Source organism: Gymnodraco acuticeps, unplaced genomic scaffold (genome assembly GCF_902827175.1).
Source record: "Gymnodraco acuticeps unplaced genomic scaffold, fGymAcu1.1, whole genome shotgun sequence".
Lineage (NCBI taxonomy): Eukaryota > Metazoa > Chordata > Actinopteri > Perciformes > Bathydraconidae > Gymnodraco > Gymnodraco acuticeps.
Genome location: NW_022991881.1, coordinates 1 through 67,210, shown reverse-complemented (window position 1 = coordinate 67,210; position 67,210 = coordinate 1). Strand labels below are relative to the sequence as shown.

The 67,210-nt window shown below is 43.7% G+C and overlaps 1 protein-coding gene and 1 pseudogene across 1 annotated transcript; both read left to right on the top strand.

The window, feature by feature from the left end:
* LOC117535485 overlaps positions 1 to 12,260 on the top strand; it is a 20,093-nt pseudogene extending 7,833 nt beyond the window's left edge.
* A 4,021-nt stretch (positions 12,261 to 16,281) lies between these two features.
* On the top strand, positions 16,282 to 49,089 carry mfn2 (mitofusin 2). The gene is made up of 18 exons (XM_034199964.1): positions 16,282 to 16,506; positions 19,268 to 19,449; positions 21,877 to 22,012; positions 22,289 to 22,451; positions 22,976 to 23,100; positions 23,203 to 23,311; positions 24,321 to 24,428; positions 26,084 to 26,237; positions 28,337 to 28,404; positions 29,172 to 29,293; positions 29,468 to 29,594; positions 30,176 to 30,280; positions 32,129 to 32,231; positions 36,545 to 36,765; positions 38,559 to 38,714; positions 39,317 to 39,513; positions 39,617 to 39,751; positions 46,755 to 49,089. Exons 2-18 carry the CDS (start codon positions 19,272 to 19,274, stop codon positions 46,822 to 46,824), a joined length of 2,277 nt encoding a protein of 758 aa, XP_034055855.1. The 5' UTR covers positions 16,282 to 16,506; positions 19,268 to 19,271; the 3' UTR covers positions 46,825 to 49,089.
* Positions 49,090 to 67,210: the final 18,121 nt, after the last annotated feature.

Sequence of the window (67,210 nt, the reverse complement as noted above, 5' to 3'; positions counted from 1 at the left end):
TGTGAAGAAGAAGCGCGCTCGCGGGAGCCTGCTCGCGCTGCGCTCCGCAGCAAACAGCTGTTTATTTTTTTAAAGCAATATTTTAGTGGCCCGGGCCGGCAAGTGGAAAGTACGTTATGCTGGCCTGGGGTGTCTAAATAGTGCTTCCGGGCCAGCGGGCCATTTATAATGTCGAGCCCTGACTCTCTTACAAGTCAAAGTCCTGCAATCAAAATGTTCCTCAAGTAAAAGTAGAAAAGTATTAGCATCAAAATATAGTTAAAGTAGCAAAAGTAAAAGGGTAACCGTTGGCAGAAGGAAGAATGGAGAGAAATATGTGAAAATAATACCATCAATAAAATGTTACCTCTGATTTATCATATATGAAGAATTCATTTTCAACATGTGATTAAAGCCAATTCTTAAAATGATTAAACAAACGCCTGTTTGAGATCCTCAGTGCACACAAAAACATAACTTGGAGAAATAAATAAATACGGATATGTTATTGAAAACCATCTTCGAATTATGTTGTGCTAATGTTATGAAATGTTTTCTCATAAATGATTGCGGGTAAGCAGGGAGGACAGAATTACGTCTAAACTGACGCCGTTTTGCATTTCTATAGGTTTGTAAGATACCGAGCATGGTTTTATATACCATCACGTTTAATCGTGTTTTATGCCGTTTGCTAAGACTTGATAAAACTCATAAAACACAGGAGATATGGAAACTCAGAACACCATATATTGGCAGCTGATATAACACAACACATTAGTTTTATTTCATTAAGTGGTGGATAGAGTTGGTTGAGACGCACAGGCTGCAGTGGAGACGCTGCGCACAGCTGATCGACAGCCGGAACACAACCACCAAATAAAAAAATAAACATGAATTGACTCCACTTACAGTTTTCTCATCAAGATCTCCTGTCCCCGGACACAAACACACTGACACACTGCACTGAGGAACGTTATGTGTATTTTGTCATTAACTTTTTTCGGCACCACTTATTTTATTTATTTGGTGACGATCCCGACCTCCATTCTGCTACTCTGGTTCAAACTGCATCCACCAAACAATATGATTTATCTCCACCTCCCCAAAATAACCAAAATCTGACACGGTTGTGAGATGTCTCTTTTTTAGCTGTTCTGTCGTCATTTCCTGCTATCTTCTTCATGCAGTCAGTCTGAATGAATATTAATACGGGGCGTTTCTTTGACTATTTATAGGCAATATGGGCGTCTACGTTAGGCCTGTCACGATAATTAATTTTGTGGACGATACATTTTTCTGGAAATTATTGCTGATAAACGATAATATTGTCGGCACGTTGTAAGACCATTTTAGACCACTGACATAATGATAATATATAATAATAATCATAAATAATAAGTACATCCTTTCAACATAAATATTGCAAATTAAATGTGAAACTAATATTAAAATATATAAATGATATATAATAAATAAAAAATTAATTAAATATAATAAATTAATTAAATCACACACAACCAAACAATAAATTAAATAGTCAGGCTGGAAAACAAGAGCTATCTCTCTCTCTCTCTATATAGTATATATATATAGATATATTATTTATATATATATAGATATCTTATTTATAATAATAATAATAATAATAACTGAACTTAATTTATATAGCGCCTTTCATAACCTCAAGGTCACTTTATCTCACAGCAAAAAAAACTCCCTTTAAAACAAACCGTCAAGTGTCACAGTGAGTGAGTCCACTGTCAAATACCCAGAGTCCTCAAACAGGCCATATCCAAATCTGTTTTTCAAAGTTTTTCGAGCAAGCATGTTTGCATTGTCGGGCAATGCATCTTTGATTGGGAAACTGTCGGGAAGGATGGAGGCTCTCCATCTCCCAGCTGCTGTGTTTGCTACCTGCTGGGAAACGGAATGGGGGTGGTTGTGTTTTAGTGTGTAGTTTAAAATGCGTGGTATTGCTGCTTTTGTCGCGTACCTTTCTTTTAAACAAACACGCCCGGCTCATTCAGGTCCATTGGTTCGCCTTGTTGATTTGGCTTGAATTCCAAATACTGCCACACCGGAGAATCGAGATGTGTTGTTAGGTTTGTAACCAATCCATTTCACTTTAAATTCCCCGTGAGTAAGTCACACGTTGTCTCTCCAGCTTCTCGCTATATATTATATGTGGCTGCTACGCCGCTGCACGTGCACGCAGAGTGTCCTGACCTGGTTGTGTGTCAGCCCCGCCCCTCACAGCGCGCGTGGGCCGGCAGCCACAGTGCTCCTAGCTAAAATGCTGGTCACATCCTTATGTAAACGCAATTTATCGAGCTCAGAAAAGTTATCGAGTCCATTGTATTTATCGTACGATAAGTCAATTTTAACCTGTTACGGTGAAGCCCGCAAAAGCTGCGCTACATTTCGAGTTGATTGTGATCTATAAAGAGAAACCGGCGTAGGACGTTGCCGCAACACACTTCATTAAGAAGTATCGATAAGATACCGTTAAAACTAGGGATGCTCCGATCGCCAATTTCGGGGCCGATCACCGGAATCAGTATCGGCCGATACCGATCGCCGATCCGATCGAGTGGGCGGGGCCTAAATGGAAGATTTAAACTTTAAAATCTTCGAATTAAAGTGTGATGGTTAAAACTCAGTGTAATGCTCATTCACCTGGAGCTTCCACAAACAACAATCAACTTAATTATTACATTCAAATGATTGTACATTATTGAAGTTCTACATTAACTTTGGATAATAAACACGGGAGAAAATGAGCGGAAAGCGCTCTCTTTTTCCTCTCTACCCTTCTATCTCTCCCGTCCTCTCTCTATCTCTATCTCTCTCTATTCTCTATCTCCCTCTCTCTCTCTCTCTCCCTCTCTCTCTCCCCTCTCTCTCCCTCTCTCTCTCTCCTGACAGCCTGTCAGTATCCTCATGCAGCTCACTGATCCAGTAATGAGTAAACCCGACAGTGAAGGAATAAATATATTTATTAACTAGTTTAGCTTGTTCCAGAGGTAGATAAAATAGCTAAGTGTGTTAGGTCTAACTCTTGTGTTTCGTTCCGCTTCCCGGTCCGGCGGGCGGGAGCTGCAGGATTTCTGCTTCACGTTGCATTCCACTATTTTACTGTCTTTTTCGGACACCTTAAAATAATGCCAGACCGGGTGAAGCCATTTTGGCGAAGCTTGTTTTGCGCACACAGAGAAAAGTGTCATGTATTTTACGTCATGCGATCGGCTCTCACGATCGGCAGTTTAGAGAGCACGCTCCGATCGGTGAGAGTGAGTATCGGCCGATCTCGATCGGTGACCGATCGATCGGATGCATCCCTAGTTAAAACCCTATACCATCTCTATCCTGCTGTGTTGCCTCGGGCAAGTCAATTAGATTGTAATCTAATTCCTTAAAATAATAAAAAAATATGTCTTAGAACAAAAAGTGAAAATCTACCAAGCTTGTGTTAACCACAGATCTTATCTAAGGTTTCTAATCAAAAACATCTTCAAATCCTGCCATCACTCTTCACAATGAAGGATCCTAGAAGATAGAGTCCATGGATCAGTTGCCATTAGTGAATAATCCCATAAAGATGCAGTCCTTGCATCTCACCCATCATTGAGAATAATCTTTTCTTCTTTTCTTCACTTAATCTAAAGTAAAACTTCTGATTAGTTTCAGGCAGCCAGGGCTCAGGCTTATTGTAGAAAGAAACCCGTTCCAACACAGGGGATCTCCATTTTAGTGTCTGATAGAAGGTAAGACTCAAGGGGTTGTTTAGGACAACTAATCAAATGTTGTTTGCTATTGTTTGGGCACAGAGGGTCCGCCACGTTTAAGTGCTGTTCCAATCCAACAAGTGGGGAGTGAGTTATCAAGGTCCTCCAACAGAGAGTAACAAAACAAAAATAACTCTACTGGAAAGAGGTAGCTTGACTAGCTTCACAAGTTCACATTCCGTCAAATAAAAATGTGGCTGTGTGCAGAATTCTAGCCTTAAGACTAACTAGTCTAGTAATAATGCAATGAACAACATCAGCTTAACATAACATGAATAAACAAAGAATTATATTTCCATCTTACTGGAGTAACACAATTCAAATATAAAATGTAAACAAAAACATGGATATACAATTGCAAGGCACTGTTTTTTTGTTTTTGTTTTTTAAATCAAGGGACGGTCAGCTCATGAATGTGAGCTGCACTCTTACTTCTTACTCACTCTCACTCTCCGGCTTCACAATTAAGTGGAGTTTTTTTTTTAAGGAAAATCAGCATCTCTACCCTTTCAGATGAGAGCCGGTTCCTTTTTCTCATCAAGGACGCTGGACACTGCACTTAAAGAGTCTCTCACTGTCCACAGACGGTGGCCGGGTGGGCACAGAGAAACCTGGTTTGGCAACAGCAGCCAGTGAGGGGAACCGTGAAGCATTATCTTTCCAGTAGTGTAGAGGATTGCTTTTCCCAGGGCTGGTTTGCTCTGAGAGATAGGTCTGTACCTGGACATCAGCTGATCGGGACCGGGCCTCTAGCTGATTCTCTTCCAAGATCTCGTCCAAGACGCTGCCAGGCTTGCTGCTTGCTTTCTTGGCGTCGGTGTCTTGCGCATAGGCTCTGCTGCCTCTGGCTCTTCACTGGCAGCCCTCTCTATCTACGCCACCTCCAGGATGAGGTTATCCGTGGCAAGCTCTCAGATTGTCTGACTTTGTGAAGAATCTGAAAATAGATAAATGTAACAATTACCCACAACAAAGAAAAACATAAGACAAGGACACCACACAGCACAACAGTTAATTCAGGCAACATGCCTTTACTTCTATACAAATCTAACCATTAACAGACCTACATTTAAAGGAAAGAAAAAATAGAAATTGGCTGCTTGAATAATGTTGGTTTGATATACATAATTCATAACGTAATAGATACGATTATTTATAGCATTCAAATGGTACATTAATGTACTGTACTTGCCTGTCTTTGTATCTTAGATCCACTAGAGTGGCGCTCCTCTACCTCAGCAAAGCGGGTCTCCACTGCCTCTAGGAGGTGCTCTTCATTGTTCTGACCCCCTGGGCAGTGGTCTTCTCCGAGAGAGTACACGTTTGAGGGCTGTTTTATTTTCTGAATGAATTAAATGAATGGAGGATGAATGGTTTATTTAGAATATAAAATAATATAGTAAAATAAAACATTTTCTATTTTTATTAAAAATATAGAAAATTATTATTATAATAATAATAATAAACCTGTTATTGCAGGGGATGACATCAGCTGCAGATGCAGTGGGATTGCTCACCAGTCCCTCATGAGTTCCTCAAATGGAGCTTAGTAACCTCGACACCTCAGCTGTCTTCAGGGTCACTGGTTGGCTGTCAGTGTGACTGGCAGGCTGTAGTCAGCTGCATACACAGAGCCCGCTTTTGCTCCAGGATGCTCTGTCAGCATGTAGAGGCTGCTGTTCCATCTCACTGCACGTCCTTCTGTAGACGCTTGACGTCGGGAATAGGCCAATGAGGAATGTTTGAAATGGCCAACAATTTACCTTGCGGTGGCCAGTGCGTCTATGACGCTGCGCTGAGACAGCAGACCCTCATGCACAGCAAGTTGGATGCGTGTGTGCGACACAGCCCACACTCGTTACTTCCATATCATCCATGGCTTTCACCATATTTTGCGCGTTGTCCCGCAAAATGACATGGACCCGTGGCTTATCTATTCCCCAACTGTTAAGCATCACCTCGATCGCCTCTCTACACACGACTCTGCTGTGTGAGATCCGCGAAAGTTCTGAGCTTGCATGTGTAATTAAACTGGGAGTCGATCCACTGTGCAGTGAAGCTAAGGAGAGGTGACATTGGGACACACAGAAGAACTCGTAGTGACGAGAAGGCAACTCATAACGTGGCTCCATTGAAGTGCTCCATGAGACGGCGAAACCCCACGTTCTCCACAACAGATAACGGCTGGTCATTCCAACGCGATGAACTCAGCTATCTTGGGTGTTATTTTTTTGGCCCTTTCACTGTTCTGGGGCAGTTTCTTCTTTCCTTTTACAAGTCTCTGAAAGTGTGGGTTGTTTCAGTGCCGTTACCTAAGTGGCCGCTGTTGTACTCGTCGTGTTGTTGTTGGTGTTGGTTTCTCAGGTGGCGTGTTAGATTGGTCGTGTTGAACGTAGCTCTGTTCTTTCCACACGTGGAACCTCCTTCTTGCAAACATTGCATCTTGGCTGTTACACTGCCTTCGCTTTCAATTTTATAATACTTCCAAACTCCTGACCATTTTTCTCTGTCCCGACTCCCGAGTCACCAGCTGAACGTAGCCTCTCGTTAGCTTACTGCTACTATTAGACACTGCGCCCTGCCCACTCTGTTATTTAGCCTTTATTTATACAGGTGTAGATCTCATTGAGACACAAGGTCTCATTTTCAAGAGAGACCTGTTCAGTGGTAACACTCCCACACAAAGTTACAGACAGAGGACACTAAACACAGAGGCAACACCGTAAAAAAAGTAGTCATTGAAATCCATATACAGCATGATTTTACTTGCCAAACAATATTATTTGACACTTATCTTTTCTGTTTTTCAGGTCTCTGACGATGCCAAGCTACCTCTGTGATTCTGCTGCTGTGACTCTGGCTTTCAGAGCTGCTGAATACTAAAATAGACTGCAGGACAACAGAAGAGCTTTTCACAGGAAAACACACAGACCCAGTCAGAGCTTCCAAAGCTCCTCATCACCACAGCCCTTTTTGGGGTTGCTATGGCAGCTGCTGTCACAGAAACCAAGTGCTGGACACAGGCTTGCATCAGTAAGGCAGGACAGACCACTAGTCATTGCCACAAGAGAGCATCAAACCGTGAACAAACAGCACTTATTAACAGCATTAATTCTAGCACTCTAAGTTTACAAGACGACCAGAGGTCTGCAGGCTGATGCTCGGCTCTCTGGAGGATCCTCATGAGTCTTGTCTGTGTCTGCTCAGGCTCTTGGCTAGGGTCCCTGTGCAGCCGCACAGCCAGTACTGTTCCTTCTGTTAGACCATGTTTCACCAGCAGGACCATCTGAAGAGCCATCTGCCAGACAGCCCACACAGCCAGCAGGCAGCTCTTCCACTGCCAGGAGTGTGGGAAAGCAGTACAACACCCAGCTGGGCTACAGACGACACCTGGTGGCAGCCCACAGTGCTTCAGCAGGCTCTGCCCGGTTCAGAGGGGCCCCCCTCGCTGCTGGAGCACCTGGGCAAGCCATATTGACAGACCTCCACCATCAGAGGGCAACAATAACACTGCTGTGCCTGTGAGAGAGAGGAAGTACTCATGTGAGCGATGCGACCGCCGTTTTTACACTCGTAAGGATGTGCGGCGTCACGCTGTGGTGCATACCGGGCGCCGGGACTTCCTGTGCCCGCGATGTGCACAGCGCTTTGGACGAAGAGACCACCTGACCCGCCATTTGAAAAAGAGCCATGCGCAGGAGTCAGGGTTGATGCCACCCTGTACACCCACCACACCCGTTGCTACACCGACCCCTGCCCCCCAGTGCCCTGTGAAGGAGGAGCCTAGCCCTGTGGTCTCTGATATGGGCTCTGTCTCCAAGGAGCCCATGGAGCCTTTCTCCAGGGACATGTACAACTCATACCCCATGACCAATGCTGTCCCTGGGATGGGTCACCCTCATGGCCTCATGCAGGGGTCATTGTCCTCGAGTATGGGTGTGGCCGCCACATGCCCCCCCCAATCTTCTCACCATCACACCTGCAGCCTCCTGTGGCCTCGCAGCAGCAGCAGCCCTACAGCAACATGGCCAGGTACCAGCACGGATCTACCTCTATATCCTCGCGCCGACGTGGACAGTTTCCTGCTGGACCTGCAGAGTGTGCCCCCACCTCACCTAAGTGCAGTCAACTCCTCTACCTCTACTTCTGCCTCCCCTCAGAGGGAGGTGCTGGGTGAAGGCGTGGGTGCTGCCAGCGACCCCCATCTGCTGTCCAGGAGCCCGGCCATCTCCTCCACCGAGCTGTCCTGCACCACTAACATGGACCTTGGGCCCTCTGCTGGGCTTCCTGCCCTTCAGCCTGCCGCCCCTACAGCCCTCACATGGGGATGGGGGGGTTAGTGATGAGCTATCCACCCGCTACCACCACCTCCCCTCCATCCTCTTCCTCTGGGCTGTCCAGCCAGGCTCCAGGGCCGTTCACCTTCTTCCAGCCTTCACAGGCCCATGTACCACAGGGCCCGGGAGCCCCATAACCACAGCAGCTACCTCAGGCATACAGCAGTCCTGCTATGAGCACTTCTAGCTCCCTACCTCACTACTACCAGGCCTTTCAGCAGTAAGCAGCTCTGTCCCCCACAAACGCTGCCTTCACAGGCTTTTTCATGAAAAGGGTTAAAACATGAGAATGGCATCTTTATTGTATGTGTGACTTTAGCCTGTCAGTGCTAACGATGCTAATCAAAACAAATGTTAACACAACAAATCACCTCATCAGTATTACCCTCATATTTAAAAGGCATCTTGAACGTTTGAGGAATTGAGATGGTCTCACTACAACCAAAGTAGAGTTCTACTTTTTGGTCAGACCTGTTACCAACGGTGGATGCACTTAACACACTTGTCACAGGCGCTGCACAATGCTGGGAGTTATCCAGTTTTAGGTTATCATGGGAAATGCTACTGTGTTAGGGTATGTCACCCTCCTTACTAAGAAGACTTGAGATTTTCTCATTTTAGAATATTGGAGCATGAACGGTCTTGTAGAGCAAGAAAAAGTTAGAGTAAGATGTACTCCGTTTGAGTTAGTGAAAACAAACAATATTGAGAATGCCAACAGCACTGTCTGTGTAGGAAGTCTGGTGGCGATGTGTCATTTATGGCTTGCATTTTTGTTGAAAAAAAATGAACTTGCATTATCAACATAACCTGAAAGCTTACTTTGTTGACATGTCAAATATGTTGCAGAGATTTTGACTGAAGTTAGCATGCTAATGGACTAGGCACTTTTACAAACCTAACCTGTAAAGCTAGTCCTGTTTCTGGGGGTTTCTCGTGTGGCACTGTGGGGCCAGACTACTACAGGGCTCAGGGCTTGTCATTATACATCTCTATACATCCAAATGGGCAGAACAACAGGATTCACAGCTTGGCTGACCCTGATCCCCACTGGGAGGCTGCTACACCAGGAGGAGCGCTCAGGGAGGCAGACTATAGTTCAGCGAGTTGTATTGAATTCAACTAGAGCTAACCCCAGCGCCCGTTGTGGGCCACAACTGCTGTCCTGAGATCCAGGGTCCTGCTGTCTGTGTCCCAGTGGTTGCGTGCGGCTTCTGACAGTCTGTCTCTCTGTAGTCTCTTAGGTGGGGGTTGAGCTACTTTGGATGGTCTAATAAAACAAATCAAAGCATATACACGTTCAGCCCCGGGTCAGTGGCAAAGGAAACAAAGCTTTGACTGAGGTCAACTACAGGCTGACGCAACATGACAACATTATAAGGTAGCAGTGGGTTTTTGACCCACTGAGTTTTGGCAGTTTACTTTGATTTGTCATATTCTTGCCCTACTGTTGGTTAGTAGGCTTTTTTGTTCATATCGTTGCCTGGACATTTAGATTGCATGAAGCCAGTATTAGAGGTGAAATTCTAGCCCTTAATTCTTTGGAGCAGGTGGCTTGACCTTACACATTGCACCTTGTTAACTCTCCAAAACATGTCATCCAGTGACATCAATATTTCACTAGACCAGAATTGACCATTGATGGAATTATATCAACAATTATTTCAAGTGTTGTTCATTTAACCCTTTACTGTGTTTGGCCAGAAAGTGCAGTCGATACAGTTAACACAAACTGTGAAGATTGACTGCACAACTATTATTAGTTAACTGAACAACTAGTAACTGTCAAATGTCGCACATGTTCATAATAATTGAACTGCAAAGGCATTTTAGTAACAGAATCTAAAATGCAACAAAGTAGCTCTTTGCCAGAGTCCTCGTTGGAAGCCCTAGGATTGTTGGGTGATTTGAGGCTATATCACCTTGGTGAAACAATCTCTAATGCTAAATAGATCCTTTTTCTTGCCAGTATTACCTATTAAAGCTAGATTGAAATGCACTTGCGTTTCATTTGAAATATTACAGGCCTTTAAAGCTTGAAGTCATGCCAAATCACAGGAGGAGGAAAGCTGCTGCACCACTGCTGTCAACTTTGTTTGAATGGTAGGGTTTTAAAAATCAAAATAGAATGTTTACCTATACCGCACATCTTGACTGGATTCGACAAGAAGCCACCTGTGGAATCCAGTGTGAAATTCCCTCAGAACTTGTATCTGCTAACAACACTAGTCATCACTCCTGGCATCCTCAGGGAGTCTTACTCTGTCTGATGAACAGGGCCTCAGAGAGCAGGGTAGCAGCGGCTTCTTGTGTTGACCTTGAATCCCTGAATCTGCGCTGTTCAAAGGTCAAACAGGGAACTCTGAAATGTACATTTGCCGACTCTGTGCTAACCAGGTCACTGGTCTCAGGGTTGCTGCCCGTGTCCCACAACATACCTACAAACATATGCCCTGTATTGGAGCATGGTGGGAATGAACCCTATTAGCCATTGCAGCGAACCCAGACCCGGTGTCAATTCAATTTGTTATAGGAGTTATTGAATGTCTGCGTACAGGATAAGGCCAACCCCAGCTGTGACAGGAAGATGATCTTGAATCAAGGCTAGATAAATATGCTCAATCAGAAAATGTGGCTATGACATGCTGCAAAGATTTGACGGCGCTTAAAACACATCTGTGAAACATAATTGTTCAAATCCCGCCATGTGTCAATCATAGCACTACAGCCTTGGGTAAGGAAAGCACTTGACAATATGTTAATGAATCTATATTTGAGTCTGAAGTAGAGGTCATCCAGGTCTCTACTTATTTTCCATGGTAAAAGGTAGCAACCCTAGCTACTTGACCTGAAGCACTTGAGATCAGCGTTGTGGTTAGGCAGAAGGAATAGTCCCAACCCTCCCTGTTACCTGTTCACTTATTTTCAAATGGCCCACTGGATGTACCCGGGCTGAACCTGTGACCCGCTCGCCGTGAGGGTCTGATGGTATTCCCGAATGGAACGCATCATCAATCAAAGGACTTCCAGAGCACTTGAACCATTTTCCTGTCTCTTACTATATTACTGTTGGTATTAACACCCATCCACAAGGCTGGGGTGCTGGATCTCAAGAGTATCTGATGTCCTTCATACTAAGAGGTGACCTCCCCCCTCTCCCGTCTCTGATCCAAACCAGGAGCCTTCTCATGATGGAGGCTCCACTCATGACGTTGGTCTGTTAGTGGAGATGATATCAGAAATATGATGCTCTCCCTTCTGCCTTAACTCCATGAAGTGATTGTTGAAGGACTTCTCTCACTAGCATTATTACCGGCCTCCAAGTGTTGCACCGATGTCTTAAAATACTACTGTTGTGCCTCTCTAAGAGTGTCTAATCTCCTGACTGGGTTTAAGCACTTATGACATTTCTAAAAAAACAAAAGGATGACTTTGATCTGTACCTCAAACACGCAGAAGTGTGGCTTTCTGTTTTTATTTGTTTTTGCTTCTAGTTATTTTGGCTCTTATTTGTGCCATTAGATTGAAACTATAAAAGTAGTTTAATGAATCTAAACTCTTTATCTAGCTACAGACGTTGACATTATAATTTCGTCAAATTTTCTACCTCTACATTTTTGTATATCTTTCTGCAAGAATCATTAGAAATAGTTGTAACTCGTTAGGCAGATTGGACCATGTTGAAGATGCTCCGAGTTCCTCTCTGAAGGGCTGGGTGCACACAGGTCCTGGTGGTGTATCCCACAGCCAAACATTGTTCTCTTTACTTGCCTTTAATGATATTTCTACTTATGTACTACCTCAGAGAAGAGACAGGTGACTGTCCGTCTAACTGCAGAGAAAATGTCTAGAGTTTTATTTTTGTCAGATCAAGCACATGTACTTTGTAACTCAATAGTTTTTTACTGAGGGTAGCTCACAGCAGGATGTTGTAGCACCTTGCCTGTTGGCTCCTCTGCATTTGTTCCGTCTCAGTGCCTCTGCCTCTCCAGTCTGGAATGTTCACTCTGTTTACAACCGGGCCTCTGTCTGAACCAATACCACAGCTGCATGTCGGAATTTCACAAACACATTGATTGACTTAGAGGATTTTCACTGTGAACGACATCATGGCTGCTCCTGCGTGCTGCAGAGTGATGAAGAAGAAGAAGAAGGAGGAGGCATCATGGCTGCTCCTGCGTGCTGCAGAGTGATGAAGAAGGAGGAGGCCTCTCTGCATCATGGCTGCTCCTGCGTGCTGCAGAGTGATGAAGAAGAAGGAGGAGGAGGCCTCTCTGCATCATGGCTGCTCCTGCGTGCTGCAGAGTGATGAAGAAGAAGAAGGAGGAGGCCTCTCTGCATCATGGCTGCTCCTGCGTGCTGCAGAGTGATGAAGAAGAAGAAGGAGGAGGCCTCTGCATCATGGCTGCTCCTGCGTGCTGCAGAGTGATGAAGAAGGAGGAGGCCTCTCTGCATCATGGCTGCTCCTGCGTGCTGCAGAGTGATGAAGAAGAAGAAGGAGGAGGCCTCTGCATCATGGCTGCTCCTGCGTGCTGCAGAGTGATGAAGAAGGAGGAGGCCTCTCTGCATCATGGCTGCTCCTGCGTGCTGCAGAGTGATGAAGAAGAAGAAGAAGGAGGCCTCTCTGCATCATGGCTGCTCCTGCGTGCTGCAGAGTGATGAAGAAGGAGGAGGAGGAGGCCTCTCTGCATCATGGCTGCTCCTGCGTGCTGCAGAGTGATGAAGAAGAAGAAGGAGGAGGCCTCTCTGCATCATGGCTGCTCCTGCGTGCTGCAGAGTGATGAAGAAGGAGAAGGAGGAGGCCTCTCTGCATCATGGCTGCTCCTGCGTGCTGCAGAGTGATGAAGAAGAAGGAGGAGGAGGCCTCTCTGCATCATGGCTGCTCCTGCGTGCTGCAGAGTGATGAAGAAGAAGAAGAAGGAGGCCTCTCTGCATCATGGCTGCTCCTGCATGCTGCAGAGTGATGAAGAAGAAGAAGAAGGAGGCCTCTCTGCATCATGGCTGCTCCTGCGTGCTGCAGAGTGATGAAGAAGAAGAAGAAGAAGGAGGAGGCCTCTCTGCATCATGGCTGCTCCTGCGTGCTGCAGAGTGATGAAGAAGGAGGAGGCCTCTCTGCATCATGGCTGCTCCTGCGTGCTGCAGAGTGATGAAGAAGAAGAAGGAGGAGGCCTCTCTGCATCATGGCTGCTCCTGCGTGCTGCAGAGTGATGAAGAAGAAGGAGGAGGAGGCCTCTCTGCATCATGGCTGCTCCTGCGTGCTGCAGAGTGATGAAGAAGAAGGAGGAGGAGGCCTCTCTGCATCATGGCTGCTCCTGCGTGCTGCAGAGTGATGAAGAAGAAGAAGAAGGAGGAGGAGGAGGAGGAGGAGGAGGCCTCTAACCTGTGTTTGAACACTGGAAATGATGATGGACATTTGTCATTATTTTCAAAAATGAATGGAGCACTTGAGAAATAAGCGGCTGCATCTGGTAATCATTGGCTTGGGGACATCAGGTTGGATATCCCACCTTTGCAGTTTCACACAAGGCCATATGGGACCCCGGACATTCAGGGCCCCTTGAAGGCCCCACATGTCATGGTGTGTTTACAGTTTGTGGTGTTTTGATCAATTGCAGATATGCACAACCAAACAATGATATAAGCTGGACTGCCCTGATGATGTCCTGCATGTTCACTGCTGTCCTTCCATCACACATGCTCTCTGCCCTGCCTCTACAGCCTTGAACCAGTCCCAGAACACACACTGACACACACACACACACACACACACACACTGACACAGGCTAACTTACATCAGGAGCAATACGTGCCAAACACACTTAAACACAATGGCACTTTGGGTTCAGTATCTTGCCCAAAGACGACTCAAGACTTCAGGTGCCTGGGATAGAATCACAGAGCCCCTCCTGAGGCCCCACACACTGTCAAGGCAGGCATAATAAACATTGAAGTGGTGGTGGAAGGTACTGACATGATGAAAAAATACCATTTAATATAGGACAAAAAATCCATTGCTACACGATGTTGTCCATGTGGGCGGCCAGCAGCAACATGTTGCCCAGTAGAAGGACGTTAGAGGACGGGACAGGGGACATGTTGGAGCATTCCAGACTGATGGTGGAAGAGCAGAGGACCCCGGATCATTTCACTTAAGGATCCTCCAGGGCTGTTCTGGTGTGTTGCATTTAGGTCGACACCTTTAACTTAGATATATTTTGCATTAGGTGTTTGTATTATCATTAAATAGATTTTAGAAGACAGTGAAAAGAAAATTTGTCATTTTCTGATTGTCTGAACATAAAGTAATACAAAAATAAATAAGTCTTTAGATTTCCACTGTGCCCCTGCGTTTTACTTTTGTTGAATATTGAAAGTTGGTCTCTCACGTTGTTAGGAAAAGTGGCGGGGAATCATTTGTTCAGATTCTAAAAAAACACTACATTAAGCGGCCCCTGCAAACAATTCATACACACTGTATATACATACTTACTGTATGCTTACAATACTTGTTGGACAACTAGAGCAGTAACTATGCTACGCTGCTGCAAGACAGGAGCATTAATAGCTTTACTATTCTCTATTCAATGATTCCTAACATTGAACGTGTCTCAGGTCCAAAGTGCACCACTTGGGTTCTCAGAAAGACAAAGAAAGAGTGAGAACACTCCTCCAGACTGAACATGTTCTATTATTCATTCTCAAAATGTACAATTCTTTTTTTTAACAAATGATCCTAATGCAAAGTGGTGGGGACAAAATGGTCCGTTACCAAAAGTGATGGGGACATGTCCCCAATATAAATGATGCCGGCTTTGATCATAACCCTAACCTATGATGAAGGAACTTCCACATATGATATATCCATACCTCTTGATGGATGATAGGACCCTGAGCAGACAGTTTGAACATGTATGAAGGGAATGAATACAGTGGACTCACTTTCATTTGGGAAATACAAATGTTGAATGAACAGAACTAGTCCAGTACACAGCTCCAGTGAAGTAGAAGCATTTCTCGTGGGCTCTTGTGAACGGGATCATTGAGACCCGCTGCTCTGTCATCCAGCTCATTGTGCTTCCACACAGCTGTGGGCCTGACTTATGGTGTGATTCTGAACACATAGTTATACAAACTCAAGTGTAGCAAAAATTAAGATTTAAACATTCTAATTACAATCATTCATTGCAAGATTGTTCCCATTAAGTTGGAGTATAGGTCAATACGAATAATTCCAAGGGGTTCATACATGTTCTGACCACTAAAGAGCCACCAAGAATCTATTCAGTTATTCTTTATCTTATTTTTGATCATTTAATAAGAAATAACTCAGCCACAAACATAACATAAAATAGGGAGTGATCCCAATTTGGGAGAATATTTGGTTCCAGCAGCATGTAAACAAGGCATTGCACACAATGGACAGATGGCAAGGAGTACAACATAACATATAAACATCTCAAAATAGGAAATAAAAACAGAACTTTAACTTGAAGTAAAATATACATAATATATATCAGAATATTGTCTTTCAAATATACAATATGAGCCGCATTTCAAAGATGTATTGTCATGTCACATACACATCTACGGTGCAGTTATGCAATGAATGAACAACGTAGGTCACAGGATCTGCAACATTGCAATTACAATAACTCTTACAGTAAGAGTAAGATATACTTTGAAAGAAAAAGAGGGAGGGGAAAGATACCGTGTGTGTAAAACCATTTCCAGTTGTTTTCTCTGATGAGTAGTCGGCTACGGCAACAGACAATGGACAGACTTTCAAATCGTTTCTCCAGAGTTTGGTTGGGGTTTATTTTTTTAATTGTTTTTTCTGTCAGTCTACTCCTCCACAGTAGGTGGCGGTAATGCACCAAATCATTGGTTTCCAACCGCCAAACAGAAGAAGATGAAGATTTTTTATTTTTTAAACAAATTTTATTTGCATTTATTTTAACTATACACCCACCCTGCAAAAGAGTCGGAACAAACCTAATACATTACAAAATCTAAATAAATAACCAGATTTTCATGACTACCAAATAAATAGAATTTCAAGCATTTTACCCATTGAAAAACATCCTCTTTTACACACTTTAAAAACAAAGACTAAACTTATCCTTTAATATTAGAGTCATTCTCCCCCAGTGAACACAGAACCTGCCCAACAGCCCACACATCCAGAAACCACAGAAGAAGAAGAAGAAGAAGAAGAAGAAGAAGAAGAAGAAGAAGGGCACGCCCCCTGAAGTTAGCATCTCTTTATACATCCATGGTTAGCATAGATAGTTAACGCCGATTAAGCTCACTAAGTCGCGCAATAGTAGCTCTTAGCCTGTGAACAATTATACAGCGGAGTAGCCACAATGAGAGACGATTATTTGTGAGGAACGACCCAACCCAAGGTAGGTCACATGTCGCTGTGTCCGGGGCCACAGCACTAGCTAGCTGCTGATCTGAGTAAACTTTGGTTGAAGCATAGTGATCTGGTAATATAACATGGACTCGTCCTCCCTCAATGTGTACACTTAAAGTACATCCAGTTAAGGTTTATAGCACAAGAATAAGACTGATAGACATCTGACGGGTAAAACGAAAGGAGTCATGAGCTAATGATAACTGGGTTTAATGTGTTTCGACGGCTTCGATCCTAACAAAGACTAACGTTAGCATGCACTGACGTTATTTCGTCTTTACTGAATACATTCAGTAAGTGTCTGCTTCGTGTCATGAATACAGTTTGTGTTGGTTTTGACATATATCAGTTTACAGACAGTCAGAGCATGCGTACATTGTGAAAGGTCACATCTGACTCACTTTAATGGCATCCGGACACTCAGCCTCACAATAAAGGCGGACTGTCACATAGACCAACAGTTTCACGGCAGGGACACATAACCCGAGTGGTGTCAGTCCGGGTCTGACTGCTGGCAGTCCGGGTCTGACTGCTGGCCGCCCGGGCCTGAGTCAGCTCATTGGACCGCTAGCTGCATGGCTAACCGTGCTATCTAGCTAGCAGCTGCTAACCGTTAGCAGAGACTTTAAAATACAGCTCTCTGTCAAAATATCATAAGTAATACATGTCCTGTCTTCAAACTGGACTTGTACAATGTACTGACATGTTAATGACAGGTTCATCCACTCAGCTGAAGGTCAAGGAATGATTCATGTCACCATGATCTATGACCGTGTAATAACATCTAATGACATCGTCATGAAAGGTCAGATTAAAAGCCTTGAACATCATATCATGGTCTCATCATGACAGCTATTGTCAAACCAACTACATAATGTGGTGTGATGTTAAGACAACACATTAAGAACTACATTCAACTAAAGTTTTATAATAAGGCTTTCTGGTTCTGGGTTAACTAATCATGACAAACACAACTTAAACAATTGTAACAATGCATTATAATTGTCATAATTTACTGAAGGACATTAATAGACATCAGTCAAATAAATGACATGTTCCTGACAGGAGTCATGCCAGGCGGTAGTAGCACCGTCGGTATAGACTTGGCTGGAAACCGGTAATCCACTAACCGTTAGTAAACATTTTCAACATGGTCTCAACCACTTGTTTCTAGTCTTTTAATACAGAATATTGTTTGTTTTGTATAATATGGTCCACTTTGAAATGGACAAGGAAGCAGGGTATGCAATAGGATGTAGCTAGCTTGTGAGTGATCATTACCATGGTTTTGTCTGGTTTAGGTGATCTTCAGTTTTCATCTTAAAACTTCCTCATGTGTATTTACACTTCTTGAAACTTAATTGTAACATTTTCAAGTGTGTGTCTCTGCAGACCTGGTCCATCAGGCTTACAATACCACACTACTGGAGTAACATTGTTGTGTTTCTGAGCAACCTCTTGTTGAACTGCAGCAGTCTGTCTGGCTCAGTCTCCCTCCAGTATCTCCTGTGCCTCCATTTCTTCAGCGGGCCGAGCTTCATGGCCTGGCCCTCCAGGGGTCTCTGTGTTGGCTCCTATTGGAGACTGATGGAGAAGCGAGTCTAACCTTTGGCCAAAGCAGTAACAACTTGAGAGCTACAGACAAATGGTCTGAGATCCTTGTTGGTCGGTTGGCTGGCTAGATATCGACCCCCTCAGATGAGGATGTGTGACATTCTTGAGAGAGCTCTAACCACAACCCTGCGGGGACTGTGAAGGTGCCTCTGATGGTCAGATTGAAAATGATTGACAGCCACTCTGCCCATAGACTGTATCTGCAGAGAAACCCTGCTTGACCTTTTTTTGTTGCTTAAAATTGTCTTCAGCATTTGTTTGTACTTTGCTCCACCCACTGGTTTTGAAAATGACAGCCAAAATGGCAACATTGGGTCTTTCTAACTGTAGTCCACAAACCATAAGATGATATAACCATGTCCACTTGAACGTTTAACCCTACTGCAGTAGTAGGCTCTAGAGTAGAGCTAAGAGCCCGTCCATTCCTAGAGAGAGAGGGCAATACTTTCCGGGCCAGGGGTGTCTGTAAAACACACGTCTGAAGGCTTTCCAAGCCACCCTACTTTAGCCCATCATGCCACACATAGCCCTCAGTGGATATGTGGGTGTGTTGTTCATGTGTGCTTTAGAATGTAACCGCTGTGAAACTAACTGAAAATAACATTTGATTCCTTTGATTTAGTCTCACAGACTGCTCCCTCCCTCCCTTCTTGTTTATTGCACTTGGGAGGAGGGTTTCACTTTCAAAGATTTACATACCAACAGAAAATACCACATATTTGACCAGTTTGATTGATGATACCTTTTCCCCCCCAGCAATGCAATTGATAGAGTAGACTAGTCTTGATTCGTAAAGAAGACATTGGTCCTATGTCCTGACGGCAACATATACACTTTCGCAGCTGTTCTTGGCTTTAGTTTGCCTAATATTGCTTGCAAAGAAATGTTCAAATATTGTTGTCTGTGAATGGTCCACCAAATCACAAAGAATGCCATGTTGATAAAGATATTTAGCCTCTCTTATAAAGCATGATGATGCTTGGTTCCTTCAATATTTGCCTTGGGACAGTGAAAAGGAAATGCTTTAAGTTGATGCTGGAAATGTTGTCTCATCTCTTTTACTACAAGCTGATTTCAGATTTGAGTCAGACACATTTGCTTATCAGGATGTGTGCAATGTGTCCTCCCCTGTGCAGTGCCATGTCTCTGGTTTTCCCACGACCCAACACCAACGCAGTCCACGGCAAGAAGGATAAGAGACTAATGGCGGAAGTGAATGCATCGCCGCTCAAGCATTTTGTCACAGCAAAGAAGAAGATCAACGGGATCTTTGAACAGCTGGGGGCCTACGTCAAGGAGAGCACTTCCTTTCTCGATGGTACTCTGATATTTTTTGATAAATAAAGGCAGTTTTGAGACCCCTAAAACACATTTTAAAAAACAATACAATGCACCAAAACATCCTTTTAAACAGCCCCTCAGGAGTACAGATATTGCCACTTTGTGGTTAAAACTGCCATTTTTGATCCTGAAAATGTCAGAAATGGATACAACATCCACAATAACCTCCAAAATCACTCAAAAATGGTCCAAATGGGCCAAGCCTTTTTTAAACTATTGTGTGCATATGCTAAGTAATGCAACTTGTGCCAATTGCCCAACATATGCAGGTTAGCATCCGGCAGTTTCTATATGCTGGGGACCCTACTATACATTTGTGACTTAAACCTTTGTGTCAACTCAACATTTCCGGGTTGACCCAACAGGACTCTATGAGCTACAAATAGACTACCAAGTTAACAAGAGAGAAATGTGTGTGTTCTGATGTTTTTTCCTGCATGGCACAGTTTTGCTCCACCAGGCTCATTATGTCTCTGTGTGGTTTTCTACTGCAGGTAGTTCCACCTTAAGTGTAGTTGCCATACTTGCCAACCTTGAGACCTCAGAAATCGGGAGCATTTCAAAACCACCGCGGGGGGGGGTAGTGGATCGCCGGAGCTATTAGATTAACATTAACATGCTTATTGTAGTTCTAAGTGCACTGTCTTGCAGCCTGTAGCGCCATCCTCAATGGAGCATGTGTGTGGGCTGGACCTGTCTTTTACAGGAAAGGAGTGAGCAGAGGAGAGTTGTCCATTCTTGTTCTGTTTTCTGTGACTATCGTCCTCACCCTCTCAGACTTTCAGTTGCGCGCGCTACTAAAGAGGCGCGCTAGGTGTATGGTGTAGCTGTATTAAAGTCCGAGTGGAAACAGTCCTGAGTAAATCTGATTTTGTCAGAAATGCGGGAGAAATATGACCCGGGAGGAAACCGGGAGATGGCTATGATATCGGGAGTCTCCCGCGAAAATCAGGAGGGTTGGCAAGTATGGTAGTTGCTACTTTCAGATAATCACCATGACTATTCACCCTCATGTTGTTGTGTGTTTAGTGCTGAGTCATAACTCTGAAATCACTGTTGGGTGTGGTCAGAGAACACACTTGAAACATTGGAGTAGATGAATAAGCTGTTTGTCAGCCAGCCAAGTTCCTCCTGGAGCTGGGAATCACTACTGGCTGAATTTAAACAATATACAATCCTGAACAAAATCTTAAGACCAGGAAAAAAATTACAAGTATTCTCATTTTGCACTAATGGATCGTAACCAGGTTGTTAATAGAGCTTGAAAATGCAGGAGCAAGAGACAAAGAATAGAAAGTAGGCAATTTATTGAAAACTGCATTTAAACTCAAACCGGCTGATCAAAAGCCTTAAGTCCGAATTTGTCTCATGTCATTTTCATTCAGGCGTTCACACTGCCATGACCTCCTGATGGCAAAGGCCAAACGGCTTTAGTTCTTTGAACGTGGCAGGATTGTTGAGCGCACGAGGCCTCTCGCACCGTCGCTGCCGAGGCTCCTTTTACATTTCTTAAAAGATCCTGAGGGTTACGGGACAAAAAAGTCAAGCCGTAAACCCAAAAACTATTTCACCTGCGCAGACCCGGACGATGGCTTCCAACGTTCCTGGCATGACAAGGAGCTCCCACTGGAGATGTTTTTTACGGCACAGTGGAGGAGGCTCCATCATGTTCTGGGGTGCTTCTTCCTTCAAGGCACAATGGAGCTTCAGGTTGTCTTTTATGTGGCTCTGTGGAGATGTTGCAGCGGGCATCCCTCTTGACTGAGGGCCCTCGTCTGTGCGGTGATGACTGGGTCTTTCAACAGGACAACGCCTGCCTGACGAAGGACTTCTTCCAGGAGAATAACGTCGCTCATTTGGGCCATCCAGCCTGTTCCCCTGGTCTAAATCCCATTGAGAACGTTAGGGGATGGATGGTAAGGGAAGTTTACAAAACTGACGCTAGTTCCAGACCGTGGAAGCCCTTCGTGAAGCCATCCTCACCATATGGAGCAACGTTCCCACCAGCTCGCATCAAGCATGCCTAAACAGATTTTTAAAGTTATCGACAACAACGGTGGGGTTCTGTTTTTTTTTGTTGGGCTATGGTCTTAAACTTGTTTGAGTTTAAATGCAGTTTTCAACAAATTGCCTACTCTTTATTTGTTGTCTCTTGCTCCTGTTGTTTGCATTTTGAAGCTCTACTAACAACCTGGTTACGATCCACCAGTGCTGAATGCAAATTCTTGTAATTTTTCACCCAGTCTTAAGATTTTGTATATTCTCGCATGTGGTTTAAAATTGTATTCAGTCTTTTTCACACTCCCACTCCCACTCACTATAACACGGCTATGCTTATGAGTCTTTCTATGGAAACTCCACCACAGCTGTATTGATTGATATGTGTTTGGCCTTCACATGCTAGACACTTACAAAAATGAGGAGCTGGACCCGGTCACCACGGAGGAGCAGGTCCTGGAGGTGCGGGGTTACCTGGCTAAGGTGGCAGGGATTGGAGAGGTGCTCGCACGCAGACATATGAAGGTCGTCTTCTTCGGGAGGTATGTATATTGAAGTGAGATGCACCATTTAGCCTGACAACTTGAACGATACCACTGCCCATCTTCTTCTGTTCGGTATTTTCTTTTGTATTCCCTCTTTTGTGCCAGGGAAACAAATGAATGTTTATTATAGAAAAATATGAACAGTCTTTCAGCCCTTAATTAACTTAAAATGAACACACGTTTAAAAAAACTTAACTTTTACAAAAGTTTCTTTAACCTGCCATACAGTTACCTTCTAAAGGAGCAGATATTAATTGACCCTTGGTTCTGTAGGACCAGTAATGGGAAGAGCTCTGTCATCAATGCCATGCTGTGTGACAAGGTGTTGCCTTCAGGAATAGGACACACCACCAACTGCTTCCTGAGGGTGGAGGGCACAGATGGGAATGAGGCCTTCCTCCTCACTGAAGGCTCTGAGGACAGGAAGAGCATAAAGGTACAGTGTGCAGCTCAAACTGTCCTGTCCCTAGTCTTTTCTAGTGTGTGTGTGTGTGTGTGTGTGTGTGTGTGTGTGTGTGTGTGTGTGTGTGTGTGTGTGTGTGTGTGTGTGTGTGTGTGTGTGTGTGTGTGTGTGTGTGTGTGTGATGTGTGTGTGTGTGTGTGTGTGTGTGTGTGGTGTGTGTGTGTGTGTGTGTGTGTGTGTGTGTGTGTGTGTGTGTGTGTGTGTGTGTGTGTGTGTGTGTGTGTGTGTGTGTGTGTGTGTGTGTGTGTGTTGTTGTGTGTGTGTGTGTGTGTGTGTGTGTGTGTGTGTGTGTGTGTGTGTGTGTGTGTGTGTGTGTGTGTTGTGTGTGTGTGTGTGTGTGTGGACCTAAATCTGTCCCCATGAAGGGAACCATTCATTTTAGGGTGAAGACTTGGTTAGGGTTAGGCATGTGTTGGTTAAGGTTAGGATAAGTCTCCAGGAAATGCATGTAAGTCAATGTAATGTCCCCTGAAGTGATGTATACATGGTGTGTGTAGACGGTGAACCAGCTGGCCCACGCCCTCCACCAGGATGAGGACCTGGACGCTGGCAGCCTGGTGTGTGTCATGTGGCCTAAAGCCAAGTGTGCTCTGCTCAGGGATGACCTGGTGTTAGTGGACAGGTCAGACATCAGTTACACTATTTAATGAACACAATACTTATTTACATTTACAGTTTGTCACATTAGCTTTATTGATGTTCTGACTTTCTGATTCCCCTCCAGCCCAGGTATAGATGTAACCACTGAACTGGACAGCTGGATCGATAAGTTCTGCCAGGATGCTGATGTGTTTGTTCTGGTGGCGAACTCTGAGTCCACACTGATGCAGACGGTGAGACATTACAGCTGCAAATGTCAAGTAAAGATACAAAAACACAACAGTTAAAACAGGCTCAGGTTGAAGACATCGTGAAGCTCTCGAGCAGTCCAGAGGCCAACAATGGAAACGTTGTTAGCAGGTATATCCTGCTGCATGTTTCCATAAAGCAAATGAAACTCCAGATATTCCGTTTATCTCCTAGCTACGCTATTAGCTTGGCCATTTCATTAGCCTGTGATGTTCATTTCTCATGATGAGAGGGGGGAGACACCCTGCATCCCCAGGTCTGCCGTAATTAAATGCCATATCATGTTCCTGTTTCTGAAACAGTATGGAGCTCAAACTCTTTCTCTCTCGCGGGTTTAGCACACGGACAGTACCTTTTTTATATCTGGCTTCTTTACACATATTATCTCCAGTACAGGTTAGCTCTGAGTGTTAGCGATGCTTGCTAATGTAAACACAGACAATATTACTTCAAAAACAAATCGCACATTTCCGATATGTCGTCAAGTTCTCAGCAAATCTGGATCAGCTCCGTTGTACCCCCGTTTTTAGAGATGTGGGTAAATTATTTTGAGTTTTGCATACGAGCAAGCTAAGCGTAGTTTGTTCAGGCACTGTTGCAAGGAAATGTAGGAATCCCATTGTTAATATTTTCAATACAGACGGTCATTTCTCTGTGATGCTGTGTTTATGTGATTGGTGGAGCAGGCAGCAGCGCTCAGAATGATGGCAACTATGAACTCTTTGTTATTGTTCCAAACAATTAAATTGCAGCTGTTATTAGAGAGACAAGAGGGAGTGTTCAGTGTGTCAGTTGATGATTACAATCCTCTAGTTCCAATGCCTGATTGACACCAGCTGACAAAGTGAAAGGGGTTCTCCCCACAGTTAACGAAGCTGTGCTCAGCATGATTGAAAGTGCACTGAACCAGCTTCTCTTGTTCTAGTCACACGAAGCTCCTCAGGATTATTCTCTGTAACAAGTAGTCTTTTTTTAAATGCTGTCGTCCTACAGGAGAAGTCCTTCTTTCACAAAGTCAATGAGCGGCTCTCCAGTCCCAACATTTTCATCCTCAACAACCGCTGGGACGCCTCCGCCTCAGAACCTGAATACATGGAGGAGGTCAGTCTGCTTTTAGCATGCCATCATTTACATTTTTTGTGGCGTTTGCATGATCTACTGGTAGGAGTAAAAGGGATGTCTACGTGAATTGTATCAAGGCTCATTTACTCCTATTCTTCAACAGAGCCTTTTGACCGCATGCCAAGCTTAAAGGTCCCATGTCATGCTTTTCTGGTTATTACCCGTCCCCTTGTGTGTTATGAAGGTTTTTATGTGAACGGTCTGCAGAGTCACAAACCCTCAAAGTACACCCTGTAGCGAGTAAAACTCTAACACAGAAAATACCTGTCTATGCTGCCCCAGAACGTTTGAGTTTGGAAAATTGCACAATATAAATGTATTCTAGTAGACCTCAACAATGGAATTATGATCAGTAGAACTGGCCATGACATGGGACCTTTAATGCTACATTAAAATATATTATATCGGCAAAAAACGACTGCAATATTAAAACGACGGTGAATAAAAGCTAGTGTGAGGGCCTTTAAGACCCAGGCTGCCCTGTAGTCTGGTTGTAGAACAGCTGGTACTTGAGTATATTTTTTCAGACTGCAGCAGGGTCACAGGCAAGTTTTGTCTTTTAATATATTTTGGATATCACTGATGCTCAGTAGATTGGTTCCATGATGTATGGGGCAGTTTAAACTGACCGCAGAGCCTCCTGTCCTGGGCTCATCCCGTGCCAGTTTGTCATGTTTCCACTCAGGATGTATTGCTCCTCTGTAAAAGTTAACAAGAACCTCGCTGTGGAATTATGCCCTAAGTATTATTGATAAATGCAATATTTGTTAAACTTCTTTTCACCAGGATAGAGATTCGCCATGGCCATCACAGGTTCTTTGTCTTGTCCTATTGTTCTATGAGTCTTTAGTATTTATGAATTATAAATTAACAGGTTAACAGAAGTGTTGAACAGGTGGGTTTTGAGTGATGTTTTGAATGCTGTGAGGGAGGAAGAGTCTCTGATGGATTGGGGTAGTGAGTTCCAGAGGGTGGGTGCAGCACCGGAGAAGGCTCTGTAATCAATGACAGCGAACGGATGGTCAAAGTAAGGTACAAATAAACAGAATCACACTAAGCCTGGTTAGTGTTGCCTGACTTTATAAGTGTGTGTTTGCGTTCTAGTCACTTTGCTCAGCGCTACTGCTTGTTACGACTTTAATTTGTCGTACTCGCCTTTAACTGTTATTATGGCTCAGGTTAATCTTGCCCCCTTCCGACGTAAGCGTGACGTTCTTGGTTCTTGGTTCTTGCCAGGCAGCCGAGTGGGGACAGCTAAGAACCGGTTTTCGGTGCTTGGAGCCGGCTCCGCTGTGGTGTAAACAGGAAGAACTAAAGCTTAATCAGGCTTTAGCCCGGAACCGACCCTGGAACCGGTTTGGTGGAAAAGGGGCATATGTGCCCCCCAGTGTTATTTAGCCACGTTGTTACCACAGTTAGGTTTTATTTACTTACATTTGGATATCTCTGTGGTTGGGAAAAAACTCCACACTCCCCAATAAATTGTATGTGTAGTCCATTCACAGGTTTTTAAATGGACCACATTTTCCCACAAACAAAAATGCATGCCAGCATCTCAGACGCTCAGTGGTTCCATTCTATCATTTCAATAATGTATTCATAAATAAATAATAAAAAGTGTATTATGTTGTCAGGTCCGCAGACAGCATATGGACCGCTGCAGCAATTTTCTGGTGGAGGAGCTGGGTGTGGTGGACAGGGCCCAGGCCAGCGACCGCATCTTCTTCGTCTCTGCAAAGGAAGTCCTGCAGGCCCGTGTGCAGAAGGCTCAAGGGATGCCTGAAGCAGGTGGGGGGGCTATTCAGTGTGCAATCTGACAAAGCTTGTACTAGGTGATATGACAAGATGATTGTTCATCAGAGGTTCACCCCAATGTCCCTCCTCGACTCCTCTTTCCACGTGACTTGACCTGGAAATCGATCAAGACACGCCATGTTGAAGGACGTCCCAATCACTTAAATACACGTCGAGGAGAGAGGAGGGAGGAGGCTTCCAGAGGAGACGAGGAAGGATACACGAGTGCAGACTACGCGGAAGTGTTATCGCTACTTGTGCATCAAAGCTCCGCCCCCAGCTGCACAGCCGTCTGCTCACTGCAGCTGTTCTGAATCAAAGCTCCGCCCCCAGCTGCACAGCCGTCTGCTCACTGCAGCTGTTCTGAATCAAAGCTCCGCCCCTAGCTGCACAGCCGTCTGCTCACTGCAGCTGTTCTGAATCAAAGCTCCGCCCCCAGCTGCACAGCCGTCTGCTCACTGCAGCTGTTCTGAATCAAAGCTCCGCCCCCAGCTGCACAGCCATCTGCTCACTGCAGCTGTTCTGAATCAAAGCTCCGCCCCCAGCTGCACAGCCATCTGCTCACTTCAGCTGTTCTGAATCTAAGCTCCGCCCCCAGCTGCACAGCCGTCTGCTCACTGCAGCTGTTCTGAATCAAAGCTCCGCCCCCAGCTGCACAGCCATCTGCTCACTTCAGCTGTTCTGAATCTAAGCTCCGCCCCCAGCTGCACAGCCGTCTGCTCACTGCAGCTGTTCTGAATCAAAGCTCCGCCCCCAGCTGCACAGCCATCTGCTCACTGCAGCTGTTCTGAATCAAAGCTCCGCCCCCAGCTGCACAGCCATCTGCTCACTTCAGCTGTTCTGAATCAAAGCTCCGCCCCCAGCTGCACAGCCGTCTGCTCACTGCAGCTGTTCTGAATCAAAGCTCCGCCCCCAGCTGCACAGCCATCTGCTCACTTCAGCTGTTCTGAATCAAAGCTCCGCCCCCAGCTGCACAGCCATCTGCTCACTTCAGCTGTTCTGACCGTTAAAGGAAGATCAGAGTCATGAAATGTTTAAAGTGCTTCAATAAGACTCAAATATATAAATCTCTTAAATGAATGAGGAGAGTATACTCTATAAAAACATTAAAGTGTATGACATATACTTACAAATTTAATAATAATGGTTTGATTATAAAATAATAACTTAAAGTTCTTATTTGTGGTTTTTTAATGCATTTGTGGATAAAACCTACAGAACGTCAAACATTTAGGATATATATATATATAAATACAGATAACGTACCTAAAAAATCCCAATGCAAAAGTTCATCTGAAACAAGCTAAAATACCATACTGAAATTAATATTATTGTCATGATTATTATTTGAACTTAAATTGTATACCTGGAAAAACAAATACAGGACCGAAAAGAATACATTGAAAACTATAGTAAAAGAGATGGATGAACTCATTTCAATTAACATGTGAAAACTAAATCCCAGGTGACAATTAAGGGGAGGCTGGAGTGAACGAGGATATCCCAACTCGTACCTGAGGACTCCTCTGTCTCTTAGTGCTGCCCCTGTGAGACGTGGGACGTGAGGGTGAGATGCAAGTGAGGGAAAGAAGGAGGCCAGATAATCAATTGGGATGAACCTCAGATGTTGGGCTGTCCTCTGTTTTGCAGACTGGAAGCCCAGCTGTTTGGACCACACCTAATTTCTGTATATAGCACTTAAAAACTGCTCGCAGGATTCATGCTGTTCTGAATTTGTTTCCTTTTGGATCATTGTAAGTCGCTTTGGATAAAAGCAACAGCTAAATGAAATGAAACGCAATGTTCCATGTTTTTGGTCAAATCTCTTTCAGTTGGACATCTTTAAGTTTCTCCTTTCATAATGTCAGTTGAAAATACTGTAATTCCTAATATTTGGTTGAAATATATGTTTTCAATTTTAAATGTTGAAAAGGCTGTATCGGCAAATTTTCACCAAAAACATTTTCCTTCAACTCTGACTACCTGCGTGAGTTAAAATAAACATCCCAGCTGAACTACAGTGGTCCTGTCTGGAGGGACATCTATTCTGTGTAGATGTTTTTGACAGCACTGCATTTCTTGTTATGTTTCAGGGGGGGCTCTTGCAGAAGGATTTCAAGCCAGAATGTTTGAGTTCCAGAACTTTGAGAGGAGATTCGAGGTAAGATCCTCATGGATATAGATTTCAATTCATGATACGTGTGAATACTCGGATACATTTATATGTAATTACTTTGACTTCAGTGACGCTCCGTTATTGATGACAGGAGGCTGGAAGTTCCCCCCTGCTTTAAGTATTTGCGCTAAGCTAGGCTTAACACATTCTGGGCCTTTCTCTGTCCTGGACAACAGAGATGACTTAGACAAGATGGCAAAACAAAACCAATTCCTTAATGTATGTGCTCCATTCAAAATAACTCTGTAACTCAAGCTTTTATTTAATGACACACGTGTTATCCATTGTGTTAAGTAACCAAATAGTCCAAATACCAAAAGTGAATTTCAAAGTAATGAAGTCACCTGTGAGTCAGGCAGCCACCCACTGTGCTGAGTTGATTAGACTCAGAATTCCTCTATCTGACCCCAAAAGGAGAAATGTACGTTGTTACAGCAAAGTATTATAGATAGAGACGAAGAAAATAGAACATGCACATAGTATTTAAAATAATAATTATTAAAATGTACAGAAGTACAAGAGATGCTGACTGTAGACTGAAGTGTGGTGGTACATTAGCAACATTATTATTGCACATAGTTGCTTCAGATTCCTGTTGCCGTAATGGATGGACTAACTAAGAGTAGCAGCCAGTAGTAGTAATATTAATATTAGCAGAACATATTGCAGATAAATGTTGTTGTATACCAGTGGTGTCACAGTCTTGTTCTTTTTTCTTTTTTTAACATCAACGCGTGTCTTGTTGTGTGTAGGAGTGCATCTCTCAGTCAGCCGTGAAGACAAAGTTTGAGCAGCACACTGTGAGGGCCAAGCAGATCTCTGAAGCCCTGCGCCGCATCATGGATTCTGTTCACGTGGCTGCGCAAGAGCAGAGGTAAGTCAGGTATTAAAAGCGGGTTGTTCAATTGTATGGATCATGTGAACCAAAGATTGGAAACGCATATGATCATGGGTGAATAAATCAGATCAAAGTTTTTTATTCTACATAAGCACCAACAGAATGAACAATGGTAATGAGCAGCACCTGGTGGTTTGTGTATGTTGGTAGGATCTACTGCATTGAGACCAAAGAGGACCGCCAGGACCGGCTGGAGTTCATAGACAAGCAGTTGGACTTGTTAACCATGGACTGTAAGGCCAAAATCAAGAAGATCACTGAGGAGGTGGAGAGACAGGTGAACATGAACACGATGATATCACATACCTGCCTTCCCAGCAGCTGAGGGGGACCAGCAGGCCTTTAACCTCTCACACTCCCCCGCTCTTTTAAAAAGGGGACGGTGTGGGAAAGGGGCATTTCATGGTCCCATAAAAACAGTATGCCTCAAAGGTTTAAGCTGAAAATCTGAAGACTCATTTGTGATGCAGCCCAGCACTGATTCGATTTTCTAGTCACCTGAATGTAATGTTTCATCAGGCTGTGATTATCCAAAAGCTGGATTTCGACAGCAAGGTCAACTTATACTACAGTGGATTAGCTACTATGTCAACTAAGATCATCACACATAAATACAATGGAGCTCATCAGATACACCAGAGTCTCTGCTTTCCAGTCATACCCGATTCAGCAGAAACTGCTATGATTTTACACAGAGCCTGGAGAAAGGTGCCCCTCTGAATTCGTCCAAACAAAACTGCAATTTAAAATGTTGTTTTTGTTTGTTTATCATGTGTCTGCCAAGTGTTGGCAGACACTAATGTTCTGTGGGTTATAACAGAGGTAGTGTTTTCACCCCCGCTCTTTGCTCATGTTCAGGTGTCCAATGCGATGTCAGAGGAGATCAGGAAGCTCAATGTGCTCGTGGAGGACTTCCACATGGACTTCCACCCATCATCAGTGGTGCTCAAGGTCTATAAGAACGTGAGTACACACACCACACAGAGTTTCTGTCCTTAATGTCTGCTGCACAGGGCAGGACAAAGTCTTTGGTCTATACCAGGGGTCTTCAACCTTTTTGACCAAAAGAGCCATTTTGACCCCTTTTCCACCAATTTGTTTTGTCTGGAGCCGCAAAACATATTTGATAGCTTGATAGCTTATAACGTTGTATTGTTACATCATAGACCAAAACTACAGTTTTTTTGCATTTATTATTTATTACATTATATAAAACTGTTAACCTCTAATAAGAAACAAAGAACTCTTATAAGGATAATTAAAAAAAATACACAGGCCAACTTTAAAATAATTAAACACTGCACTTGGAGTCCTCTGCACATTTGAAGAAAATGAATATAATTCAAATGGGCCCACTTTGAAATAAATAAAACCTATAGCTGCACCCTAAAAAGAGTTTACTGATTGAATGATGACTGAAGATCGTCAGCTGTCGTCCTCTCCCTTGTTGTTCCTCGATACGTAAAGGCTGCAGCACCGTTGACAACTTCTCTCTACATATCAAACATACCGGTAAACCAGCATCGTTTGCTGTGAAAGCAGATAACTCTGTCCACACAGAATTAAATCCTGTGTTCCTCCGGTACTTTTCTTTGATTTATCCATAGTTCGCTCATCGAGCCGGGGGTCAGGTTATTCGCCTCCAAGAAAAGGCGCTGGCGCGGGACCGTAGCAGGATGTGACGCATATTTTAGTTGACCTAATTAAAACCGTTTTGTTTTTTATTGAATGTGTCACAGTATCACCTCAAAATACAAGATACGAAACATTTTCAATAGTCCTACAAATATTTTTATTTTATTTCCTTCTTATTTTTGTCTAAGCTCAAGGGAGCCAGAGCAGAGGGCTTAAAGGGCTGCATGGGGCCCGTGGGCCGCGGGTTGCCGACCCCTGGTCTATACCATTTCCTTTTTTTTCACATGTGTACACAGATTGCATACTGTCCATGATGTAATGTTCTGAAATTTGACAGATAATGTGTGGGTCTTGCAAATCAATAACCAGTTGCCTGTGTAATAGTGCGTTCACGCCGGACACACAGCAGATGTTGGTCTCCCCATGTTTAGGATATGTTTGCATGTCAGCGTTTATCTTTCAGCCGTTCTTTGTGATGATCTGTTGCTCTTCGTCAGCACTGCTTGTTGAGGTGGGCTCGGGGCCGGGGCCCTACATCACCAAAGCCCTATCACTGGCTCATTTTACTCACTGTTGGACATGATCCTTTCTATGCCTCAGTATCTGAGGGCTGGGCCACCCTAGAGCTCAGCTGACCCGGTTTAGTCTTGCATCAGATTGGCTGTAGGTCCGTGTCAGACCCTCCAACAGCTCCAGATATTTGTTCACACCAGGAACACTAGGTGTGTTTGTATGCCATCTTGCTTCATTGCTCTTCCTCCTCACGCACATTCATACACACCACATGTTTGATTGTTATCCGTATGCTTGTTTAATGTAGTTGTAAAATTGTTGTTTATTGATTGGAATGCTATTGAGGAAATAAGTATTGCCAATTGCTATTGCTTTGATTGTGACAATCAGTAGTTGGACCACTTATTCCCTAGTTCTTGGTTGGTTTCCCATTATTATCAATGCGTATTATACTAATCATTTGATTGATATTAATAATTATATTTGATATGTGCTAGTAACCAAACATGCCCCTAACAGTTCCCGGCATGGATGTGGGTGATGGTGGTTATTGGTGAAACAGATGATGTCTATGATGGACATTCTATGATCATTGTTATGGCTCAGTGGTCCAGCAGTTTGCTTTACTGCCTCTGTTTGTTTGTTTGTTTGTTTTTGTTGTAGGAGCTGCACCGTCACGTAGAGGAGGGTCTGGGCAGCAACATGTCGGGGAGATGCTCCACCTCCATCACCAGCGCCCTGCAGGCGACACAGACCGACATGATTGGTACCGCTCATGTTCACACCTGACACTACTGTTCTGTGTGCACAGGCTCCAATTAGCTTCAATGTACTGTTAGCATAATGCCACTTAGAGAGTTGCCGCATGTTACAGGTGTGCAGGTGTGTGCCCGCCCGGCCGCTCTCTTGCTGAGCTGTGTTTGGGCTCACTGCTGTGAGGTTTTATCAAACAGCTAATGCCAGCCGTCACAGATCATTTCCAAACTGTCTGTTTCTGTAGACCAGTCGTTTTCAACCACTTTGCCGTGGCTCACTGGTGGCCATGAGAGATCATCAGGTGCTCCGTGGGAAATTTCACTTAATCGGTCCACAAATATTATTTAGTTGCTGCAAATAAAATCTAACAGTGCCATGGTCCCAAGCAAGCTTTAACGTTATCTCCAAACAAAACACTGCACTTCAAAACAAGAACACATACTATTTTGTTCGCCTGCGTTAACAAACTGAGAAAAGGGTATTTTCTTTATGAGAAGCTAGCTACTTAGGTACTTTAAAGGGGACCTATTATGCATTGATGTCTTTTATACATAAATAAGTGTCCCCGGTGTGTCAAGAAACTCACAAAGTGTCAGAAAACAAAACCCTCTCTCTTTTCCTCCGTACCCACATCTCTAAAAAATAAAATAAAATGGGGGGTGCTAGCAAGCAAATCCAGAATTGTCGCTCCTATAACGTCATTGGGGATATCCGGCCGACGTGACACGTCCCAACCTATATTCTCCGGCACACGTGACACGTCCCAACCTATATTCTCCGGCCGACATGACACGTCCCAACCTATATTCTCCGGCCGACGTGACACGTCCCAACCTATATTCTCCGGCACACTTGACACGTCCCAACCTATATTCTCCGGCCGACGTGACACGTCCCAACCTATATTCTCCGGCACACGTGACACGTCCCAACCTATATTCTCCGGCCGACGTGACACGTCCCAACCTATATTCTCCGGCAAACGTGACACGTCCCAACCTATATTCTCCGGCCGACGTGACACGTCCCAACCTATATTCTCCGGCACACGTAACACGTCCCAACCTATATTCTCCGGCACACGTGACACGTCCCAACCTATATTCTCCGGCAAAAGTGACACGTCCCAACCTATATTCTCCGGCACACGTGACACGTCCCAACCTATATTCTCCGGCACACGTGACACGTCCCAACCTATATTCTCCGGCAAAAGTGACACGTCCCAACCTATATTCTCCGTATACAGTCGCAGCTGTGTGTCTGTGTATTCAGCAGGATGTCTGCTGGAGGCTTAGAGTAAAGTTGTTAAACCCTGCGAGAGAGAAAGGTCTGAGCTCCATACTGTTTCAGAAATAAAGCTTGAAGTGGTTAGGAGCATAACATGGCATTTAATCACGGCAGCGTTTAGCTGAGCTTCTCCCCGTATAAATCTCTCTAGCAGGGGAAAGCTGCGTGACGCTACAAAGGGGCGTGGCTAGCAGAATCAGCCTGTTTGCAACAGGGCTGCAAAAGAGGGGTATGAGCAGTATGAGGCATGCTAAAATGGGTTATCTTTTTGGTATTTTAAGCAATGACATGTTTTGTATAGGTATGGCCCTACAATATATTTTTCCAATATAACATAATAGGTCCACTTTAAAGGTAGGGTAGGTAATTCACTTCAGAAACACTGTTCTTAACATCCCGATAGCAGTGAATATATTAAATGCTTTGACAATAAATACATTTAAAAAAAATGTCCTCTGTGGAAGCCGTAGTACTGTAAAAAGCACGACCAATCATCTGAGCCGGCCCGGCTCAAATAACTGGATGACCTACCTGCCTGTCAGCCTTCCATCTGTGCACAAACTTATCTCGTGCCCTCATTGGTCATGTGCGCGTGCGTGTGTGTTGGAGGAGGGGCTCTGTAAGGAAGTCTGAAGGAAGGGACAGATTTTCTTCGGCTGTGTACTTTCAAATTCTAGCGCACTCGAGCTGGTTTCTGCTTTCTTACCTACCCTACCTTTTAAAGGTGGGGTAGATAATTTACTACTAACTCAACACTTAATGATGAATCACATTACATGTGCTAAATAACGGACATTATGGGCCAGACTACCTTATTACTTTTTTCTTAAGGGGACCTATCATGCAAAATGCACTTTGTGATGTCTTTTATACATAAATATGTGTCCCCAGTGCGTCGGGGAACTCACGCAGCATCAGAAAATAAAACCCTCTCTCTTTTCCTCCGTACCCAAATCTTTTAATAACGGGTGTATAACGAGCGGACACAGATTTCCATCCGCTATGACGTCGGTGGACCCACAGAAAGTTGCTATCAGAAACAATGCCTGACGTGTTTTGGACATAATCTCGTCTTTGTTTACATTAGCAAGCCTCGCTAACACTCAGAGCTAACCTTTACTGGAGAGCACATGTGTTTTAAAAAGCAGGAAATAAATAAAGGAACTCACCTTGTGATAAACCTGCAAGTGAAAAAGCATTTGAGCTCCATACTGTTTCAGAAATAATCCTTGACGTGGTTTAAACAGGATGGTGTTTTCCACAGAAACTGCTCTCATTGCTGTCACTGAGGAACTGCACACTGCCAAAACTGCATCCCTCTCCTCTGTCATCATCCTGTTGGACCTGTCTGCTGCATTCGACACGGTGAATCATCAGATCCTCCTTCGCACTCTCCAAAAACTTGGAGTTTCAGGCTCTGCACTTTCCCTCCTCACCTCATACCTCAAAGACCGTACCTACAGGGTGACTTGGAGAGGGTCTGAGTCCGACCCTTGTCAATTAACTACAGGGGTCCCTCAGGGCTCTGTTCTTGGTCCCCTCCTCTTCTCCCTGTACACAAACTCGCTCGGATCAGTCATTAGCCCGCATGGTTTTTCTTACCACTGCTACGCTGACGCCACCCAATTAATTCTGTCCTTTCCCCGCTCAGAGACCCAGGTCGTCGCACGCATCTCTGCTTGTCTAGCTGACATCTCTCAGTGGATGTCTGCTCATCACCTCAAGCTCAACCTTGACAAGACTGAGCTGCTCTTCCTTCCGGGAAAAGATTGTCCCACTCTTGACCTAACAATCAACATCGGCACCTCAGTTGCAGACTGCAAGGAATCTGGGTGTGACCCTAGATAACAACCTGTCCTTCACTGCAAACATCGCTGCTACAACCCGTTGCTGCAGATACACGCTTTACAACATCAGGAAGATACGTCCCCAGCTGACACAGAAAGCGACGCAGGTTCTGGTCCAGGCTCTCGTCATCTCACGCCTAGACTACTGCAACTCCCTCCTGGCTGGTCTACCTGCATGTGCCATCCGACCTCTGCAGCTCACCCAGAATGCAGCGGCTCGTCTGGTCTTCAACCTTCCTAAATTCTCCCACACCACTCCGCTCCTCCGCTCCCTTCACTGGCTTCCGGTAACTGCTAGAATCCACTTCAAGACACTGGTACTTGCTTACCATGCTGCGAATGGATCTGGCCCTTCCTACATCCAGGACATGGTTAAACCGTACACCCCAGCGTGTGCACTCCGCTCTGCATCAGCCAAACGACTCGCTGCGCCCTCGCTGCGAGGGGATCCAAGTTCCCATCGGCAAAAACACGTGGGTTTGCTGTCCTGGCTCCAAGATGGTGGAATGAGCTCCCCATTGACATCAGGACGGCAGATAGCTTGCACATCTTCCGGCGCAAACTGAAAACTCATCTCTTTCGACTCCACTTCGAGCGATAGATTTATTAACAAAGCACTTATATACTAATAAAGGACTGGCTTACCTAAAGCCAGTTGAGTAGCACTTGAAATGTTTGGCTCTATGAAACCTGATGTACTTATATGATTCTATTTTCTTCAAGGTTGTGTCTTCCTGGTCGAATGTACTTATTGTAAGTCGCTTTGGATAAAAGCGTCAGCTAAATACAATGTAATGTAATGTGTTTTATCACAGCAGAATTTAACTTTATCTCTGGTAGAATTCTGATCAGGCATTAGCTCCGCCTCCCCCTCCTCTTTTTTTTTTTTTTTTTTTAAAGCTAAGGACCCAAAATCTGAGTTTCTTTAACAGGGCTGCAAAAGAGGGGTTTGAGCAATATGAGGGATGGCTACAATTGGTGATCTGTTTTTTGAAAAAAAAACTTCACAGACATGTTTTATATAGGTATGGCCCACAATATATTTTTCAAATATAGCATGATAGGTCCACTTTAAGATGTGTTGTGATATACATTTCAGGTCACATCACCCACCCTAAATGTTGCCGCTGTCACTGAAATCTTTGCTAATTTGAAAAATGATCTTAATTTGTGTGTGTGTGTGCAGATGGTCTGAAGCCTCTGCTGCCACCCCCAGTCAGAGAGCAGGTAGACAAGCTGGTTCCCCGGCAGTGCTTTAGCCTCAGCTATGACCTGGCCTGTGACAGGCTGTGCAGTGACTTCCAGGAGGACATCAGCTTCCACTTCTCCATGGGCTGGACCATGCTGGTCAACCGCTTCCTGGGGGCCAAGAACACTCGGCGGGCCCTCATGGGCTACAATGACCAGGTAACATCTTGAAGAAGATCATAGAATAGAAACCCCCTCACAAGAGGGCAGAATAAAGGGTATATTTATAGAAAGAGTGGAGGACAAAGTACGTTGGTTTGCAGGTGTTCTAGTCCCAATCATGGACTGAAGTTGGGTCTGCCTTTACTAATTCAAATGTTTGGAAATGTATGTTTTTTTTTGGCGTTATGTTTACCCCAGGTGAAAAGGGTTAACATTGGAAGTAATGGTGGCTATACTGTTGCTTTCTGTATAAAACATTTTTTGAAATGTTCAAATTTGCAAATGAGGCATTTTATAATAACATGTGCTAATCTGCACACAGTTCCAGAACAGAAAGGTGAACATGGAATTATGACAGGTTCCATTGTGTTGAGTCAAATGTTTCTACTGAGGGAAGTTTGGATATCTCTTTGCATCACTCACTGTCAAAAGCCATTTCAGCATGTTTTAAGACTAATACTTTCTAACAATCAGGACAAATGTGAGTCTGTGTCAAAACCTTCAGAATATAGAGGGAATACAATTTGAGATTTGCTGACTGTAAGTGCTGATTAGACATGGCGTATATCCCTCATTGAAATTAATCACGAGCTTATGCATTAGTTATTGATCACAAGCACTAATGACACTGCTGGTTTGAGAGTTTACAATAAAGTAGATCCAGTGTGCAATGTATCAGACAGTAAGGTTCCTATAAGTACCTTGGTGTTCATATAGATAGTACACTCAGCTGGAGGGTCCATGTAGAGCAGTGCTTCTCAAAGTGTGGTCCGTGACCGCCCCCTAGTGGTCTGTGAGTATATTGGTAAAATTTCATATTGGATAAATTAATTTAAGTTTTCCGCACTCTCGCGGGAATATCTCCGCAATGGAGCGAGCTTAAGCTTTCGATTGCATTATATAGCCCAGCGCAACACCTTCGTCACACATGTTGCCACTTGTTTGTACCATATTCAGTTGATTTGTAATCTGTTCTAGAAAAACGATGTGTTTTTGGATATTTGTGGAGTTAGGTGGTCTGCAAGTGTTTTTTTATTGGTTAAGTGGTCCTTGGTTTGAAAAAGTTTGAGTACCCCTGATTGTAGAGGGTCTGTGCTCTAGACTTCAACAGCGGTTGTATTTTGCGTACACTCAGGGCTTACGGAGTCGAGCAGAAGTTCATGTTATTGGTTTATCATGCAGTGTTGGAGAGCACCATACGATATGGTATCATGAGCAGTCCATTATTAGACAGGCACAACAAACCGTGTCTGATCCCCCCCACATGCTCCACCCAGAATTCCAGCTCCTTCCTTCTGGTAGAAGATGCAGGGTTCCCAAGAGCAGGCTGAAGCTCTAGAAGCACTCGTTCCTGCCTCTGTCCATTAAGCTGCTCAACACTCACATGTGATGTAATACTCATGTTGGCCATGAGGGGTGCAATAGGTCGCCTGTGTCAGTAGGTGCGTCTGTGTATTGTGTTTGTGCAAACGGTGTATGAGTGATGATATGTGTATGTATTTTAATGTTTACTACGTTTGTATATGTACATGTATGTGGAACTGCAGGACGGAGTCCAGAACACATTTCCATATATCGTTTAAATGTTAACAATGAACAAATGTTGAATAAGACAAGTTTTCTTAAATCAGTTCATCATGCTACCTCAGAATTATCCACAATTGCAAATTCTAAAGTTGTGTATTCCTCTACTTCCTACATACTTTCCATAGAGACTTTGTAGCGTTGAGTTTTTTTGCTATGCTGTTTGGAGCGTCCAGTTCTGAATGTGGCCTTGTCCCCCCCTGCAGGTCCCCCGGCCCCTGGCTCTGACCCCGGTCAGCAGCAGCATGCCCCCCTTCCCCCAGGGCTCCGTGACCCAGGAGGAGCTGATGGTCTCCATGGTGACTGGTCTCGCTTCCCTCACCTCACGTACTTCCATGGGTGTGCTAGTCGTTGGTGGCGTGGTGAGGACACACACACACACACGCACACACACACACACACGCACACACACACACACACGCACACCACACACACACACACACACACACACACACACACACACACACACACACACACACACACACACACGCGCACGCACCTTGGTTAACCCCTTTTTTCCCCTATTTTCCAATTACATTTATTGAGAGGTGGGCCTTGTGTCTGTGTGAGCAATGATAACATATCATTTTATCTATATATCCATATTAATAATGTAGTGACATGAAATATTACTAGTTGAAACATTTTTATATAATACTTTGAATACTTTGAATTCCTGTTTTGAAATGTAGTAGCAGTAAAATAAACCAATAAGTAATTACTACACTCTTAATGTGTGTTTTATTATGATGCACGTTTTTACATGTAAAAAAAAAATCACATGCATTGATATTGACTTATTTCTTCATGCTTGGTTGATTCAAAGCCCTTACCCTCAAAAAGCTTTTGTACACCAGGACAAGCCATCAGTGATCCTGACCGGCTGGATCCATATTATAGCAGCTCATATCTCTACACATATTAGAGGGGTGGTCAGCAGACATAAAGCGCTGTGTGTGTGCAGATCTGGAAGGCAGTGGGCTGGCGTCTGATCGCCCTGTCAGTGGGTCTGTACGGACTCCTCTACATCTACGAGCGGCTCACCTGGACCACCAAGGCCAAGGAGAGGGCCTTCAAGAGACAGTTTGTGGACTACGCCAGCGAGAAGCTGCAGCTCATCGTCAGCTACACCGGCTCCAACTGCAGCCACCAAGTGCAGCAGTGAGCATGTTAACATTTACAACTGTGCATTGACGACAAGCTATTTGAGCGTGTAAAGAACGCTGCATGTCTCCTGACCCCCATGGTGTCTTTCTGTCCTCAGGGAGCTGGCCAGTGTGTTTGCTCAGCTCTGCCAGCAGGTGGATGTGACCCGGCAGAACCTGGAGGACGAGATGACTGACATGAACACCAAGATTGAGCTGCTGGACAGCCTGCAGAGCAAGGCCAAGCTGCTGCGGTGAGACACACACACCCACACGCACGCACGCCTCGCTGTGTTCTGTGATCTGTGATTCTCCAGATTCTACAGATGGCCAGTCACAAAATGATTAAGATCCAAAGCTTTAGTGCGTTTTGAATCAATGCTGACAGTCTCTTCTCGGTCATTGTAGACCAAATGCTTCTCGTTTTGCGCTGTCCCATTCAAATGACAATCACATTTCCATGCTATATATATATATATATATATATATATTAGGGCCGGGACATTAGCGTGCGTACTGCGTAGCCTGCCCTGAAGAAGAAGTGATCCTTCCTAGTGCCTGACGAGTTTTAAGCTAATAGCCTATACAGTTATGGATATTAGAAAGTTATTGTCATCGAAGCAGGCCACACAAGCTGCAGCAGCAGCAGTATCAGCAGCAGCAGTATCAGCAGCTGACAACAATGTCATCACCAGCAGTCAAGAAATGGATGATGTTTCAGGTTTGTGAATCTAATGGTGATATCTGCACTCTGGCTGACTGAGTAAGAAGTGAAAAAAGAGTGATGTAACGTTAATGTTATAGCTAGTAAACATGGAGTAACCACACTAAGTATACCCTTATATGTTAGTATGTATACAGAACATGACTAAAAATTATCCTAAGATGTAACGTTAACCCTTCATAACTCTACTTTTAAGACACTAAAATAACGTATTCCAATTTTTATTATGTTTTCACGCGTGGAATTATACCGGCTCTCGTTTCAGTACACATAACAACAGAACTGACAGGCAACCCTCTGAATCAGACTCCGATTGGCTGTGACTGCATCCACTCAGAGTGTCCGATTCAGAAACGTGACTCTTACACTCTTTACGTCACAAACAAAGATGGTGGATGAGAATAGATCTATAAAACGATAAGCAATGCGCCAGAATCAAGGTGAGACTATCCGCATCCTTTAAAACTCTACGCACATTCGTTTCACCTTAATAAGTAAACGACTATTTGAGTGAGTTAAGGCATTAGTTTGCTTCATTAAAGGGTGTTAATGAGTGTTCTCCAGTGCCTTTTGTCCGCTTTAAGGTGTTATTAAGGTAGGGTTAATGTTGCTCTCAAAGTGCACTAGATTGATGCTTTCAACTTCAATATTTAAAAACAAATCTTCCCGGGGGAGCATGCCCCCGGACCCCCCGAGAGAAGGCGACGACCCCCCTAAAGGATGTTCGGTCCACCCCCCACTTATAAAAAATAGCACTGTACCCCTGCACCCCCCCCCAACCCAACGACTCCTGGGCTAAGCCCCGGATCTCCTACTATCCTAAATCCGCCTCTGGTCCTGCCTGAGTTTCTTTATTTTTACCTGGCATCCATGTGCACTGTGCACGATTTCCAGCTCAAGTAGCTTTTGCGAACATCGCTCAAAACATTTGGAGTTGGGAACTGCTTTCTGTAGAAGCTACTGCATCCCGTCCTCAGAGTAAATTGCCAGAAGCGCCGACACTTCCTCATCATTCCACCGCTCCGGTGTTGTAGTACGTGTGGTCATAACTGCTTTAAAGTACAAAAAAAAAAAACTACTCGCTCAGGTGTGGATGTGGTTTTGTAGCGAGGAAAAAAATGGCTGCCTAACAAAAAAAATTCAGAGTCTAACGGGGCGTGGTTTGCAATTCGCCCAGCCAATAGAAATAGAATAGAAATTGGCACTCTTTTATCACCAGGTTCGTACCAACTCTCTAGCAGGGACTGAAAATGGCCAAAAGAGTTCCCGGCACTGAGTAGTCCCGGCGGTGTGAACGCCACATTATTGGTACTAACGGAACTAAAGAACCAAAGTACCAGGGAAAGTCCTGCGGTGTGAATGCGGCTAACAACAATACACGTAAGGTCTCTCTCTCGCTCGAGCCACACATACACACACCCTCCCGGTCCTCCCGATGACCAGTCGGTGCCTGCCGGTGAGCGTGGAAGTGTGGTCTGCCGCAAGCAGGCAGCAGGAGCGGGGCTGTCAGCATCAGCTTGTAGATGGTATTTTAAACTCGATGCGCTCTGAAACTACGGGGCAGCCGAGGACAAAAAATACACATGCGTTAATCACGTTAAAATAATTAGTGGCGCTAATTTTTATTTGCGTTAACGCGTTATTAACGCGTTAACTTGACAGCCCTAATATATATATATACATATATATATATATTTCCATAAATCGTTTAAATGTTAACAATGAACAAATGTTGAATAAGACAAGTTTTCTTAAATCAGTTACATGTTACATGCCTAAAAGGCCATATATATATTAATATATATATATATATGTGGCCTTTTAGTTCCTGCCAATATCCAGCAACTTGGCACAGCCATTGAAGTGGACCAACATTCCACAGGCCACAATCAACAACCTGATCAACTCTATGCGAAGGAGATGTGTTGCACTGCGTGAGGCAAATGGTGGTCACACCAGATACTGACTGGTTTTCGGACCCCCCCAGACCCCCCCCAATAAAGCAAAACTGCACGTTTCAGAGTGGCCTTTTATTGTGGCCAGCCTAAGGCACACCTGTGCAATAATCATGCTGTCTAATCAGCATCTTGATATGCCACACCTGTGAGGTGGGATGGATTATCTCGGCAAAGGAGAAGTGCTCACTATCACAGATTTTTTCAGATTTGTGAACAATATTTGAGAGAAATGGTTATTTTGTGTATATAGAAAATGTTTTAGATCTTTGAGTTCATCTCATGAAAAATGGGAGCAAAAACAAAAGTATTGCACTTATATTTTTGTTCAGTGTATGTATATTGTTTCAACTGTCCACTCACACCTACGCTGTCATTGGAGGCAGTCGCAATTTCTACAGGCTTGCACTTACCTGTTAGCATATGGCATCTGTTAGCATCTGTTAGCATCTAGCTCTCCTGCTTACAAACTTTTAGCCATCCCTGCTTATACAAGTAGCAGTTTTAGTTGTCTGCGAACTGTGGAGGCCTACTCCCACCTGTCGAGTACGGCTGTACTGAGGTGCTTTTCCTCCGGAGACGTCGCGAAGAGACGGAGCGGCTCCACCTGTTGCTGCATGCGATCTGCGATTTACGGAGGCCTGCTCGTCGCGAAGAGACGGAGCGGCTCCACCTGTTTGCTGCCTGCGATCTGCGATCTACGGAGGCCTGCTCCCACCTGTAGAATACGGCTGTACTGGAGAGGTTTTTACCCCGGAGTCGTCGCGGAGAGACGGAGTGGATCCACGCTTCGGGCTTGGCCTGCTTCCACCGGGCGTGTGCTGCTGTGCGGAGGAGGATTTTACCACCGCTGGGGCCTGCTTTCCACCTGTCCTGGTTCTGCTGTTGCAGAGGCCTGCTTTCACCCCGGGGATACCACGGAGGGACCGGAGCGCTTCCACGCTGCTGTTTTCGCCTGTCCTTTGCGGCTGTGCTGATTTTTCTCCAGGAACATCGCGGATACTGTGTGCTGGTCTGGGAAAATGGCTCATATCGGGATTCTGCTGTGCCTGTTAACTGTTTTGGACTATGAGAAGATCTCTAGTCATTCTGAGAAGTCTACTGGATTCAGGTCTGTTCTGCCACCCGCAGTGGGCATCCCCTGCAAAGGTTCGGATGTGTTGCTCAAACAATTACCGGTTGCCTTGTCACAGTCAATCTGCTCGACAAAATATGTTTGTCTTTTTTATTTTCCTGCGATGATGGTTCTTCAGGACTGCTTCTTAAGCTCTAATCACACTCTCGCAGACTTTTCCGGTGTTTCTAAATTAGATGATAATGTATGTGTGTCGCTTAAGAGGAAAAGATGCCTGGTTTTGTTGTTGTTATTACTGTCAGGAAATGTACAACCTAACCCTGGTCCGCCCAGTAGTAGTAGTCAGATCGCTACTCCTGCTGATTTTAAAGCTAGGTCTGGGTTGGGTTTCATCCACTTGAATGTGCGCAGTCTGTTAGGTAAACTAGATTTTGTCCGTATCTGGGCGAGCTCGACTGACGCTGACGTCATTGTTTTATCAGAAACATGGCTAAACAAATCTATTTTGGCCTCTGACATTGCCTTAAATGGTTTTAATGTGTATCGTACCGACCGGCCTAATAAAGGTGGTGGCGTTGCCATTTATGTTAAGAATAAGTTCAGTGTAACCACATTAGTTTCCAAATCGATCAGTAAGCAATTTGAATTTTTAGCCATAAATATAGAAGTGGCAAAGGGTCAACAGGTCATGGTAGTGGGTTGTTACAGACCCCCCTCAGCTGTCAAAGACTCCTTGTCTTCACTAGCAAATCTTTTATCACAACTAGACTACAAGGAAATAGTGCTACTTGGAGATTTTAACTGGGACTGGTTAACTGCAGTGTCAGAGGATTTTAAAAACCTTTGTATCTCTTTGAATGTTACTCAGATTGTTGACAGTCCTACTCGCCCAAATATTAAGTCCCCTAATAAATCCTCACTAATTGATCTCATTTTAACTAATGTTCTCCATAAATATTCATCTGTGGGAGTATTTGCAAATGATCTGAGTGATCACTGTGTTGTAGCCACAATTAGGGACACTAAGGTCCAAAAGGTTAAACCTCGCATTATCATTAAGAGAGACATAAAACATTTTGTTGAGCAGGGTTTTGTGCATGATCTGTTTGATTTTGATTGGGGTAAAATCGATCGGTGTGCTGATGTGGAAACTGCATGGTCTTATTTTTATCTTGGTTTTATGGAGATCATTGATAGACATGCACCCCTGCGTACATTTAGAGTAAAGGGACGAGACAATCCTTGGTTTTCTGCTGAGCTGTCTAGTCTCCTTCATGAGAGAAACAAGGCCTGGGCAAAGGCTAGGCAATCAGGCTCAGAGGTAGAGTGGCTGCGTTTTAGGCAGCTAAGGAATAGCTTCACTTCAAATGTCAAAAGTGCTAAGTCGAAGTACTATTTGTCAGTTACCACAGAACACCTAAATAATCCTAGGAAATTTGGGAAAGCAATAAAATCGATATCCACCGGTGAGATCCGTAATGAGCTACCTCCGTGCCTTACCACAGCATCTGGCACTATATCGGACAGGGCCACTATGTTAAATTGCTTTAATGAGCATTCTGTGTCCTGCGGTTCTATGTTTGATTCTGTTTCTAACTCTGCTTCTGTGAACACCCCAATCCGTGACTCTGAACAATGTGGTCTGGAAAACCCTTTCAGTTTTACTCCTTTTACTGTCAATGTTGTTCATGAAGCCTTATCTCAGCTAGATCCTAAGAAACCGGCTGGCCCGGACAACGTAGAACCTTTCTTTTTAAAGATAGCTGCAGATTGTATTGCTCTTCCTCTTACTACTCTTTTTAACCTCTCCTTCAGCACTAATGCAATTCCAAAAGTATGGAAGTCAGCTTATGTCTTGCCTTTGCTAAAAGGAGGGGAGGCAACTATTTTAAATAACTATAGGCCAATCTCTAAATTGTCAGTTCTGGCGAAGGTGCTCGAATGCTTAGTGAGTGAACAGGTAAAGGAGTTTTTATGTACAAATTATATCCTGTCTAAACATCAGTCAGGCTTCAGAAAGCAACATAGCACCATCACTGCCACAATGAAAGTGGTGAATGACATTACGAGTATTTTAGATAATAAACAGAGTTGTGCAGCTCTATTTATTGACCTTTCCAAAGCGTTTGATTCCGTCGATCATCGCATTTTAAAGCAGAGGCTACTCAGTATTGGCATATCCAGCCATGCAGTGGGTGGTTTGTGAACTACCTCTCTGAAAGGTCCCAATGTGTTCACTTTGATGGGCTGTCTTCTGAGTGGTTGAACATTGCTAATGGTGTTCCTCAAGGTTCTGTTTTAGGTCCACTTTTATTCTCCATATATATCAACAGTTTAGGTGAAAATGTGGATGAAGCTACTTTACATTTTTATGCGGATGATACCGTGATGTATTGTGCAGGTCCCTCCATTAAGGAGGCTGGTGTTAAATGACAGGCTGTTTTTAACATTATTCAGACTCAGCTCGCTGAAATAAAGCTTCTTTTAAATATTGATAAAACCAAAGTAATGCTATTTTCAAAAGCTAAAAAGACACCAGAGCCTGTTTTGGATATTGTTACTAGCAAGGACAAGTACTCGAAGTGGTTACCAGTTATAAATACCTAGGTATCTGGCTTGATGATTGTCTTACTTTTAAACTTCATGTCAATAACCTGCTTAAAAAGCTGAGGGTTAGACTAGGTTTCTTTTTAGAAACAAGTCCTGTTTCTCTTTTGAAGCCAGGAAAAGGCTCTGTGACCTTTTGACCTGTGCTGGACTATGGTGATTTGATCTATATGAATGCACCTGCCCATTGCCTGGAAAAGTTAGATGCCGCCTATCACAGTGCCCTGAGATTTGTTACTAACTGTAAAGCACTTACTCATCACTGTACCCTGTATGCCAAGGCAGGTCTGCCTTCACTGTACACTGTACGGAGGCTCAGTCATTGGTACATGTTCATTTACAAAGCCATGTTGGGTAAACTACCTTTTTATATCTGCTCTCTGATCTCTCCACGAATTGAAAGTACGTATTGCCTGAGATCTCATGATGTTGTTTTATTAAATGTGCCAAGTGCTAGGACTGTCTTAGGGAAGAAAGCTTTTAGTTGTGCAGCTCCACTAACTTGGAACAGTCTGCAAACATGTTTAAAACTGAGCACTTTGGTTCCCCTGCATCATTTTAAAACTCAGCTGGGTGACATGCTGTTTGATACTCATGGTACCTGTCTCTGTAAATAGAGTTTGTAAACTGTACCCTGTACATTATGTTGTTTGTTATCCTTATTGTTGTTCTGTTGTTTTTATGTTACATGTGTAACTAATGTCCTGCAGGTCACCCTTGAAAAAGAGATCTTTTGATCTCAAGGGGCTTCACCTGGTTAAATAAAGGCTACAAAAAAAAAAAAAAACATATATATATATATATGTGTATATATATATATATGTATGTATATATATATGTAGTTGTTACGGTGTGTCAGCCCTCAATATGTGTGTCTGTGTGTATTTTGTTGATAGGAACAAGGCGGGCTGGCTGGACAGCGAGCTGAACATGTTTACCCAGCAGTACCTCCACCACAGCAAGTGAAGCACAGAGCGTCCACCTGGGGACGGACACCACGGAGTAACACGGCCCCCCGCTGAGCCCCCCCTCTAGATGACACGTCTGAGATTTGATGCTAAGAGGAGAGATCCACAGTGTTGTGAAGAGACACAGAAGGGTGATATGAGTGGAAGATTACCACGTGGTTATGGAAGTATTGATTTGAGCTCAGGGTGGCGGGGTCCTGTGGTCAGCCGGTGATTTCACACATACAGAAAAAACATTTAAATCACCTTTAAAAATAAATAAATAATAATATTAAATAGGCTTAACCACAGACTCCAAATCTGCCCCCCCCAAGGTTATCCTGGAGTCATGTTCAGTTGTGGGTCGGTACACAGGCCTGACCCTCATGATCTGACTCCAGAACAGAAGTCCTTCCCCAGCTTCTGTCAGAACCTCCACCCTGCACTCTAAATCTCACTTATACTGAATATAATGCCAGATGAATTGTGTAGATCTGATTTTGTATATACATATGAACAATGGACAAGTGCCATGCTAAAGGCGTGGAATACAATGTCAATGTTAGGGGATTATGCAACATCATTTATTTCTCCAATTGTATATTTAGTCAATTTAAAGAATAGTCTATCAGAAATGGAATTGTTGGAGTTTGTCACTGGAAGAGAAACTGCTGTACTGACATTCTAATCACAGCGATATGAAGGACACGACTCCTCCTTCTCAAAGCCTATGAGTTCTGTGAGCAGGAGAACTGATGTTACTGCTGCCTCTGTGGAGCCGGGCTTCACACTGAGTTGAGATGATTCCTACTGATAGCCTCTACACATGAACCCCTCACTGTGGGGAACAGCCCAGCTGCAGATGTAGAGACATAGAGTCATTTGTTTCATCTGAGAGTTAATCTACATCTTTATTGTTGTGTCTGTGAAGTCATTGCAAATATTTGAGCATGTTTATAATGGCAGCAGTAGAACATCTAAGAGGTAAGGTAACTTAAAGTTAAGGAGGAAACAGTTTGAGACTATGTGTGTGTGAACACTGGAACTATACGGCACACAGGAATAAGATGGAGGATGCACTCAGCGCTGGTGTGTTCTGCACGTGTTGGACTTCTTTAGAATGAACCGGATCTCTTTCTGGAGTTCTGAATCCGGGCCAATTGTTAGTTTGACATGTGAAACTTCCCACCTCATCAGAAATGACCTTTTCTTGGGATTCTCACGTTCTAGACACTGTGAGGTTTGTCAGCAAAGGAAATCTTACATTAGATTTTTCAGTTTGATGATCAGTGTGGAGTTCAGTGAGTCAGGTGCATGCAACTTAATGTTCAGCTTTCTATAATGAAATGACTTCAGACCACAGAACATCTTCCATGCAGCCATACTAATCTTCCACACATATCAAATGAAGCCTCCTTCCAAGCTCGAGGCTCGAGGATGTTATATCATATTCTCATGTAAGATGGTAGCATTGTGTTGGTGACCTGTGTATCACCCCCGGCCTTTTCTTTGAACTTTGAACTTTTTGTTGGCCCACCCGTCTCTCCCCCCCCCCCCCCCCCTGTCAGTGCACTTTTGGTTCACTTCAGACAGAGGTGGTAGGAATGGAAGGACTCTGGAGGATGTACCATGAGACAGCATTACAATGACAGAGATACAGTGATGCCAAGACGATTGGAGGATTCTAAAATAAAGCCACAAACACTTAGAACATGCCGGGGCGTGTGCTCAGCCTGTCATCTGGCATCATATTTCATAGTTATTTCGTTTTTGCAGTAGATATATACATTTAGGTGCTATTGGCCTTTTATGTGACTGTAAATGTACTAAAGTTTCCAAGAGTGGGTACATCCAGCAACAGCTACCCTTTTTGAAATGAAATTGTACTCTTACTCTTGGGATCTAACCTGTGTGTGTACATAATGTAATTGAATAGTTTGCCTTTCAATCAGAAAGCCTGGGACTGCTGAAGAGAGAGCGCACAGAGGACGTGCCTGTTCCGTTTGCAGTGCGGTGCAAAGCTTCAGACTGAAGCCATCACGCATGTTGCCAAGTGGAAGGGAAGAGTGAAGAAATGCACTTTATTGAGTTGCTGCTTTTTAGAAATGTTTTTAAATCTTCAATTAAGTTCAAAAGGTTTCCCATAATCCCCTGAACCCTCTGTAGCTTTTCCCCGGGAAGGTGAAAGAACCCGCATGCAGTGGCTGTTGTAGTTTGATGTCCGGTTCAAAGGTTCAAACGTATGTATGTATGTTGACATTAAAGGTGACGCCATGGAAAATAACATGTCTGCTGAAAATGTGTGAAATGTCTTCAGAACAAACAGGAAGTGCAGGTGTTCATCAGTGAGCTGCTGAGAGAACCAGCAGGGATGAATGGTGTTGCAGCGAGAGGAGGACACTTCAAAAAGGACAAACGTTAAAGAATAGACTAACATTAAATAAAACACACAATAATACATTTACAATGAAATAAGAACACATTCAAGGTAGAAGAAGTAGCAGAATACACACATGAAAGAAGTGAAGAGGTACCCAGAGAACTGCTAAACAATTAAAAGAATAAATTGTAGTTATTTTTACAACAATTTTGTAAAAGTGTATGCCAAATCGTTGTTGGCTAAACTGGGTGAAATACTGAAAAACCCATCTTTGGTATACTAAACCATCTCAGATTGATGATGGAATATATCCTTTCCATATCAATGTCACCACAAGAGCAATGTGCTCTGGGGTCTGTCCAGCAGGGGGCGCTGCTCACAGTGCTTCGGAGATGTATGCCGTTATTTCCTGAGAGACACGGACACACTTTGTATCTTTGCTTTTCTATCACCAGATAGCATTGATGCCTTTAGGTGAGTGTTAGTGAAGAGAGGCAGGAAAGCAGACTATGGTGCAGGTCATCTGCGCCCCCACTTTAAAACATGTAATCAGTTACTTCATCTGAGTATCACAATATGTAATCTGATTACTTTCTCTAAACTCTTTATTATACGATTCTGCTGCTGTAACTATGTGAATGTCCCCTCTGTGGGATGGAGTGGTATTCTGATTTATTTGGGTTACCTCAATATCAAATGCAATGCAAGATATACAAGAGAAAATAAATAACAATGACACATTTGAGTTTCTGTAAGTGTATGATGTAAAACAACATAACAATGTGACCTTAGGAAAGAAGAAACCAAGATACTGTATTTAGTATCGAGGGCCTACAGAATAGTATAGTTAGCTTAATACATCAATTAAACACTGTTTTTGTTTTATAAATCAGGTGTTCACCAACTACATTTGGAAAAAGCTACTTAAAATAAAGAACATTAAAAGTAGCGTAAATGAAAACCAAAAAGAATAATTAAGCAGTGCGTCCACCTATAATAAATACATCAAAAAAATAAATGTATTGTAGCATTGTACTCATGCTTTTTTTATGTAACAGTAATCTGATTACATTTGTTTGTGTAACTGTAGTAGAATACAGTGTCTTTTTTTGTATCCTGATGACTTAATCCCGTTACATGTAATGGATGACTCCCCCAGCCTGCTGACCCCCCCCCCCCCCCCTCACATCAGCTCATGTCTCAGGGTGTGTTAAACAGCTGACCCCTGACCCCCAGTATTCTCAGTGAGGATATTCCAGCCTGATGCGAGTCAACACATTATGTATTTAAATGTCTCAGTTTAAAGATTCCTCATTTGAAATAAGAACTGGTTCAAATATACAGATGTTTCACTTTAAGGAAAGGGATACAAATGCTACAAACAGAAAATGTGCTTTTTGCTACGATCTGGCATATTCTCTTCTCTTTCTGTGATGAATGTATCTTTATGCATGGTACTTGTTCAATAAAGACATATACTAATAGTATCTTGCCCTAGGACACATCAACAGGTTGACTGCAGGGGCTGGGATCAAACCCTCAACGGTCCCATTGTTAGTAGACCCCCTACCTCACAGACAGTCAGTGGATCAGTCATCATGTCAAAGTGTCTGCAGGTAAAGTACTGTCCGTCTGACTGCAGAGGGAACGTGTCAGTGGTGTCAAAAGAAAATCCAGGAGCCAAACTTCAGATGAAACATTTGTATACAGATGTGCAGGGGCTCGTATACTCTAGTGGCAGAGATCCTCTCAGTGTGTGTGTCCGTCCATCAGAGGCTTAAAGCTCCAGCTGGTCTCAGCAGGAACCAGGAGGATATGAGATGTGGAGCACATAGTAATAGTGAGAGCAGTGCTGGAATTGGGCCGGTACTCACCGGTACGCAGTACCGGCACTTCTGGTTCTGACCCATGGAGTACCGGCACTTCTTGCTCAGTACCGGCATGCTGGCGGTACTCCGGTACTCATGCACCGTGCCAGTACTCAACACTCTCCCGCCGTTCTTATTATACATCCATATATATATATACAGCCGCCCGGTACTCAGTAGATGCGTCACGAGGTGCCGAACGGACATTCTCATCGCTCTAACCGCTGGAGTTTCACCGCGGCTGTCAGCTGTTTACTCCTGTCATTCAAACAGAACGTGCTGGAGAGGGGGCGGGGCTTATCTTCTCCATGTAAATACTGTGGTGGAAACGACTATGTCAAAATTAACCTATTTGACCGTGATTTAATAGTAATACACGTTTCAAAATAATAATAATAATAATGCCGAAGTAACAACATACTGAAAACTGTTAGTAAAACCATGTTTTAATGCTTTACAATTTACATACCTAGATGCACGTGTGTTGTGTTTATGCAGTGCAACTCCCACCCAGTGGGTGGCTATGTAGAGTGATAGAACAGAGCAGGCACGCCCCCGAGAGAAGGAAAGCAAGTCACGTCACAAATTAGCATTTCTAAAATGTTAGCGTGGATTAATAAAAGTGCAAAAAGACAGCGGTTGTCGCCGGAAGAAACTTCAAATACAGAGAATGCTGTGCCTGTGTTGGAAATTGTGTCTGATGGGGAGCTTTCTTTGGTTGATCCTCTTGCTCCAAGTTCTAGTGCATTAGCATTAGCACTAGCTCCGCCGCCTCCTCCAGAGCCTCTAACGTTAGCTGCTGCTGGCGCAACTGCCACCACCAACACCGGGCAAAGCGATGCACCTGACTGCTGGACAACGGACCAGGTGCAATATTTTTGCAAGACCAATGCATGACTCCTTCTTAAAGATAAGAAGCTAGGATGTCGGATATGCAGAGATGTCAAATCTTTGGGAATACACACTGGACAAGGACTGAAACTGTCAACTGAATGGGGTGAGTGTGCAGTGTCTCATTTCGGTGTTGACAAGGGCAAACAACAAGCTAGCCTGAGAAAAAAAAATCAAAGAACATAAAGAATCACAAGCCCATGTAAAAGCTGCTGACATCCTTACATCTGCTTCACGTGAAACTATTCAACATCAAGTGCAGTCTATGCATAAATCTGAATTAGACACCACTATCAGAGTTTTTCGAACGGCATATAAAATTGGCAAACATAGCCGGCCATTCACAGACATTGATTTGAATGTACAGAAACTGAATGGGCTGAACGTGGGCAGGGTTTTGCACTCCAATAAAACCTGTGGCGAAATCATCGACCACATAGCTCATGAGCTGAAGAAAAAAATGGCAAAAGACATTACAGAAAACCAAAGAAAACTCTGTGTTTTGGTCGATGAATCTACCACTATTAGTGGTAAAACGGTGCTTGTTGTGTGTCTACGCTCAGCATTAGCTGATGCTGAGCCCGAAACGTTTTTTTGGGAGCTGATCGAGTTGGATGGAACAACGGCTGATGACATCACAAAGGCGTTAATGGAGTGTCTTGGAAGAGATTTTAACGAGGACTTTTTAGGTCAGTGTTTCGTTTCTTTTGCATGTGATGGGGCTTCAGTCATGCTAGGGAAGAGAACAGGCGTTTGCTACCCAGTTGTGTAGTAAATTCCCAAGCCTGTTTGTGTGGCACTGCTCCAATCATCGTCTAGAGCTGGCAGTTGGGGATGTGGTCAAGGAGGTCTCAGGGCTCAATCATTTCCAGATCTTTTTTGACAAACTCTATTCCTTGTTCCATGCCTCCCCCAAAAATCAGAGGCAGTTAGCGCAGTGTGCGCAAGCAGTCGGACAGCGTCTCCTGGTGATAGGGCGTGTTTTGTCCATCCGCTGGGTGGCTTCAAGTGAAAGGAGCGTCATAGCAGTCTGGGAAAACTACCGAGTGCTTCATGATCACTTCACAAATGCTGCAAACGACACGAGCAGGGATTCCAGAGACAGAGCAAAGTACAAGGGCCTGGATGATGTGCTCACATCTGCAACGTTTGTCAGCAATCTGGGACTGATGTACGATGCGCTCACAGAGCTCAGCGACCTCTCTCGGCAACTCCAAAAAAGAGAGATGACACTGCCTACAGCAGATAGGCTCTTAACTCGAGAAATACGAGTTTTTGAATCCATGGTCACCATGCCTGGCCCACACATGACTACAGTTCATACAGCTCTAGCTGAGAAGTCCTTCAAGGGTGTTGCCCTGCGTGAGAATGGCAGGCTTGTACAGATTCATGCAGGTCAGTTTTTCCGCAGTATGGTAGAGAATCTGAGACACAGAATGACTTCCACAACCTCCTCTCATGTCAGCACAAGAGAAATCCCATTACATGGCCGGGAGGCCCGGGACAATCAGCTAATCCAGGACATGAAAGTTATCCATCCTGGAAGTTGGCCTGAAGAGGAGTTAGACATACAGTATGGGGACGTAGAGGCGCTACGTTTGTGCGAAGTGCTGAAAGTGGACAGAAGAGAGACTGTTCAGGGCTTTCTCGAATACAAGGAAACCAGGGCATCCCGTACACCTGCTGCCATGGAGCCTCTACTGAAAGCAGTCCGAACCATCGCTGTCTCCACTAGTGAGTGTGAGCGGGCATTCAGCTGCATGAACGATATCCTTACTGCAAAAAGGAATGCTCTCTCTGTCAGCCGACTGTCCAGCCTGGTTTTCATTAAATGTAATGGACCATCACTAGGACAGTTCAATCCGGAACAGTATGTGAGGTCCTGGCTGGCAAAGGGAAGGAGAAGTGCTGATGAAAGAGCCTGTCCAGCTCCAGCCCCTGATACTGATGTCCCCAAGGCCTTCTGGAGCCTTTTCTAACAATGTGAAGTATATTGCAAAGCAGCTCACCCAGTGAGAAGACTTTTGGCATAATGTGCCGATTTTTACAGATCCTGGAGATAGAAGGACTTCAGACCAACCAGGGAGTTATCTGATCAGCTTGGTGTTCAATGTAACTCTTTACCATGGCTCAGACTTTGTTACTTGCAGTTACAGTTTCTCATTTTAGATTGTGCAAATTTTGCATTTGTTTTTACATGTTCTTTGTTCATGCTCTTTATCATTTTTCTGAGTTGGAAAGTTAGATTGCATCATAGTTTACTTTATACATATTTGTATTCTTCAGTGGTGAAGTATATTGCAAAGCAGCTCAGCCATGTGAGAAGACTTTTGGCACTTTTTCGTTTTCTGAGTTGGAAAGTTAGATTGCATTCAAAATGTACAGAAATACTTAATTTTGTTAAAGCTTTTTATAAAAAATGCTTCTGACCAGAGCTTTGTTTCCTTGTCATTAATGTTGAACACCACCAGAGGGGCTCTCACCTGAAAGGTCTCTGCTTCATGTGTCTTCAGCAGAAGATCTAGACTTTGATTGCTATATTTTCAGTTAATATTGACCTTACTGAGCTTTAGCCATATCCGCTGCCTATCATAAAAAATGTTAAGTACAGTGAACCTTTCTAAAATATACAGTAGTAAAGAGACAAACCCACCAGCATTATAGTAGCCAAATTCTTGTTTGTGGGCTGTATATATAAAATTGACTTGAAAAAGTTGCTGATTTTAGAGTACTGGCACCTTTTTCATTCCAATTCAAGCACTGGGTGAGAGATTTTAATAAAGTGCAGCAACTAACAAAGAGACATGAACACACCAGAGAGAGAGGCAGTGTTCAGGCTCTGTTAGAGCTGACGGCCCATCACTGGGGATTGGCCCCAAGCAGAGGACCCAGGTTTGAATCTGGCCCAGGCCCATGTGCCACGTGTCACGTGTCATCCCCTCAGAATCCCCCTGTCATAGCTGTCCATTGAACAAAGGACCTGCTTGCCCCAAAGAAAAAGCCTGGGCCCAGCTGTTCCAGTACCCATGCACGGGTCTGATGAGGATGTGATGCTGTACAAATATAGCACTTGATAATCCTAATTCTTTAATAACCAAGTTAAAGCCTCTGCAAAGGCAGAACATGCTAAAGATAACCTTGTTGCTTGTTCACATGATTTCTGTTGCAGTGCCGGGATCTATCATAAGGAACCATCGTTCACCACATAGCTTTTATTTCTGTAGCACATCCTGGTGTGTCACCAACCCTGTCATGACATGCTCCGTTATCAAAAAGACTTCAGTGTTCCATCTGAGTTTAGTGACAAGAGAAGACGTCCTGAATAAGTGAGCTTTCATTGGTCTGCATGCTCCCCTCGCCCCATTCATATATTTACAAAGAAGCCCATTCACACTCACACAGAAGACTGGAGGATGAGAACACATTGTGATGACTGGGATCAGTTACATTACAAGCTTTGTCACGCCACTCATTCAGTTAAGCTTGCATGTCATTTTTCTTTATGACGGACTTTTGTTGATATCAGAATGTAAAATGATGTGATGCTTTTATATATTAGATGCTTTGCTACATTTATCACAAATGTTTTTGATAATGAAACCTTGATCTCAAGGTCCACTAAGTATCCTCGGCACTATGACCACTTCTCACAGTTAGCATCAGTGAAGGGAACCGGCTCAGTTCAGCCCACATGTTGTGGAGCGTCAGTGAAAACAGCAGTTTGGAGGCAGATGGTTGTTAGCTGCATTTAGTTAGCGCTGTCATCCTAAGCTATTCATTTATTTATTTAATCGTTTATTTGGCAGGGACAATGCACAGTAATGAACACTTAAAACATTCAAATGTGTCAAGTGCCAGATTTAGCTTTGAGCTAATTTCCATCCGCAGTCCCTCACATAAAACATTTAGCAGTGTTGCGATGGTCTGAATGGGAACATGTGATTGGCTCACATGGCGCTGTGGTCACACACAGCACAGTTTCCCTGGAAGGTCACTTTAACATATTACATGTACATTGTATTGTTTTGTATTCCATGTACAGATTTTGTGTGTGAAGATTGAATTTAATTCAACAATACATTGAGGTGATTTCTCTCCAATTCTTATCTGAAGAAGATTTCATGTTTGATTTGATCTTGTTCATGACCAGAGTTGCGTTACAAAGTAACGCGCTACTTTTATAATTCAGTAATCACACTACAGTTACTAACACTGCCCCGACACGCGTTACTTCGTTACTTACTAAAATCAGTCATAATCAAACCTCAACAAACACCTGCAAAGAACACATGCTAAGGTGAAGCTAACGCACAGCTATTTGTTGTTTGTTTATATCACGTAGTCTGTTCTTCTTCTCTGTTTTCCGGTTGTTGCCTGTTTTGAATGATGAATACACACTACCGCCGCCTGCTGGTAAGGAGAGTTATTGCCACTCACGCATGCGCAGTTCGTACGTGCTCGGCTGAAGTATTGGCGGTGTGTTCCAGTGCAACACATGGCCAACACGCAGGAGAACACGCCGACGCAACAGCGTGAGCAGAGATAGACTGCGCAAAATATACAGATAGCAGGAGACAGAGGACAGCCATGGTCAGATAGGAAAACATTCAGGATCTGGATCAGTCTTATGCGACAATGGAAACTGAACTAAAGAGAACATTTGAAACTTTAGCAGTGTGCGTGATCTGCCTGCAGGGAGGGGCGGGCCGGCCCTGCGAGTAAAGTAACGAGTAAAGTAACGAGTTACTTTATGTAGAGAGTAACAAAGTAGTGTAATATATTACTTTAAAAAAAAGTAATATGTAATATATTACTTTTTTTTAGTAACGACCCCATCTCTGGTCATGACTTACTTAAATGTGAATAATCAGGACTTGTTGCTATGTGGACAGTTGTATTAACATGTTTAGAATAAGTCCAGGCTTGTATCTATTCAACATCCATATCAAGCTAACGCAGTTAGCCACATACGCAGAATATCGCTCAAGGCCTGATAGCTCAAAGCTAAGCTAGAGTAGACATCAGCAGACACACTGTCAGCATGGATGAGCCTGTTTTAGTAAGCTGATTTTTGATTCTGTTGATTTGTGTTTCTTACATTTCTGTGTTAGCTGTTATGCTAAGGATAGTCCTGTGTAACCCCCAGACCCACATAGTCACAAACTCAAATCAAAACCTTCAAGTTCAGACATGAATTCATATAGTACAAACATTGTACCAAATGTACAAAGTGGATCTCGTGCAGACTGGAGATGTTATTCAAGAGCTCAGCATCATCATGCTATCCACTTTTACTCCTGTGAAAAATTGCTCGATGAATAGGCGCTTCAGATAGCTACTTAGCAAACGAAATGCATCTTGCATGGTGGATCTGTGCTGCTTGATCAACAAAATGGCAACATTGATCCCGGAGGTGGCTCTAAGCCTCATGAAGGTCCCATGCTCTGCCGGCCTGTGAGCCCGTCTTGTTCTCACTGTAATCGCCTGTGAAAAAACAAGTTAGCGATGCTTTCATCTGAGCCGGAACACGCCAGCACAAAGTAGAAAATACCCGACCATAATAAATTAGCTATGTTTCCAGTGGTCGCTTTGACTTTTGGAAATTTTAGACTTTATTTTTGTATTTCTCACTGGGACAGCATGACTATGATTTTGACTAAGATAATGATTTTTTTGATTCATCTTCATCTGCTGAACATTGTTACCTTCCAAAAGGGACGACGAAAATAAGGTCTACCCACATTATTGGCTGATGTGAGTAAAGACAGTTCGGAACATATTTAATGTTCCCCATCCAGTCTCATCCTTTACATTACAAGGTGCTGTTTGAGTGTAATGCCTGACCCACAGAGAAACAGTACATGTGGACTGGCATCAGATGGACCTCAGATTGAGCCACCCGTCAGGCTTGGTTAGGCTCAGTGCTGTGAAGCCCTGCTGTTTACACACCGTGTCTCTGTGTCAAATGCCCACTCATAATCTTGATTACTGAGGTTTGGCTATGGTGGCCCAAACAGTCAAAGCCCCCATATTACTCAAAAAAAGGATATTGAGATTTTATGGAAATAATTTAAAATTGGATTAGTGTTTAAGCAAATGTTTGGGTTTCACTTGTTTAGTGAGACCTCCATGCTTTCTGATGCAGAGGCAGAAGGACAGAGGCCAATTTATCAGCAGAATTCAGGCTGACTTGCAACTGTCAGTCATCAGTGATGCAAGACAGAGAAAAGAGGAAGACATTAGACCCCAGTTTTAACCGTGTGTAGTGAAGATAAAACATTTAATTCACTGCAAAAAGCATCAGATGATTTATCTTAAATCAAAAATGGATTTTGTTTTTTTTCTGACAAGATATGGAGTGGTTACAATTCAATTGTACTTGCTTCTGGTTTGTCCCACAGCGGGGGAAATGTAGAGGGCAAAAGTGGTATAGCAGGTAAAAAAAGGCATGCAATAATAAAGAGTAAGCTAACTTATTAAATATAGAGAAGCAGTTGCAGGCAATTTAAAGGAAAGTGACATAAGTAACATGTTGAGGGCATTATACAAACGTTTTTTCAAATAACAAGTAATTATTACACAGGAACCAAGGAATGAAACCAAACAGCAGCACCAAAAGCCACTGGGGCGATGTCCCGTCTCCAACAGGGAAACACTGTCCATCCTGCTGAGCACCTGGTGTCATTGATGCCCAGAGTCCTGTCCTGCTGTCCACTGCAGCGGGACCGCAGGGACACCGTGGATCCAGGTCTCCGGAGAGGTGTGGACACACTGACCTCACCGTGCTGGGGTAGTCTGAGTCTTTTATCATTCATTTAGTTTTTCTGGGACTTGACATCAGCCAAAAACAGGATGGGTATTCCCTGGCTTAGTTCCTATCTGTGTTAGCTTAGCTTCCATTAGCTACCCCCTTAGTGGTGAATCCCACCCCCACACCTCCCTCTCGGAGGCTGCTTATCTCTGTCACATGCCTGTTCCAGTAAATAAAATAGAGCAGGTATGTAGGTATAACTTTTATGAGCATCTAGAAATATGTACATGGTAGTGTGTTGCTGTACTGGTGTTAAGATATCATTCCTAAACATATAACCTTGACTATTTATCATTTTTCATATTATAAAATTAAATATGTGTAAATAAAAAACTAGTTTTATTTGGAGCATAGCGATGTACTTGTACTGAGTGATGTGTGTATTTTTGAGAGTATGTTTTGTATTGTTACCTGCTGCTCCTGGCATTGTTTACATCTGCTGGATCTGTGTGTTATTCTGAGACGTGGGAGGACTCTGATCGGCCGTCTGTGGACACATTCTGAGATTGAAACCATGAAAGATGCTGCAACTAACTTCACAGATCTGCAGATGAGATCAAGATGAAGGTAGAAATCAAGCTAGGAGTGGTCGGAGAAACGGGGCGCAAAGGGGCCATTGGCCTCCCCCCACTTTAAATGAATGTAGTTGGAAGATGTTTGTGGTCTGAGCAGGCGAGTCAGAAGTAGGGGGAAAGGAAGTATATATAGAAATGTTATTTATTGGGATAAACCCCTGGAGATGCACCATCTCGTTTTCAAGGGGGTCCCGACAATAGCAACAACTTACAGACATACATAAACAAAAAGACAAAAAGCAAAACATGACACACAAGACAAACCACGTACAGTCTTTTAAGTAAAATTCAAGTGGGGAAGGGGGCCATTGGCCCTCCCTCTTTTCGCCTCAAATTGCTTTTGCTTCGGGTGTGTTCTTATGTTCGTATGTGTTCTTATGGACTCTAGTTTTTTCTAAATGTTTTTGTAAAGAAGTGAAAATGATGTTGTTCAGAGCAGGCCTGACTTGTGGGGCATCAGATGAAACGTTTCATGGCTCGGTCACCCAGATCGATTAAGTGAGACCAATGGACACACTGCGTGGTGAATGTGTGCTGCTACTTTCATGTGGCTCACAAAGACTCTTCTCTTTTTTTATTTATTTGTGAAGGCACATCTGATATAACTGATGCTTACAAACCAAGCAGCCCATCACATGATGTGGAGCACACAATGCATGTGAGTGGAGGACACTCAGCAGCCACTCTGCACTGCTGGTTTGTTAGAATACCTGAGTACTCTAAAAAGTAATTATTCATTATGCCTGGAGTCCCAGAGATTTATAATAATTTAATATGGCGCTAAAAAAGAGAATTGAAACGGATCCTCCGCAGTGGGGACTGAGCCCGGGACATGGGCCGCAGCTGGGGGAGCTCTGTGGCCCGCAGGTGGAGTTCAGAAGGGGATTATCTGATGGGTCTGGTCAGTGAAGGTAACATTTGATGTGTTCTAGTGGTACTCATGAGAAGTTGTGTACATACTGTAGTTTATGGGGATGTAAGTCATAGAGCCAAAGAGCATGGCTTTGCAATATGAAATAAGCATGTACGTGTTTCTGCAGCAGTGAAGGAGAATTGGGGTCAGAGAAGGTGAAAGATGCAGTTCTGGTAATCTGGTTGGCATGGGCAGAAAGACAAATGGTGGGCTCAAGCTAAGTGCAAAGCAGTTGTAAGGTACAGGTACTGTCTAAACGAGTGATTGTGGACAATTCTCACAGGTATGAAGAGCAGAAGAAGAAGGCTTAATACTTTTGTATGCATGCTTCTTATGACACTTTAAGCTGTCTTTGGCTCTTTTCTGCTTTTTCTCACATGAATCAAATCCGAAGTGTGCAGTGTACGACAGCCCATGACATCACCTGTGGCCTCTGATGCAGAGCGCCAGGAAGAAGATCAGTACTTGGTAATCTTCTTGGTATCTCACGACTCAATGACTGAGATCTCTTGAGCTGATCCATATTTCCAACTACTGTAAATACTTAATCATCCTTTCTGACCTTCAGAGGGATTGCGTTAGTTGACCTTTAACCCCTGAGTCCTGAGTAAAGATGAAGCAGAGGAACTCGGTCAAAGGCAGTCTTCACACTGTAGTTTCTGGAGAAGGGGAACGCTATGATGGCAGCCACAAATACTGTCCCAGGTCTTCCCTCTCAAGGCTCACCCACAACATGGAGACCACAGTAACAGCACAGTGTGCAGGTTGCAGCTTCTACACGGTCCTGAGGAACCAAAGTCTTGACTCCTCCTTTGATTTTGGATTTGAACAATGACAGATTGGTGTAACACAGTATTAAGCTGTGTAAGCAAGAACATGAAAAGGACTGCTCTAGTGGACTGCACAGCCTCTGGCTGTCAGAAAGGATCAAATAGAACTAGAACAGAACTGCTTGATTAAACCATGAAAGATTGAAGATGAATGTTTTCATGAAATGAAAATATGCTTAGATTTTGCAGATATTGGTGCCATCATCTGTACAGAAGGCTATATGTTTAGGATTCCTATTAAAACCAGTACAACTTAGAACAAGTACACTCATAGATACAAATGAAAGAATCAAGAATTGTCTCTCAAGCCGTTTAATATCTCCCCGGATGTGAGGAAAGGGTTCCTGACGAGAACTCCTACTGCAGCAGAGTAACACTATTGGAGGGGACCTTCCTGCAGGCCTGGGAGCAGCTCTTCAATTCATCCTCTGTGCTCTACACGGTAAGAAACGTACCGTGAAATTCACAGTATTTAACTGGCAGCAATTGACAAGTTACTTACTGTAGTTCATTTTACAGTAAGTAACTTGTCAATTGTTGCCAGTTAAATACTGTAAAGGTAATCACAGTATTTACAAGTTTTTATTTACAGTAACACAGTAACTTCCAAGTACTGTATTTGTGTTTACGGTAATAGTATTTTAACTGTAAAATGAAACACAGTAATATTTAATTACTTTATTTTTTGTTACAGCAGTAATGTTATAGCTGTAAAATAAAACAGTAATTTCCAAGCATTGTATTTTTGTTTAAGGTAATAGTATTTTAACTATAAAATAAAACACTGCCATTTAAAAGTACTGTATTTTTGTTTACGGTAATAGTGTTTCAATTATAAAATAGAAACTTTAATGCTATAATTTTAAGTTACAGTATCAGTATTGTAAAACTATTTATTATAGTATACTTCATGTCATGCTGGTAATTTACAGATTACCAGAGATTCTTGAAACAATTTTAAAGCTCACCAATAACTGCAGGGAGACAGCAAACAATACATTTTAACAATGTATTCTTAATTGTTGAACGGTATCAAGACCATGTATTTTCTTGTGCTACATTTTCATCCAAAAAACATGGAGATTGCATTTTTAAAACATTGGCGATAACAAAACACAAAGAATATGAAGTCATTTCTTCTGCCAAGCCATTTTAGAGACGTGCTGTAGTTGAAAAGGTCACGACCTCGACACAAACTGGAGAACCCAAATGCACGACCCAGGGACACAGTCTTGAATGTAACAAAGATTTTCTTTTTAATGTCATTGAACAGAAAATCCCTCTAAAATAAACTTAAACTAACAAAACAACAAAACCTGACAAGACTGGGAACGATCCTCTCTTTGCTGAGGCCCGGCACGACCACACGTGGGAGCAAACATGAACTGACACAGGACAGGGGAAGACAGGACTATTTAAACATGAGGTGAGCGGGAACAGGTGGAGACAATCAGGGGCGGGGCAGACGCAGACGATGGCGGGAAAACAGACAAAGAGAGGAAGTAACAGGGCCTTAAATGAGAGACAAGAGGGAAAATGAAACAGGAAATTGAAAATGAGACGACATGAAACACAGGGACTTAACTAGAGATGAATGACATAAATAGACAGACCTGTCATGACGTGAATAAACATTAAAACCTGACTAAACATGAAATGACAGACATAATACATAAACATAACTAACACATTTGACGAGACACAACAAAAGGCACTGTTTGGCAAATACATTATCACTATTCTTAGTACATATAATACACAATATTTGAAAACACTTTGAATACAAACAACCAAATGCATGCAGGAATGGACCCTGTACTGAACTTACAAACCTTACACGTGTAAGACATTTTGATAAGCTTGCAGAGTACAGTTACTTAACTTGCTTTTTCACTAAGCGGCCTGACGTCGGACTGTCAAACTTTGGCTAGGGTTACATAAATTAACTGACAAAATTATTTGTATTAATTACTTTCTTTGTCTCTTGAGTTACCATGTCCATTGGGGGAGTTTACTTCCTGGTTCAGCAAAGGGCGTGGCCTAGTGCTGAGGACTAAATACTAGTGATGTTAGTCTGTTAGTCTGTTGCTCTCCCTGAGGTTTCTCCCATGTTCCCTTTAAACTGTGGGTTTTCTTCGGAAGTTTTTCCTTGTACGATGTGAGGGTCTAAGGACAGAGGGTCTAAGGACAGAGGGTGTCGTATTGTCATACTGATATTTTTGTACAAATTGTGAAGTCCACTGAGACAAATGTAACATTTGTGATATTGGGCTATATAAATAAACATTGATTGATTGATTGTTACGTATTGCGCCGAGGCTTGGGAGTATGTGTCGAGTAATCCCCGAAGCTTTTTGTGAAGCCTGTATCGAGGCTTGTATCGTTTTGGGCCAGTGACGTCATCGATGACAAACGAAGCCTCGCTGCCTGTCGATACCACGTGACTGCTTCACGAAGCGATTCAGATCGGTTGAACCGTTGAACCACAACGCTCATAATACCAATGGATGTATAATAAGAACCATATTACCCCTCCTGTACCCGGCGGGCCCGGTGACACGATGGAATTAAGAGAGCTCAGACCCTCACTTATATAGAGGTCGGAACATGTCATAAGTATAAATAGATACAAGCATAAATAAATATAGGAATAAAAACATCAATAAATACAGGAATACATATGTTGCAGTGTTTTCAGGGAGCTTTAGTGTGTGTGCTGTGGCTCAGCTGGAAAGCAGTTGACTCGTGACCGCAGGGTCCCTGGTTCAACGACTGAACAATACGTCTTTTTTGTTGTTTATAAAAGCTACAGCTAAATGAGATAATGTAGTTAATAAATGTATTCTTTGATATGGTTTAGCCTTTCTCAGGCTACAACATGGTTAAGTTTATGAATATTATTAAGGAATACAAATCCCTCTTTGCAATGTTTACCAGCCTCCTTAGGCTTTTCAATCACAATCATTTAACTGGAATAAATACAATATTGTTAACATGAACATATGATTTAATGTTGGTTGTTTAGAGTTATTCTAAGGCTTTACTCATTGGGAACTCGGTATGAGATAGAGCACACTGTTGAGATGTCCAATCTGCCTGTTTTACACACTTTGACCAACAGGGGGTTTGTGTTCAAATGAAGCCCATGATGAAGCCTCATGAGATGAACCCTTTTGCGAACCAATTGGCTGGAAAGCTTCAAAGCTTCATAAAGCTTCATCTCACCATCACTACTAAATACTGCAAGGAGCCAATTGGGACAAACCACCTGCTTCCATGTTAAAGGGGGAATTTGGGTTTTGTCAGTGTCCTTTGTGTTTTCTGTTACTATTAATTATCCCTTGGTTTCAGTGGCGTAACTATCGCCGGTGCAGCCGGTGCATTGCACCGGGGCCCACAGCCGTCCAGGGGCCCATGCAACAACAAAAAAATAATTATTAACGATATATATATATTTTTTTCATATATATTTTATTTTGGGGCCCCAATGGCATTGACTGGTTCACGCAGTCTTCAAAGTAACCTAGCAACCTAAATACATTTTTAATTTGTCTGTCCAATGACCTTGCTCCCTTTCATGTCATGTGATACCTTGCGTGACGAGCGAACCGTTTAATCAACATCAAAAGTTATATGTACTACACAGCTATAGCAGCAGCAAGATCGGTCGGCAGAATTATAACAAATTGAATAGCTAGCATTTATAATGTACAGCAAACCAAAACACAAGAGCGGCGCTCAAAAGAGAAAGGACAAGAGAGAACAAGGAGATGTAAAGGCTAAACAGACAAAATTAGACAGTTTTTTTGTCATACATCGTCCTCGAAATCGAACGCTAACGTTGGTAATGTTAACGTGAAGCGGCAGCCGGAGGTTAACGATAGCTCACCTGCCTCACCATCATCTAGCTCCACAAGTGAAGCTGTATCCGTGGCTGTGCGACCTTCTTCTCCAGCCATGAGCCAGGAGGAGAGGATGGATTTGGCTGTGCCCGGCGGTGGTCCTACAGTTCCCGCAAGGGCCCCGCCCCCAACCGATAGGGGACTCTATGTCGCTATTGAGACCCCCGACGCCAAGATCAAAGGCTATATTATAGCAACCGGTCCATGTAGGCCTATCGGCCCATTCCCCAGAGACACACATCAAGGAAACAGGTGTTTCTCCGAGATGTATTACACCACCACTACCAGAGCAGGTATCAAACTGCCACGGACATGGCTGTGTTACTCCCCCACCCTGGACTGTGCCTATTGTGAGCCGTGCTGGCTGTTCGCAGACCGAGGTGCACCGTTCTACAGTGATGCGTGGACATGCGTTGTCTGCGAGGATTGACTCACATGCACAATCTCAGGTCCATGTCGGACCGTGTGTCATATATGAACAGTGGAAGAAAAACGGGAGAATCGATGCAAACATGGAGAGGAATGCAAGGAATGCTGCTAATTACTGGAGACAGGTACTTGAGCGTATTGTCAACATTATTACATTACATTGCATTTAGCTGACGCTTTTATCCAAAGCGACTTACAATAAGTGCGTTCGACCAACAAAATACACCTTGAAGAAAACAGAATCATATAAGTGTAGAGGAAACTTCTGTGTAGCATGCAGTGGAGTCACCGACTCAGGAAGGAGACACGGGAAGAGTCGGAGCTTTGATGTCAAACCACTGTGATTTATTTGGAGTTGGTACCAGAGTATTCACATCACAAATCCAAGAGTCAGAGGTTCTGACTTCACGGTAGAGTTGCCACGTCAATTCTGGAGAGCCTCTCTCTTGCCAGCCCATCTAACTGGTTTCGCAGAGAGTAAACAACATATTTGAGGAGATAGCCTAAACAGTGTGGGAACACAGAGCTACTTGCCTCGGACACCTATGACCTCGAAGATTTCACCTTGGAGTCCACAAATACAGAGAGGAAGTGTCCCAGTGTACCCACAACACAGACCATCTGTATCCCAGTATTGACCGGTCACAGAATGGGAACAATAACATTATTGGCTAAGCCGCCTGTGTCCTTAAAGAAGGTAAACAGACATCGAGGTTTGTCCTGTATGTTACTAATTGGCGTCTTATGATAATTATTTCCACAACAATAAGTACATCAGGCTTCAGTCGAAAGAGATGAGTTTTCAGTCTGCGCCGGAAGGTGTGTAAGCTATCTGCTGTCCTGATGTCAATGGGGAGCTCATTCCACCATTTTGGAGCCAGGATAGCAAACCCACATGTTTTTGCTGATGGGAAACTTGGGTCCCCTTCGCAGCGAGGGTGCAGCGAGCCGTTTGGTTGATGCAGAGCGGAGTGCACGTGCTGGGGTGTACGGTTTAACCATGTCCTGGATGTAGGAAGGGCCAGATCCATTCGCAGCATGGTACGCAAGTACCAGTGTCTTGAAGTGGATTCTAGCAGTTACTGGAAGCCAGTGAAGGGAGCGGAGGAGCGGCGTGGTGTGGGAGAATTTAGGAAGGTTGAAGACCAGACGAGCCGCTGCATTCTGGATGAGCTGCAGAGGTCGGATGGCACATGCAGGTAGACCAGCCAGGAGGGAGTTGCAGTAGTCTAGGCGTGAGATGACGAGAGCCTGGACCAGAACCTGCGTCGCTTTCTGTGTCAGCTGGGGACGTATCTTCCTGATGTTGTAAAGCGTGTATCTGCAGCAACGGGTTGTAGCAGCGATGTTTGCAGTGAAGGACAGGTTGTTATCTAGGGTCACACCCAGATTCCTTGCAGTCTGAGTCGGGGAAACAACAGAGGTGCCAATGTTGATTGTTAGGTCAAGAGTGGGACAATCTTTTCCCGGAAGGAAAAGCAGTTCAGTCTTGTCAAGGTTGAGCTTGAAGGTGAGGTGAACAATTACAATCACTCTGGCCACTTTTAGAGAGGACATAGGGAGATTCTTGGACAGCCCAACAGTGGAAACTTTCTCAGTATGATAGAACTTTTAGCATGTTACGATCCGGTTCTGAAAGAACTTGTTGAGCGAACCACAAGGTTTCTGTGAAATACTTGAGTCCAGCTGTTCAAAATGAGATAATCTACATAATCGCAAAGCGGGTTGCAGTGCGACATTCAAGTAGAAATAAATAATGCTCCGTTTTAATGTTGTTTGCATAGTAGGCTATATTTTCGTTTCGTT

Coding starts and splice junctions, on each gene's coding strand:
- mfn2 (XM_034199964.1), top strand. CDS start 19,272: ATGTCTCTGGTTTTCCCACGACCCAACACCAACGCAGTCCACGGCAAG. Junction 32,232..36,544: donor GACACAGACCGACATGATTG/GTACCGCTCATG, acceptor GTGTGTGTGCAG/ATGGTCTGAAGCCTCTGCTG. Junction 39,514..39,616: donor TGCAGCCACCAAGTGCAGCA/GTGAGCATGTTA, acceptor TTCTGTCCTCAG/GGAGCTGGCCAGTGTGTTTG.